The sequence below is a fragment of the Salmo trutta genome, chromosome 39, assembly GCF_901001165.1.
Source record: "Salmo trutta chromosome 39, fSalTru1.1, whole genome shotgun sequence".
Lineage (NCBI taxonomy): Eukaryota > Metazoa > Chordata > Actinopteri > Salmoniformes > Salmonidae > Salmo > Salmo trutta.
Window position 1 is genome coordinate 18,211,851 of NC_042995.1, and position 72,089 is coordinate 18,283,939.

The window sequence follows — 72,089 nt, forward strand, 5'->3', positions numbered from 1 at the left end:
GTTATGTTTGGGGTAAATCCAACACAACACATCACTGAATACCAGTCTTCATATGTTCAAGCATGGTGATGGCTGCACCATGTTATAGGTATGCTTGTCTTCGGCAAGGACTAGGGAGTTTTTAAGTGTAAAAATAAACGTAATCGAGCTAAGCACAGGCAAAATCCTAGAGGAAAACCTGGTTGAGTGCTTTCCAACAAACCCTGGGGAGACAAGTTCACCTTTCAGCAGGACAATAACCTAAAACACAAGGCCAAATATACACTGGAGTTGCTTACCAAGACAACATTGAATGCTCCTGAGTGGCCTAGTTACAGATTTACCTTAAATCAGCTTTGAAAATCTATGGCAAGACTTGAAAATGGCTGTCTAGCAATGATCAACAACCGATTTGACAGAGCTTGAAGAATTTTTTAAGAATAATGTGCAATTATTGTACAATCCAGGTGTGCAAAGCTTCTAGAGACTTACCCAGAAAGACTCACAGCTGTAATCTCTGCCAACAGTGATTCTAACTTGTATTGAATCTGGGATGTGAATATTTATGTACATTTGATATTTCTGTATTTCATTTTCAATAAATGTGCAGAAATGTCTGAAAACACGTTTTCACTTTTTCATTATGGGGAATTGTGTGTGTTGATAGTAAGAAAAAAAATGAAGATTTAAACCATTTTAAATTTTCAAGGGATATGAATACTTTCTGAGGGCACTGTATCCCACAGAAAGCTAAGCACTGAAATAACCAAATCTAGTTTATGTTATGGATCAATTTGTTGTTTCTTAGATTTAGAGACCGAAAATCTTTGAATATATCAAATCAAATTCATGTAGCCCTTTTTCTAAGCATGCTGCATTTTAGCCAGTGATGTTCAATTCATGATAATCCAAATTAGGCTGATGACTAAGTGTACTTGGTAGTGAAAAGGGTTGATGAGTAATGCGATCCTTTGTGATCAACCTGTAAAAGTGTAATATAGGGGAAATGGTCTAGCTCAGAGAGTAGTACAATGGATCACGCAGACCACGACACACAGCACAAAGACCAACAGCAGCATAGATAATTAACATGCTTATTTAAATAGGCCAACATAATGTCAAGGAGTTTTTGAGAAAGAAGCTAACAATATTACAAAACAAACTCTTGTACATTGCAGATTATGCAAACTATGATATATTCCGGTGTAAGAGTAAGATAAAAAATATTATTTACCCATCTAAAGTAATGTTGGACCAACGATGGATTTCAACAGCTCTCCAGTCTAATTGCTTGCTCTCAGTCTCACACACTGCGCATGCGCAATCCCAGAACGGCTTGCACACCTCATTTATGAATCTCTTAAAAGGACAGTGCCATCTAGTGGATATAAATTAATACAGCTATGCGCTTTTACCACCTTGCTACATTGAGAATATATCAGATTTTTCATATTTGCTTGCTAGGCTTATATTTCCATTTTATTCTATATGTATTTTATTCTATTCTATATTCTAGTTTTCTGGAAGCGAATAAAGTGAGAACATTATTGTTTTAACCTGTTTTAAACGTACAGTATACTCCCATTTTATTTGGCATATTGTCAGTATAGTGCTGTAAAAAAAGTATTTGCCCCCTTTCTAATCTTCTCTATTTTTGCCAATTTTTGATACTGAATGTTATCAGATCTTCAACCAAAACCAAATATTAGATAAAGGGAACCTGAGTTTACAAATAACACAACAATTACATACTTATTTCATATATTTCATAAACAAAGTTATGCAACACTCAATGCCCCTGTGAAAAAGTAAATTCCTTCTTACACTCAATAACTGGTTGTGCCACCTTTAGTTGCAATGACTCCAACCAAATGCTTCCTGTAGTCGTGGATCAGTCTCTCATGTCAATGTGGAGGAATTTTGTTTCACCTTTCCATGCAGGACTGCTGTAACTCAGTGACATTTGTGGGTTTTCAAGCCTGAATTGCTTGTTTCAAGTCCTGCCACAACATCTCAATTGGGATTAGGTCTGGACTTTGACTAGGTCATTCCAAAACTTCAAATTTCTTTATTTTTAGCCATTTTCATGTGTGTTTTGGATCATTGTCTTGCTGTATGACCCAGCTGCGCTTCAGCTTCAGCTTACAGACAGATGTCCTGATATTCACCTGTAGAATTCTCTGATACAGAGAAGAATTCATGGTTCCTTCTACTAAGGCAAGTCGTCCAGGTCCTGAGGCAGCAAAGCATCCCCAAAACATCACACGACAACCACCATGCTTGACCATTGGCATAAGGTTCTTACTGTGGAATGCAGTGTTTGGTTTTTGCCAGGCATAATGGGACCCACTCTGACCTGCAGCATCAGGTCGGTTCACAGCGCAAGCTACACAGCCTCCTCATCCTTTGGTTTGGCTTCTCTTCAAGGTTACCCACCACTTTGGCTTGCTAGGAAGGCCTAATGTTTCTTTATATTTCCCCCTTTTTTCTTTTAATTGTTTTTGTTGTCATTTTCAAAGCTTTACAGGTTAATTTCAAATAGTTAATCTTATTTTGTATTTCCCCACCTCCTTTTTCAACCCTTTTTTAAAAATAAAAAGTAGGTGGAAGATGAAAAAGTGTGTTTAGCTACTGTAACTGCTACATAGCACAATCACATAGCTACATCACAATTACAGCCGATGGCAGTTAAGGAATATTAAACCCAATGATCCTTTCATTTGAGTGGTAGGCTACCCATTCCAGTACTGTACGTATTCATGTCTGACACTGCACCTGTGTCCGTGTTTTAAAAAGATCATGTTTTTTAAAAATCTGGTTCTTTTCCCACAGCACTGTCTTTATCAGTCTCATATTTCTGAATAAAGGAGGGGCCGGAGGAAGGAGAGTTACACTGAAACCTGCAGAGGTCCAGAAGGTAAGATGGGCAAAAGGACACTGACTTCCCACTTTTTGACCCTGTTTGAAACGTCTGTCTGAGCCTAGGACACAAAGACTTTAAGGTATTGAACAATATGTTAACTGTCGTGTCTATATAGGTTACACTGTTGAAATGTGTCTTTCTTTTCTCTTAGAACCACTTCCAAACATGAAAGTCTTTGTTTTTGGTCTCCTGCTCCTGGTGGCCGTCATCTATGGTAAATATCATCTCTTCATGTTGAACCATCCTAATGTTTTTCTTTTCAAAAGTTCAGATTCAAAAAAACTCAATAGTAGGTCAGTAGTGCGCCCTAGACTGCACACCATGACTATGGCCAATGACTTTCAAGGCTCAGTCGTGTTTTCATGAATGTTTCTCTATTTCTCGCTCTCTCTTTCTCTCCCTCCTCTCTGAGGTGAGGCCCTGCAGGGCCATAACTGTGTCCGGGCCATGCCAGGCAGTGGTGATTGTGTGTGGACTGTGGAGACCTGTCCTCCTGAGCTGGACGCCTGTGCCAAAGTGACCTTACCTTCCCCTTATGGTGAGTCCCAGCACCATTCAGTCAGCATGGCATATAGCCACAATCACTGCCACAGTGCCTTATTCATCTGACCAGAAATCCATCAAAGACATACACACACACACACACACAACAGAAATCTATTTACTAGGTAGGCCTACAAGATTATCACTCAGTCGAAAGTCATTACCCACTGGACAAAAACTGGTTGAGTCAATGTTGTTTCCATGTCATTTTAACCCCACAAAAATCTACGCGATGACGTTGAATCAACATAGAAAACTGCTTGGGTTTGAAAAAGGTCATCAACGTAAGGGCATTTCCTCTTTTTATCACCCAGCTTTTAACCTAAATCCAATGACATGGTGACATTTCTTGTCTCTACTCATCTTCTGTGTCATTGGTATGCATGTGGCTGGAGCCCAGTTCAAATGGCAATGAAATACATTCAGTATTGCAAAATGATATTTTAATCTTTTGTTCCTGGTTTCAACATATGTCTAAATGTCATAAGAACTTGTTTACATAAGATATGAATGATTCATCATCCAATACCACCTCTTACATAAACTTTGCACACCAGTCAGTTGTTTTGTTGAGCTATAATGTTTCGAAATTCTCTTAACCCTCTGTCCCAATGTGGAATGTCCCAGTATGGAACATGACACTGCAAACCTTTGTCTCGTGAAATCCGGGAATTTCCATTTATTTACAGAGAGACATCGGGCACCGTTTGTGCTAAACCTGAGTAAATACATTGCCCAATATCTCACACAAGGGACTCATAGATAGCAGCTTTATTAGCATATTATGCTGTATAAAAGGAGAAGGAGAAGGAGAGGAGAGTAAAGGAAGCTCAACACACCTAAAGGAAGTACGATCAGGTGAGCAACTACTCTACTATCTACAGCTCCTAATAACTTTGTCTCATGGTATTGTGCTACTGGGGTTGTGAAATGGTTGGTTTCGGAATGTTTCTGCACATTTCAAATAAATCAGACTTACATGGACCTACATGTTGCAATTGTTGAACATCGCATAATCCCACCGCCGCATAGAGGGAGTTTTTGGTGATGCCTTTTTTCTATTGTTGGAACGATAGATCAAAAGACTCCCGAAGAAAGGAAAGATGAAAGCTGTATGTTTTTCTCTCCTTCTCCTGCTGCTGGCATGTAGCTTTGGTGAGTCTGCCCATCAAGGTCTTCATCTTATTTCATGTCTTTATTTGACAGGGACAATGCCAAATAAACACATGTACCAGATTAAAGCTTGCTTGCTTATTCTCATCTCCATTCTTTAATCTCCAGTCTCCCAGTCTACACAATGGATAACCAGACACACTCCAATACAACAGAGATAATGCTGTTCTTCTGTTTTCTCCAGGAGAGGGTCTGAAATGCAACCGTTGTGTTGGCAAAGGCTGCAGAAACACAGTGGAGACCTGCCGGTTTGACCATGACACATGCGGCACGGTCTTATTCAAGCCCCCACTCCGTACGTATCTATTATCCCCTTACCTAGGCAGTATTCCCTGAGTTTCATCTGTATATATCCCTTCACTAGGCACTTTACTGTGTTTAACCCTAGGATCAGTAACCAATTGGTAAAACACCAAATATTGGATCCTTTTGATTGACGTCTAAGGAAAACGTTTGCTTTATCCAATCAAGAAAATGTGCTGGTTTGTGTCTTCTGTATCTGGTGTTTTATCCCGTCTCGCTTCTCTCTCTCCACAGCTATCTCATACTTCAAGAGATGCATGAAGATGTCAGAATGCATGTTGCTGGGAAGCAACAAGGACATTGATGCCTTTTGCTGCACCACCAACCAATGCAACTGAGAGACACATCCTCTGTCTACCATACTGTACACTGTACAGTCCATTAATTGTACTAATCAATGCACATGATTGAAACTGTCAAGACGTTACAGAAATAAAGTTGTACTTTTTTCCAAACAGTTAGCATTTATTTATTATTTATGTTTGACATAATTAACATGTGATTAGCCAGGTGATGACCTGAAACATGACCATTGCACTGAGCAAGTTCAGTTTATACATGATAAGTCAAATACAAGTCATATACAGCCTATATTAAGTATTACCCAATACCTCCACAGAAAATATAGACTACATTTAGTTGTTCTGTTGAGGGTTTGATATCTTAAAATTATCATTACACACTCTGTCCCGATGTGGAATGTCCACATGTGGAACAGAGCAGACCATGGATAACTATAGTTTTAACTATGCTTTGTGGAAAGTAAAAATTATTCCGGGAAATTGACTACTTTTCTAAGCTATTTGAAAACAGATCTCAGAAATTGACTACTTTTCTAAGCTATTTAAATACAGATCTGAGAAAGTAACTACTTTTGTTTAACTATTTGAATACAGATCTGAGAAAGCAACTGCTTCAAAAAGTACATTGTCAAGAAAAAGTATGTGAACCTTTTGGAATTACCTGGATTTCTGCATAAATTGGTCATACAGTTTGATCTGATCTTCATCTAAGTCACAACAATAGACAAACACAGTCTGCTTAAACTAATAACACACAAACAATTATACGTTTTCATGTCTTTATTGAACATACCGTGTAAACACTCACAGTGTAGGGTGGAAAAAGTATGTGAACCCTTGGATTTAATAACTGGTTGACCCTCCTTTGGCAGCAATAACCTCAACAAAACATTTTCTGTAGTTGCGGATAAGACCTGCACAACGTTTAGGAGGAATTTTGGACCATTCCTCTTTACAAAACTGTTTCAGTTCAGTAATATTCTAAGGATGTCTGGTGTGAACCGCTCTCGAGGTCATGCCACAGCATTTTAAATCGGATTGAGGTCAGGACTCTGACTGGGCCACTCCAGACGGCGTATTTTCTTCTGTTGAAGCCATTCTGTTGTTGATTTACTTCTGTGTTTTAGATCGTTGTTCTGTTGCATCACCCAACTTCTGTTGAGCTTCAATTGGCGGACAGTTAGCCTTACATTCTCCTGCTAAATGTCTTGATAAACTTGGGAATTCATTTTTCCGTCGATGATAGCAAGCTGTCCAGGCCCTGAGGCAGCAAAGCAGCCCCAAACCATGATTCTCCCTCCACCATACTTTACAGTTGGGATGAGGTTTTGATGTTGGTGTGCTGTGCCTTTTTTTTCTCCACACATAGTGTTGTGTGTTCCTTCCAAATAACTCAACTTTAGTTTAATCTGTCCACAGAATATTTTGCCAGAAGCGCTGTGGAACATCCAGGTGCACTTTTTTGAGAACTTCAGACTTGCAGCAATGTTTTTTTTGGACAGCAGTGGCTTCTTCCGTGGTGTCCTTCCATGAACACCATTCTTGTTAGTGTTTTACATATTGTAGACTTGTCAACAGAGATGTTACCATGTTCCAGAGATTTCTATAAGTCTTTAGCTGACACTCTAGGTGTCACGTCCTGACCAGTATAAGGGTTATTTGTTATTGTAGTTTGGTCAGGACGTGGCAGAGGGTATTTGTTTTATGTGGTTCGGGGTGGTGTTTTTTGTAGAAGGGTATTTGATTTAGGTATTCCGGGGTTTTTGGGCACTGTTCCTTGTTAATGTATTTCTATGTTTAGTCTAGTTAGTTGTATTTCTATGTTTAGGTTAATGGGGGGTTGGACTCTCAATTGGAGGCAGGTGCTTTGTCGTTGCCTCTGATTGAGAGTCCTATATATGGGTATGTGTTTGGTTTAGTGTTTGTGGGAGATTGTCTCTTGTTTTGCGTGTGTGAGCCTTACAAGACTGTTTGGTTGTTCGTGAGTTCTTCGTCGTTTGTTATTTTGGTGTTTTCTTGGTTTCAATAAATATCAAGATGAGCATCCACATCCCTGCTGCGTTTTGGTCCTCCTTTCCCGACGACAACCGTGACAGAATCTCCCACCACAAACGGACCAAGCAGCGGAGGAAGGAGCAACAGGTGGACTTTAAGGAGCAAAGGGATTTCGAGATGGACTGGCGGGAGAAATGGACCTGGGAGGAAATTCTGGACGGGGCTGGACCTGGGCACCAGGCTGGGGAATACCGTCGCCCAAGGGAGGAAATTGAGGCAGCCAAGGCGGAGAGGCGGATGTACAAGGCCTTGTACGCGCAGAGGGAGAAGCACGAGAGACACCCCCAAGACATTTTTTTTTTGGGGGGGGCACACGGGTAGTTTGGCTGGGCCAAGGATGAGCCATAAGCTAGCTACCCGTGTTTATATGGAGGACCGTATGGAGTGGAGGGCGCCGTGTTTTGCTGAAGTGCGCACAATCTCGCCCATACGCATGCACAGCCCAGTTCGCCCTGTACTAGCACCCCGCTCGTTCAGGGCCACTAGTTCCATCCAGCCAGGACGGGTTGTGCAGGAGGTGAGATCAAGACCGCCTGTGCGCCTCCATGGCCCGGTGTTTCCAGCTCCTGTCTCTCGTGCGGACCCGGAGGTGCGTGTTCCCAGTCTGGCACGTCCAGTACCAGCACCACGCACCAGGCTTCCAGTGCATCAGCCCAGTCCGACTCGTCCTGTTCCCGCTCCCCGCACTAGCCCTGAGGTGCGTGTCCCCACTCTGGCACGTCCAGTACCAGCACCACGCACCAGGCTTCCAGTGCGTCAACCCAGTCCGACTCGGCCTGTTCCCGCTCCCCGCACTAGCCCTGAGGTGCGTGTCCCCAGTCTGGCACGTCCAGTACCAATACCACGCACCAGGCTTCCAGTGCGTCAACCCAGTCCGACTCGGCCTGTTCCCGCTCCCCGCACTAGACCTGAGGTGCGTGTCCCCAGGCTGATACCTCCAGTACCAGCACCACGCATCAGGCTTCCAGTGCATCAGCCCAGCCTCGAGAGTTCGGCAGTAATGTGCAGTCCAGAGTATCCGCAACAGGTTGCAGTCCAGAGTATCCGGCAACAGTGTCCAGTCAGGAGTCGCCAGAGCCGCCCGCCAGTCAGGAGTCGCCAGAGCCGCCCGCCAGTCAGGAGTCGCCAGAGCCGCCCGCCAGTCAGGAGTCGCCAGAGCCGCCCGCCAGTCAGGAGTCGCCAGAGCCGCCCGCCAGTCAGGAGTCGCCAGAGCCGCCCGCCAGTCAGGAGTCGCCAGAGCCGCCCGCCAGTCAGGAGTCGCCAGAACCGCCCGCCAGTCAGGAGTCGCCAGAACCGCCCGCCAGTCAGGAGTCGCCAGAGCCGCCCGCCAGTCAGGAGTCGCCAGAGCCGCCCGCTAGTCAGGAGCCGCCAGAGCCGCCCGCTAGTCAGGAGCCGCCAGAGCCGCCCGCTAGTCAGGAGCTGCCAGAGTGGCCCGTCTGCCCGGATCAGCCAGAGTGGCCCGTCTGCCCGGATCAGCCAGAGTGGCCCGTCTGCCCGGATCAGCCAGAGTGGCCCGTCTGCCCGGATCAGCCAGAGTGGCCCGTCTGCCCGGATCAGTCAGAGTGGCCCGCCGCGCCGGATCTGCCAGAGTGGCCCGCCGCGCCGGATCTGCCAGAGTGGCCCGTCGACCCGGAACCGAGGGGGTCTGCCTGTGACCCGGAACCGAGGGGGTCTGCCTGTGACCCGGAACCGAGGGGGTCTGCCTGTGACCCGGAACCAAAGGGGTCTGCCTGTGACCCAGAACCGGGTGAGTCTGCCTATGACCCGGAACCAAAGGAGTCTAGCAGCAACCCGGAACTGAGTAAGTCTATTAATGATCCAGAACTAAATATAAGTAACTGTGTTTCAAATGAATCTGCCGACAGTGTGGAATGGAATAGGTCTGCCTACGATCCGGAACGAGGGGAGTCTGCCTACGGCCCGAAACGGATTAAGTCTGTCTGCATTCTGGAGGACAGTAGGCCGGAGCCTGAACCACCACCTGTATAGGTGGGTTGGGGAGGGGGGGTGTAGCACAAGTGCCGTCGGTGACGGCAGCCACCCTCCCTTCCCTCCCTTTAGTTTAGGGGGATTTTTTTGTTGTTGTTTTGGGTTTTGTTTATTTATGAGGTGCATCCGGGGTCTGCACCTTTGGGGGGGGTAATGTCACGTCCTGACCAGTATAAGGGTTATTTGTTATTGTAGTTTGGTCAGGACGTGGCAGAGGGTATTTGTTTTATGTGGTTTGGGGTGGTGTTTTTTGTAGAAGGGTATTTGATTTAGGTATTCCGGGGTTTTTGGGCACTGTTCCTTGTTAATGTATTTCTATGTTTAGTCTAGTTAGTTGTATTTCTATGTTTAGGTTAATGGGGGGTTGGACTCTCAATTGGAGGCAGGTGCTTTGTCGTTGCCTCTGATTGAGAGTCCTGTATATGGGTATGTGTTTGGTTTAGTGTTTGTGGGAGATTGTCTCTTGTTTTGCGTGTGTGAGCCTTACAAGACTGTTTGGTTGTTCGTGAATTCTTCGTCGTTTGTTATTTTGGTGTTTTCTTGGTTTCAATAAATATCAAGATGAGCATCCACATCCCTGCTGCGTTTTGGTCCTCCTTTCCCGACGACAACCGTGACACTAGGATTCTTCTTAACCTCAGTGAGCATTCTGCACTGTGCTCTTGCAGTCATCTTTGGACTGCAGGACGGCCACTCCTAGGGAGAGTAGCAACAGTGCTGAACTTTATTTATAGACAATTTGTCTTACCGTGGACTTTATGAATATCAAGGCTTTTAGAGATACTTTTGTAACCCTTTCCAGCGTTAGGCAAGTCAAAAATTCTTAATTTTAGGTCTTCTGAGCCCTCTTTCGTTTCGAGGCATGGTTCCCATCAGGCAATGCTTCTTGTGAATAGGAAATGCACATTTTGTGAATGTTTGTTATAGGGCTAGGCAGCTCTAACCAACATCTCCAATCTCGTCTCATTAATTGGACTCCAGGTTAGCTGACTCCTGACTCCAATTAGCTATTGGAAAAGTTATTAGCCTAGGGGTTCACATACTTTTTCCAACCTACACTGTGAATGTTTAAATGATGTATTCAATAAAGACATGAAAACGTATAATTGTTTGTGTGTTATTAGTTTAAGCAGACTGTGTTTGCCTATTGTTGTGACTTAGATGAACATCAGATCAAATTGTATGACTAATATATGCAGAAATCCAGGTAATCCCAAAGGGTTCACATACTTTTTCTTGCCACTGTATATCGAGTAGGCTAAGGGAACTACTAAACCTGAGTAAATATTGCCATTGTCTCACACAAGTGACTCATAGATAGCAGCTTTATTAGCATATTATGCTGTATAAAAGGAGAAGGAGAGGAAAGTAAAGTAAAAGAGAGCTCAACACACATCTAAAGGAAGTACAATCAGGTGAGCAACTACTCCACAATCTATTGCTCTTCATAACTTTGTCTCATGATATTGTGCTACTTGGGTTGTGAAATGGTTGGTTTCAGAATGTTTCTGCACATTTAAAGTAAATAAGAGGTAGACCTACATAGACTTACAGTACATGTTGTAATTGTTGGACATAGCATAATCCCACCATATAAAGGGAGTCTTTGATGATGCACTTTCTATTGTTGGAAGACAGATCTAAAGACTCCTGAAGAACAACAGAGGAAAGATGAAAGCTGTATGTTTTTCTCTCCTTCTCCTGCTGCTGGCATGTAGCTTTGGTGAGTCTGCCCAACAAGGTCTTATTTTAGCATATAATAACTCACCAACAGTTACTCTTGAATCGTTCAAGCTAGATGCACCTGTCACGTCCTGACCATAGAAAGCTGTTATTTTCTATGGTAGAGTAGGTCAGGGCGTGACAGGTTTTTTTTCCTAGTTTAGATTGTCTATGTTATGTTCTAGTTTTGTATTTCTATGTTGGGTTTTGTTTGGGATGATCTCCAATTAGAGGCAGCTGGTCATGGTTGTCTCTAATTGGAGATCATACTTAAGTAGGTGTTTTTCCCACCTGGGTTTGTGGGAGATTGATTCTGAGTAAGTGTATGATAACTCTTCGTCACGGTTTGTTGTTTTTGTTCATTCAGTTTATTTTGTATGTATTGCGAAGATTCACAGTTCAATAAAATATGTGGAACGATAATCACGCTGCACTTTGGTCCGCTTCATCCTACGACAACCGTCACAGAAGATCCCATCACAATATGACCAAGCAGCGTGGTATGGACCAGTGGACTTTTGAGGAGATTAGGAGGAGTATATCCTGGACTTTGGAAGGAATAGTGGCAGGAGACAAGAGCCTGCCAGGGAAGCAGGCGGAAGCAGCAAAGGAGGGACAGCTACGAAGTCGGGAAGGAAGGCCACAGAAACCCCAAGATACATTTCTTTGGGGGGGGGGGGGGGCACATGGAGCAGTCGGCGGACCTGAGGAGGGGACCAGAGTCAATCCAGGAGAAGATAGATATGGGAGCGTTGTTGCGTTGGTGGAGGATGCACGGATTTTTCCCAAAGGAACGTGTTATCAGTTTGGTGCCATCTGAGTCAGCTCCCCGTACTCGCCCTGAGGGGCGTGTTACCAGTCTGGCTCCACCTGTACCTGCTCCACGCACCCGGCCTCCAATGAGTCTCTCCGGTCCGGTGTGTCCTGTTCCTGCTCTCCGTACTCGCCCTGAGGTGCGTGTTACCAGTCTGGCGCCACCTGTGCCAGCCCCACGCATCAGGCCTCCGGTGACAGTTCCCAGTCCAGAGTTTCCGGCGACAGTCCCCAGTTCGGTGAGACCTGTTCCGGCTCCACGTAAGAAGCCTGTGGTGATGATCCATGGCACAAAGCCTCCAGTGGTGATCCATGGCGCGGAGCCTGCAGTGATGATTCATGGCATGGAACCTGCAGCGACGGTCCCCAGCCCGGAACCTCCTGAGGGCCTGCAGCCCGGAGCCTCCAGCGATGGTCTACGGTCCGGTTCTCCGACGATCCACGGTCCGGTGGCACAAAAGCGTAGGGATCAGTGGGCGGAGCAGGGGCTACGCCCCGAAGCGGAGCCGCCACCATGGGTAGATGCCCACCCGGACCCTCCCCTATAGGTTCAGGTTTACGGGGGGGTACTGTCACGCCCTGACCTGAGAGAGACGTTTTATTTCTCTATTTTGTTAGAACAGGGTGTGGGGTGGGCATTCTTTGTGATGTATTTCTTTGTTTTGACCGAGTATGGTTCCTAATCAGAGGCAGCTGTCTATCGTTGTCTCTGATTGGGAATCATGCTTAGGCAGCCCTTTTTCCCTCCTTCAGTGTGGGATCTTGTCTTTGTACAGCTCAGTAAGCCTGCAGAACGTGACGTTCGTTTTCCGTTTATTATTTGGATTTAGTGTTCTGAGTTATAATAAATACTGAACATGAGCACTTACCACGCTGCACCTTGGTCTCCTCCTTTCGACGATCGTCACAGCACCAAACCAATTTTCACATGTTCAGGCTATCCTAACTTCAAATTACTTAAAACTTGTATTAACTATATACCATTGCATAAATTAGCTTAATATAACTCACCAACAGCAACTCTTTAACTGTTCAAACTACATACACCAAACTAACTTTCACATGTTCAGGCTATCCTAAATTATAATTATTTTATTAACTAACTATATAAATTTGTATAAAATAACCCACCAACAGTAACTCTTGAACAGTTGAAGCTAGATACACCAAACCAATTTTCACATGTTCAGGCTATCCTAACTTTTCCTTTACCCTACTTTGTCAACTATAACCAGTTACAGTACCACCATTACTAGTGCAGACACTACCACTACAAAACTCAGCAAAAAAAGAAACGTCCTCTCACTGTCCACTGTTTATTTTAAGCAAACTTAACATGTGTAAATATTTGTATGAACATAGCAAGATTCAACAACTGAGACATAAACTGAACAAGTTCCACAGACATGTGACTAACAGAAATTGAATAATGTGTCGTTGAACAAAGGGGGGGTCGGGGTCAAAATAAAAAGTAACAGTCAGTATCTGGTGTGGCCACCAGCTGCTTTAAGTACTGCAGTGCATCTCCTCCTCATGGACTGCACCAGATTTGCCAGTTCTTGCTGTGAGATGTTACCCCACTCTTCCACCAAGGCACCTGCAAGTTCCCGGACATTTCTGGGGGGAATGGCCCAAGCCCTCACCCTCAGATCCAACAGGTCCCAGACGTGCTCAATGGGATTGAGATCCGGGCTCTTCGCTGGCAATGGCAGACCACTGACATTCCTGTCTTGCAGGAAATCACGCACAGAATGAGCAGTATGGCTGGCGGCATTGTCATGCTGGAGGGTCATGTCAGGATGAGCCTGCAGGAAGGGTACCACATGAGGGAGGAGGATATCTTCCCTGTAACGCACAGTGTTGAGATTGCCTGCAATGACAACAAGCTCAGTCCAATGATGCTGTGACACACCGCCCCAGACCATGATGGACCCTCCACCTCCAAATCGATCCCCCTCCAGAGTACAGGCCTTGGTGTAACGGTGTAACGCTCATTCCTTCGACGATAAACGCGAATCCGACCATCACCCCTGGTGAGACAAAACCGCAAATCATCAGTAAAGAGCACTTTTTGCCAGTTCTGTCTAATCCAGCGATGGTGGGTTTGTGCCCATAGGCAACGTTGTTGCCGGTGATGTCGGGTGAGGACCTGCCTTACAACAGTCCTACAAGCCCACAGTCCAGCCTCTCTCAGCCTATTGCAGACAGTCTGAGCACTGATGGAGGGATTGTGCATTCCTGGTGTAACTCGGGCAGTTGTTGTTACCATCCTGTACCTGTCCTGCAGGTGTTGTGCAAGTGTTACACGTGGTCTGCCACTGCGAGGACGATCGGCTGTCCATCCTGTCTCCCTGTAGCACTCTCTTAGGCATCTCACAGTACAGACATTGCAATTTATTGCCCTGGCTATATCTGCAGTCCTCATGCCTCCTTGCAGCATGCCTAAGGCACGTTCATGCAGATGAGCAGGGACCCTGGGCATCTTTCTTTTGGTGTTTTTCAGAGTCAGTAGAAAGGTCTCTTTAGTATCCTAAGTTTTCATAACTGTGACCTTAATTGCCTACCGTCTGTAAGCTGTTAGTTTTTTTTGCTGAGTTTATAATGTATTTCAAAACCATACATACTTTGAAACACGCTAGCAAACACAGCACATTTTCTTCCGGATATGTACTTTTCAGTGATCACTGTTAGCCTAAAGAGTTTATTTAATATAGATACAACTTCAGCTAGCTATCAGTAGGTCTGAATACGAACCTATTCTACGTAGTTCTTCAACTACCACAAAAATACTTTTAAAGAGCTGTCATCTCATTTCTCCCTCCAAATAATAGCTTAACTTTCTAATCATTATATAATCAGTCAACTAAAATCAAACTTCATTCACACTGAACATTTTACAAAAGAAAATTGTGCATCTACTTATCTGAAACCCACAGCGTGAATGATTTAGAGTTGCTTTACTTTCCTAAGTGTGTTGTCCACATGATCCTGTCTTTTATTCCCATCTGTCTTTCTTCTTTTAGTTTTCACACGCAACAACTGTAGTTTAGACACTTTTGTGATATAGCTGCCCCACAATCCAATATAATATGGTTGATATAGTAGTCTATCAAAGTAATCAAACCAATCATTTTACTCCAGTGCCTTCAGAAAGTATTCATATCCCTTGACTTATTCCACTGTTGTTGTGTTACTGCCAAAATGTATTAAATATATATTTTATTTCACCCATCTACACACAATGCCTCATAATGACAAAGTGAAAACAAGTTTTCAGACATTTTAGCAAGTTTAATGAAAATTAAATACAGAAATATCTCATTTACAATAGTATTCAACCCCATGAGTCAATACATGTTAGAATCACCTTTGGCAGTGATTAGATCTGTGAGTCTTTCTGGGTAAGTCTCTAAGAGTTTTGCAGACCTGGATTGTACAATACTTGCACATTATTCTTTTAAAAAATCTACAAGCTCTGTCAGGTTGGTTGTTGATCATTGCTAGACAGCCATGTTCAAGCCAATTTCAGTCAAAAAATGTACTAGGCCACTCAGGAACTTTCAATGTCGTCTTGGTAAGCAACTCCAGTTTATATTTGGCCTTGTGTTTTACTTTATTGTCCTGCTGAAAGGTACATTTGTCTCCCAGGGTCTGTTGGAAAGCACTCAACCAGGTTTTCCTCTAGGATTTTGCCTGTGCTTAGCTCTATTCCGTTTATTTTTACACTTAAAAACTCCCTAGTCCTTGCCGAAGACAAACATACCTATAACATGGTGCAGCCACCACCATGCTTAAAAATATGAAGAGTGGTATTCAGTGATATTTTGTGTTGGATTTACCCCAAACATACAGTAACGCTTTGTATTCAGGACATTAACTTCATTGCCACATTTTTTTGCATATTTAATTTAGTGCCTTATTGCTAACAGAATGCATGTTTTGGAATATTTGTATTCTGTACAGGCTTTCTTCTTTTCACTGTTGATTGTTGTGTTACATTCACTGGACTCCCACCAATTAAACTTTATGTACAATTACCATCTAGTTTTAAATCTTTATTTGACAGGGACAATGCCAAATAAACACATGTACCAGATTAAAGCTAGATTGCTTATTCTAATCTCCATTCTATCATTTTACACAATGAATAACCAGATTCACTCCAATACAAGAGATGATGCTGTTCTTTGGTTTTTCCAGGAGAGGGCCTGAGATGCAACCGATGTGTTGGCAATGGCTGCAGTAACACAGTGGAGACCTGCCGTATTGACCATGACACCTGTGCATTGGTCATATTCAAGTACCCACTTCGTACGTACTGCATCTATTATCCCCTTACCTAGGCAGTATTCCCTGAGTTTCATCTGTATATATCCCTTCACTAGGCACTTTACTGTGTTTAACCCTAGGATCAGTAACCAATTGGTAAAACACCAAATATTGGATCCTTTTGATTGACGTCTAAGGAAAACGTTTGCTTTATCCAATCAAGAAAATGTGCTGGTTTGTGTCTTCTGTACATGGTGTTTTATCCCGTCTCGCTTTTCTCTCTCCACAGCTATCTCATACTTCAAGAGATGCATGAAGATGTCAGAATGCATGTTGCTGGGAAGCAACAAGGACATTGATGCCTATTGCTGCACCACCAACCAATGCAACTGAGAGACACATCCTCTGTCTACCATACTGTATACTGTACAGTCCATTAATTGTACTAATCAATGCACATGATTGAAACTGTCAAGAAGTAACAGAAATAAAGTTGTGCTTTTGCTTCTTTGTTCCAAATAGTTTGCATTTAATTATTATTTATGTTTGACATAATTAACCTGCGATTAGCCAGGTGAAACATGAGCACTGCACTGAGCAAGTTTATATTTTTTTGTGGTGGTACTGGGTAATACATCATATAGGCTATAAACTAGTCCTGTATATGACTTGTATATGATTTATCAGATATAAACTAGACTCCATTCAGCTTAAAATTGTCATTACACACTCTGTCCCAATGTTGAATGTCCCAATGTGGAACAGAGCAGACCTTGAATAACTGCGTTGTGGAAAGTTAATCCGGTGGAGCAAATAGTTACTTTGGAGGTACCTACAACTATTTGAATACAGATCCCAAAAATGACAACTTTTTAAAACTCTTTGTATCTGGAACAGTCACTGTTTTGTGGCACTGATCGCTGTAAACTTTCTTGTCTTGCGTAATCTCTTCTGAAAACCAGGAATCCCCATTCTGATATTCAGATCCAGACAAGAGGACATCTGGGAAATTCTGTGCTAAACCTGAATAAATAAAACATTGTCTAATGAATATCACAGAATAGATTCAAGTATATTAGCTGCTTCATGACATATGGTGAGGAGCAGGGAAAGGAAAGCTAGAATCAAAATACAATTTATTGGACTAGAAAGAAAGAAAAAGAAAGGAAACTTAACCAGGTCAGAGATTCTGTTTGAGTTGTAGCCTACCTGCAACTACTTCACTATTTATTGCTCATAACAACAGACTATAAAAAAGCGTCGAAATCGCTACGAGAACGAACACAAACGCTAAAATGCTTAAAAAGTTGTAAAGTGTTACAAATATTTGTCTCAATTAAATTGTGTTACTTGGGTTTCACCATGTCTATCATTATACACAAGCCTGCATGTGAAGCGCCGGGACAGGACCAACTGTATACGTTAGTCACACTAAGCACTCGTTGATGACATATGTTCTATCGTTAAAATGACAGCTCAAAAGACACCTGATGAGAAGGAAAGATGAAAGTGGTGTGTGCTTCTCTCCTTCTCCTGCTGCTGGCTTTAAGCTATGGCGAGTCTGCCCAAAAAGAGTACTCTGTGTCTTACTAGGTATGATAAACTGTCTCACTGAATACTTGCCTGGTTATTAACCAGACTGAACCATTGTGAAATCATTTTTTCAGCATTGTTTAACATGCAGCATTCAGTCAGGTTTAACCAAGCTACTAAACAAATGTTTTCACCATTGTTAAACGTGAAGCGTTCAGTCAGGTTTACCAAACTACTAAACTACACCAGAGATAATGCTGGTCTACTGTATTTCCAGGAGAGGGCCTGAGGTGAACCAAACGTCTTGACAGTGGCTGTGGAGACCATAGTTGATACACACTGGAGACCTGCCAAAGAGAGAAAAAAAACATCTGCGCTAGAATCACATTGAAACACTCACTTCATATGTAGCTTCCTCCTTCACTTGGCCACTTTACCTTGTGCTTCATCTGTGCGACCTACAAGTTTAAAATTATCAGTAAAACACACAGATTTTGGAGTAGGAGTGCTGATCTTGGATCAGTTTTGCCTTTTCGATCATAACGAATAAGACTATATGGACACGAAGGACCTATTCCTGGATCAGAACTCTGAGATGCTTTATAAATACAGGCCCAGGTTATTTTTCTTAGGTATCTGGTATTTTCAATCCTCTCTCTCTCAACATTCAAGAGATGCATGCAGATGTCAGAATGCCGGATGTTTGGAGACGAGAGTGAGAACATTCATGTCAGGTGCTGTTCCTCTGACCTATGCAACTGAGACAACCGTTGACTACCATAGTTGATTCTATAATTTGGTGTGATGTCTGGCACCGCAAGAGTACCACATATGTAGTCCATTTACCATCCGTTACTGTTGTGAAGTAGTTACAAAATAAAAGTTGCTTTTTCCCCAACAGTTTGCATTAGTTTATTGATGTCAGCTTTAACTTCAAAGCATGATTCAGTTTGATAAAATAGATGGGCCTATACAGATATCATCTGACTCTTTAGCATGTGATTGGTCAGGTAAGTTGATGGCATAGAACATGAGCACTGAGCAGCACTATTCGCCACCACCCAAGGCTTGAGCTGCAATGCTGTTACTATAGTGACCAATTGGGAAAGATCCAGGTGGCATTCCTAGAACAATTCCCATGGCAGCCTGTCGTGTCACAATTCTCAGAACACTACACCATCTTTATCAGGAACCTCAGTGATAAAGTTGTATTTACGTAACAGTGAAAATACAGTTTACGTATATGAGGACAGCACTGAGTTAACACTAGAGTTCCACATACACATGTGAAGCACAATAACTTTTATTTTATTAGATTATTACATTCTGTAGGTGACAATTACATAGCCATTCTAAAATACCTTGTAATGAAAATATCTCGGACTATCCTGTGTTTGGTTAAGCAGTGAAGATGAGAGTCGTGGCTATATCTTTCCTTCTTCTGATGCGTTCTATTTGTGGTATGTGAGTGAATAGAATGTTCCGGAAATAACTTCAAAACAACATTGAAACTCTTCCACTCTGTGTTCATGACAATAACATGCTGTATAGTGTTTGTGAACTGTATTAACAACCTAATTGATTCAGTGAATATACAATATACTGATATATAAGAACACAATATTAAAGTTTTACAAAACAATATTTTAAAACTGAGTTTGTGGTACTGTATTGTCTAGGTGTAGGAGAGTGTTACTGGTGTCGCCCATTGTTACCGGTGTCGCCCAGACACTCCTAATGAAGCTGTGTGTGGAGAGGTCTCATTTACCACTTGGTTATTGGAATGAATTATTTCAGATCAAATGTGAGAAAGCCACAAATCAAGGTTCCACTCACTCTAATTTCTCCTCTTCCCCAAAATCGCATAATCTGCTACATTAAGATCAGTGAAATCTTGTTTTTATATTGTTTGTGTATGTTTGTTGATGTTGTGATAAGGGGCGGTTCTGGGGGGGGGTGGCAGGGGGGGGCCAGTGCCCCTGTGACAACAATTTTGGACCCCCTTGTGGCACCCCTAAATGTGGAGTATGAAAGAATTTTTACATAACAAATTTTTGCTATCGTTCTTTTTTTACATCCGTTATTAGACAGTGGCAACGCGGAACACTAATGATTATGAACATGGTCTTTTGCCTGCTAATGCCTGCAATGCAGTGAAGAAAACGATATGACAACATGTCATATCGTAACTGGCCCCTCTAACAGTACAACTGGCCCCAGCTTGGCCCCCCCAGTTGAAATGGTCTAGAACCGCCACTGGTTGTGATTGCATCCGTTTTGTGTCCCACGGTCCACCTCTCTCTCCTTGTAATGGTGTCATGTTTCCAAGGATTCATCAGCAGCAAGGAGTGTGAACATCTCCAGGGCATCGAGGGAGGACTCCTCCACAGCTACTGCTGCAAATATGACCTCTGTAACCGCTAAAGGGACAGTGCATTTAAAATGTCTTCTCTAGTCTGGCCGTGCTGCTGCTCCAGTTTCAACTGTTCAACTGTTCTGCCTGCGGCTATGGAACCCTGACCTGTTCACTGTGATTACTATTATTTGACCATGCTGGTAATTTATGAACATTTGAACATCTTGGCCATGTTCTGTTATAATCTCCACCCGGCACAGCCAGAAGAGGACTGGCCACCCCTCATAGCCTGGTTCCTCTCTAGGTTTCTTCCTAGGTTTTGGCCTTTCTAGGGAGTTTTCCTAGCCACCGTGCTTCTACACCTGCATTGCTTGCTGTTTGGGGTTTTAGGCTGGGTTTCTGTACAGCAATTTGATATATCAGCTGATATAAGAAGGGCTATATAAATACATTTGATTTGATTTGATTTTAGTCTTCCATTTGTTATATCACATGCAGCCTAAAAATAAAATCAATAAATATCTGCATGTTTACACAGTTCGTGGATCTTTTTTAGGTTATAGTCTTAGGTTACAGATCTTTTTTTAGGTTATAGTCTAAGGTTACAGATCTTTTTTAGGTTATAGTCTTAGGTTACAGATCTTTTTTAGGTCATACTATTAGGTTACAGATATTTTTTAGGGTATAGTCTAAGGTTACAGATCTTTTTTAGTGTATAGTCTAAGGTTACAGATCTTTTGTAGGTCATAGTATTAGGTTACAGATCTTTTTTAGGTCATAGTATTAGGTTACAGATCTTTTTTAGGTCATAGTTTTAGGTTACAGATCTTTTTGAGGGTATAGTCTTAGGTTACAGATCTTTTTTAGGTTATAGATATTTTTTAGGTCATAGTATTAGGTTACAGATCTTTTTTAGGGTATAGTCTAAGGTTACAGATCTTTTTTAGGGTATAGTCTAAGGTTACAGATCTTTTTTAGGGTATAGTCTAAGGTTACAGATCTTTTTTAGGTCATAGTTTTAGGTTACAGATCTTTTTTAGGGTATAGTCTAAGGTTACAGATCTTTTTTAGGGTATAGTCTTAGGTTACAGATCTTTTTTAGGTTATAGTCTAAGGTTACAGATCTTTTTTAGGTTGCAGTTTCCCACTTCAACTCAGAAAATATTACAGCATAATTACAACATGATTTCTGGGCCGATTTGTCAACAATGACTAGAAACTGATACGTCATTTATCCACTAGATGTCAACAGAGCTCCTACGTACAACATAGTCCAATACAAATAGTTCATGGTTTAGCCGGGCACAGCATGAAGATCACTCCATGGTGACAGACATGCATTATTAATACGCTGAATGAAACTACATTCATCAGTTTCCTGCAATACATCATGATCATGCATTTGACATGAATAAAACCAAAATGTATTAATAATTCAAACTCTATACAGATAATGATTATTTGGCTGTGTCCCAAATGGCACCCTATTCCCTAATATAGTGCGTTCAATTTGACCAGGGCCCATAGGGCTCGGGCACTACCATGACCAGGGCCCATAAGGTGAAACGCAGTGCACTATGTAGGGAAAAGGGTGCCATTCGGGACTCAGCCCTAGTGTCAAGAGACTCTGTGTAGTAGTGTATTGACTGAAACACCCATGCTGAGAGACAAGCTCCGTCTGTGTCAATAGTTAATTATTTAATTCATTACACTCCAATAACCAATCGTTACCCCTCCTAGGGAATTGTATGCTCATGCTCCACATGGAATTGTTGTTTTCTAAAGGCTAACACAGTCGAGGGAATACTTGTACTTGTAAAAAAAAGGTTGCCAGCGGAAAGCCCCGCGCTCACTCACACACTCACACGCGGATACGTAAACACACACACACAAACACACACACAAACACACACACATGCAAACGTCGATGGCTGAAGTAGGCAACTCGTATCACGTCCATTCCTCCATTCCCACATAGACACAGGGGTTCCCCGACCCTGGTTTTATGACCCATACTGTAGGGGACACCCCATTGGCAGAGGCTTCCCCCAGTCAGGGGGGAAGGAAACCACCAGGGTAGTGGAAAATACCATTCAGCAGCCTGCAGGAGACTACAAGACCCCACACCAACTACCTACTTCCTCCACCACATGCTTGCAAGGATCCCCCTCTGCACACACGCATGCATATAAGTACATATTCTTTAACCATTTTTTTAAAGGAGCAGGGGGTATTCCTCCTCCTGAAAGTTGCAGTGTGGTTGGACCACCAGGTGAATAAAATGTACATGTGTAATTTATTGAGTAACTCTGGCATTTCCTGAGATATAGCCTTAAAGCTTAAAGGTGTGATCCGTTGTTGAAACAATAACAAAGTGGCTACCCTGCCTCTATGTTGGTAAAAATGCAGAGCTCTTGATTCAAGGAATGAAAAAATTGAGTTTGAAGTTTATTTGGAGGCTATATAGTGTTTGTTTACATTTACAATGTTTGCACACATTGAAGTAAAACAAGCTTTGGTTCTGAGGCATTATAAATGAGTCATTTATAAGTTATATGTACTTAGTCCCCTCCTGTATTCCCTGTTCACCCACGACTGCGTGGCCAAACACAACTCCAACACCATCATTAAATTTGCTGACGACACAACAGTGATAGGCCTGATCACCGACAACAATGAGACGGCCTATAGGGAGGAGGTCAGAGAACTGGCAGTGTGGTGCCAGGACAACAACCTCTCCCTCAATGTGAGCAAGACAAAGGAGCTGATCGTGGACTACAGGAAAAGGCGGGCCGAACAGGCCCCCATTAACATCGACGGGGCTGTAGTGGAGCGGGTCGAGAGTTTCACGTTCCTTGGTGTCCACATCACCAACGAACTATCATGGTCCAAACATACCAAGACAGTCGTGAAGAGGGAAAGACAAAACCTTTTCCCCTTCAGGAGACTGAAAAGATTTGGCATGGGTCCCCAGATCCTCAAAAAGTTCTACAGCTGTACCATCGAGAGCATCCTGACCGGTTGCATCACCACCTAGTATGGCAAATGCTCGGCATCTGACCGTAAGACGCTACAGAGGGTAGTGCGAACGGCCCAGTACATCACTGGGGCCAAACTTCCTTCCATCCAGGACCTATATAATAGGCGGTGTCAGAGGAAAGCCCAAAATTGTCAGAGACTCCAGTCACCCAAGTTATAGACTGTTTTCTCTGCTACCGCACGGCAAGCGATACTGGAGCGCCAAGTCTAGGACCAAAAGGCTCCTCAACAGCTTCTACCCCCAAGCCATTAGACTGCTGAACAATTCATAAAAATCGCCACCGGACAATTTACATTGACACTGCTCCCCCCCCCCCGTACACTGCTGCTTCTCGCTGTTTGTTTGTTACCCATGCATAGTCACTTCGCCCCCATTTACATGTACAGATTACCTCAACTAGCCTGTACCCCCGCACACTGACTCGTTACCGGTGTCCCCTGTATTTAGCCTCGTTAATGTTATTCTCACTGTGTTACTTTTTATTATTACTTTTTACTTTAGCCTGCTTGGTGAATATTTTCTTCTTCTTGAACTGCACTGTTGGTTAAGGGCTTGTAAGTAAGCATTTCACGGTAAAGTCTACACTTGCTGTATTCGGCGTATGTGGTAAATAAAGTTTGATTTGATTTGACTTGAGAGGGGCCCCATGCCATTTCTACTAAATACATGATTGCATTTAAACATGCAATTTTGGTCCAAATGACAGAAGACAGAGACTGAGTTACCAAACCCTTCATCATTCACTCTCCCCAATCTCACTCTGTGTAAACTAAAGCTACTGTAAATGGACAGATTGAACCTGACTCTGGTTCTAAACTGCAGCCAGTGACAGAAACACTCCTCACCTGTAGACTAATTATGACACTGTAGTTAGAAGACAGCACAGCTGCTGTGATTCCACACAGCTCAGCACAGCACCACTCTATAAAACCTAACATAGAAGAGGTATGGGCCAGTCATTATCACCTCAGGAGGCTAATGCACCAAGCGGAGACTATTTTTCAACGAGCATGAGCAAAAAAATACCAACGACGGGAGGATTTCTTCAATATTTCCTACACGTCATATTCTCTCCTTTCCGTGGGCAAGAAAACGGTGCCAAAACGTGGAGAGATACTTTGTGAGATATGGTAGTGGTTAGTTTTTATAGTTTTGCCCATTAAAATGTTGTTTTCTGCTACCGGTGAAAATGATGGGGTTCCCTGGAAGCTGTGTAACTTCCCACCCCCCAGATAGGTTTCCATGAGGCAACAAACTGATTCTACTAGAGAACTACTATGCTATACTAACTATTGTTAGTCAGGTAAGTTTCAATGAATGGACGAATGGATGAATTACTTAATGAATGAATGAAAATGAAGGGATGAATCCCAAATAAGACACAATGAATATGTAGAAAATGGGTTTTTCAGTACAGTCAAGGATAACATTTAAGAGATTAAGAAGTGATTGTTGCAGTTCTAGGTTTTTTGGAGGGCCCAGAAAATGTATTGGGAAAGACCATAAACAGGTGTAGTGAGTGGCAGGTGAACAGGAGCGCTGAGGGGTGGATTATGTCGATTTTGTTAATGCGTTATTACCCTTTATCAAAATGCCCTTTTCATTTGAAGCAGGACATTATCATTAAAGATAATACTAGACCTGGTTTTATAACGTGAGGTAGATTAGCCCTTACATTGAGATTGTAATTTTTGGAGGCTATTTGGCAATCATAACTTCAAATATGTCAGCAATTAAACAATTAGATGGGTACAGTCCAAACTCATCACACACATCATACCTGAGATCATTTCCCGTTTATGGTAGGTGTCTTCCAATGGCAGGCTGAGCTCAGATCCTGGCTCCTCCCTTCGACGTAGAAGTTTCATCAGTTTCCCGGACCGCATCCACAAACTGTCATAAACCCGTCCCGTCGCTACGAGGGGACACCCGCAAGAGAAAAGGCCCGGACAATGTCGTTATTCAAAAGTCGAGGTGTATTTGCGAGTCTTGCTTTGTGGAGTATCTTGTTCTTGAGTGTCAACGCGAAGACGAAGAGGAAAGACGAGACCCGGTCGATGAACGACATCTACCGGGGGAGATGTGCGTCTCGGTGCCTCAGCTTGCACAGCACTCGCATAGCGACGCTCTCCAAACGATCTCAGGTGGAGGTAAGGCCAAAACAAGCGGGCGAGCGTGCCGCTGTCTTCATGGGATAAAGTCAAAGTTGGATCAAACGCAGGCAGTCCGATTTGATTCTACTGCATTATATAATATTCCCTTTACTTTTTATGCGCAAATGAATTAATAAACAGGAATGTGCTTGAAATAGACATTTTCCATTATTGATAAGAACATGTTTGTTTTTCTTTTATTTATTTATTTAGTTGATTATTAAACGATAACTGAAGTTTTGATTTTGGCCTCACAATAACTGCTTTAGATTTGGTAAGTTTGCAAGCAAACTAGACGCATGATCAATGGACAGTTCAGTATCATGTTCTGACGGAGGAAACTCTCTGTACACTGTACTCCTCATTAGAAAGTTCTCTTTACCATGTCCCATTTTTAAATCTGGTTCTGCATTGAGAAGTGGAGCAACCTACCGGCTGATGGAGAGAGAGAGAGAGAGAGAGAGAGAAGCTTGTTATCCAAATGATGTCCATATCAAGCCCTTCACTACCCCTCCAGTCCCAAGCCTATGACTCTGTGACTGAGCCACCCAGGTCACATGATCAAGTTCATGTCCTCCTTGGATTTACAGATGACATCTGTAAACAGCCCATCCAACTACCTCATCCCCATATTGTTACTTATTTTTTTGCTCCTTTGCACCCCAGTATCTCTACTTGCACATTCATCTTCTTCACATCTACCACTCCAGTGTTTAATTGCTAAACTCTAATTACTTCGCCTCTACGGCCTATTTATTGCCTTACCTCCCTAATCTTACCTCAAGTGCACACACTGTATATCGATTTTTTTTTCCTATTGTGTTATTGACTGTACGTTTGTTTGTTCCATGTGTAACTCTGTGTTGTTGTTTGTGTCGCACTGCTTTGCTTTATCTTGGCCAGGTCGCAGTTGTAAATGAGAACTTGTTCTCAGCTAGCCTACCTGGTTAAATAAAGGTGAAATAAACCATACAGTGGACGGAGATAACTTAGCCTTAGCAGTGAACATGCCCAGTTACTCACTATTCAGCCTCAGGATTCAGAAGGATGGTCCTGTGAGAATACCCACTGGTATACTCCCATATAGTAGGCCTATATAGTTTACTGAATGAATTGCTCCATAGTGAATATGGAATGGCGAACTAGTGAGACACATGGCTATTAGCTACGGTTTATTATCGTAGGACTGGAACTGCACAGACGTCACATCATTAGCCACACTGTCAAGCACTCGTGACCTCGCTAAGGGTCAGGATATGACCTTTAACCTGTTTAATCACTACTTCCCACGGATCATGTAGCACGGTCAATGTTAGATTGCGTAGGGCAGTCCCATCTATGCGATGGAATTCCAGTCATGGATCGTTGTAGGAGTGGGTAGGATACTATGTCATGTCAGCCTATAAAATGGCTAATTCTTATTGCCAGACTTGGGTTTAGCTACAGTACGCTTCAGCTATACGTTTTCATCAATTCGACACATAGTAATGGACAGGTGAACGTGACTAAAATGAAGCATATTTTTTGAAAGGTCTCTGTTGGCAATGTGTTGGAAGCAGCCATGGGAATACATCTTGGTACAGATCGTTGAATCTATCGTAAACCTTCCATATTGAAAAGTCCCTTTCTGAGATTTTTTTTAACATGACATAAACTACGTCAGACAGTGAATTCAGATCATGTTAATGCCACCATCAATCTGGATTATATCAAATCAAATGTATTTGTATAGCCCTTCTTACAACAGCTGATATCTCAAAGTGCTAATAGTTTTTGGACAGGACCATTAGTCTGCTTTGAGGTGGTTCAAACTTAGGCTTGCATGACAAATGACACACATTCCCTATGTAGTGCACTACTTTTTACCAGGGCCCACAGGGCTCTGGTGGAAAGTAGTGCACTATATAAGGAATAGGGTGCCATTTAGGGTGTAGCCTTACCCTTGATTTCCAGTCTTTCACGTGTAATATTTCGAAAACAATTGTCTGACTTGTGAGACTAGTTCTGATTTGCGTCAGAGGTCAAATTGTGCTCCACTCATTTAGTCAAAGTGACATAACAAAATGCCCTTATCTTTTTTAAATTTGTTTTATTTCACCTTTATCTGTTCTGACTTTCATGTCCCTTGGGCTGCCATAGTAGCCTTCATAACATGGGTATGATGAATTGTATGAGTCCCAAATGGTACCCTATTCCCTTCAACGTGCACTACTTTTGACCAGAGCCCTATAGGCCTTGTTCAAAAGTAGTGCACTATAATGGAAATATGGTGCCATTTGGGATGCAGACATTCATTGACCTGATATAATGACAGAGAGGTCAGATGACTATCTGTCTTTAGCCTTGCCTGCACTGTACACATCTGCGTGAACGTGCCTTAGGCATGCTGCAAGGAGGCATGAGGACTGCAGATGTGGCCAGGGCAATAAATTGCAATGTCCATACTGTGAGACGCCTAAGACAGCGCTACAGGGAGACAGGACGGACAGCTGATCGTCCTCGCAGTGGCAGACCACGTGTAACAACACCTGCACAGGATCGGTACATCCGAACATCACACCTGCAGGACAGGTACAGGATGGCAACAACAACTGCCCGAGTTACACCAGGAATGCACAATCCCTCCATCAGTGCTCAGAGTGTCCGCAATAGGCTGAGAGAGGCTGGACTGAGGGCTTGTAGGCCTGTTGTAAGGCAGGTCCTCACCAGACATCACCGGCAACAACGTTGCCTATGGGCACAAACCCACCGTCGCTGGACCAGACAGAACTGGCAAAAGTGTTCTTCACTGACGAGTTGTGGTTTTGTCTCACCAGGGGTGATGGTCGGAGCGTTACACCGAGGCCTGTACTCTGGAGCGGGATCAATTTGGAGGTGGAGCGTCCATCATGGTCTGGGGCGGTGTGTCACAGCATCATCGGATTGAGCTTGTTGTCATTGCAGGCAATCTCAACGCTGTGCATTACAGGGAAGACCTCCTCCTCCCTCATGTGGTACCCTTCCTGCAGGCTCATCCTGACATGACCCTCCAGCATGACAATGCCACCAGCCATACTGCTCGTTCTGTGCGTTATTTCCTGCAAGGCAGGAATGTCAGTGTTCTGCTATGACCATCGAAGAGCCCGGATCTCAATCCCATTGAGCACGTCTGGGACCTGTTGAATCGGAGGGTGAGGGCTAGGCCATTCCCCCCAGAAATGTCCGGAAACTTTCAGGTGCCTTGGTGGAAGACTGGGGTAACATCTCACAGCAAGAACTGGCAAATCTGGTGCAGTCCATGAGGAGGAGATGCACTGCAGTACTTAATGCAGCTGGTGGCCACACCAGATACTGACTGTTACTTTTGATTTTGACCCCCCCTTTGTTCACGGACACATTCCATTTCTGTTAGTCACATGTCTGTGGAAAATGTTCAGTTATGTCTCAGTTGTTGAATCTTATGTTCATACAAATATTTACACATGTTAAGTTTGCTGAAAATAAACAGTTGACAGTGAGAGGATGTTTATTTTTTTGCAGAGTTTACTACTGACTGTCCTCTATTTTCTTCTCTCCCTAGTAATTATACTACTGACTGTCCTCTAATCTCTACTCTCCCTAGTAATTATACTACTGACTGTCCTCTATTCTCTACTCTCCCTAGTAATTATACTACTGACTGTCCTCTATTTTCTTCTCTCCCTAGTAATTATACTACTGACTGTCCTCTATTCTCTTCTCTCCCTAGTAATTATACTACTGACTGTCCTCTATTTTCTTCTCTCCCTAGTAATTATACTACTGACTGCCCTCTATTCTCTTCTCTCCCTAGTAATTATACTACTGACTGTCCTCTATTCTCTTCTCTCCCTAGTAATTATACTACTGACTGTCCTCTACTCTCCCTAGTAATTATACTACTGACTGTCCTCTATTCTCTACTCTCCCTAGTAATTATACTACTGACTGTCCTCTACTCTCTACTCTCCCTAGTAATTATACTACTGACTGTCCTCTATTCTCTACTCTCCCTAGTAATTATACTACTGACTGTCCTCTATTCTCTACTCTCCCTAGTAATTATACTACTGACTGTCCTCTATTTTCTTCTCTCCCTAGTAATTATACTACTGACTGTCCTCTATTCTCTACTCTCCCTAGTAATTATACTACTGACTGTCCTCTACTCTCTTCTCTCCCTAGTAATTATACTACTGACTGTCCTCTATTCTCTACTCTCCCTAGTAATTATGCTACTGACTGTCCTCTTCTCTCCCTAGTAATTATACTACTGACTGTCCTCTATTTTCTTCTCTCCCTAGTAATTATACTACTGACTGTCCTCTATTCTCTACTCTCCCTAGTAATTATACTACTGACTGTCCTCTACTCTCTTCTCTCCCTAGTAATTATACTACTGACTGTCCTCTATTCTCTACTCTCCCTAGTAATTATGCTACTGACTGTCCTCTTCTCTCCCTAGTAATTATACTACTGACTGTCCTCTATTCTCTACTCTCCCTAGTAATTATACTAATGACTGTCCTCTATTCTCTACTCTCCCTAGTAATTATACTACTGACTGTCCTCTATTTTCTTCTCTCCCTAGTAATTATACTACTGACTGTCCTCTATTCTCTACTCTCCCTAGTAATTATACTACTGACTGTCCTCTATTCTCTTCTCTCCCTAGTAATTATACTACTGACTGTCCTCTTCTCTCCCTAGTAATTATACTACTGACTGTCCTCTACTCTCTTCTCTCCCTAGTAATTATACTAATGACTGTCCTCTATTTTCTTCTCTCCCTAGTAATTATACTACTGACTGTCCTCTATTCTCTACTCTCCCTAGTAATTATACTACTGACTGCCCTCTATTCTCTACTCTCCCTAGTAATTATACTACTGACTGCCCTCTATTCTCTACTCTCCCTAGTAATTATACTACTGACTGTCCTCTATTCTCTACTCTCCCTAGTAATTATACTACTGACTGTCCTCTGCTCTCTACTCTCCCTAGTAATTATACTACTGACTGTCCTCTGCTCTCTTCTCTCCCTAGTAATTATACTACTGACTGTCCTCTATTTTCTTCTCTCCCTAGTAATTATACTACTGACTGCCCTCTATTCTCTACTCTCCCTAGTAATTATACTACTGACTGTCCTCTATTTTCTTCTCTCCCTAGTAATTATACTACTGACTGTCCTCTATTCTCTACTCTCCCTAGTAATTATACTACTGACTGCCCTCTATTCTCTACTCTCCCTAGTAATTATACTACTGACTGTCCTCTATTCTCTACTCTCCCTAGTAATTATACTACTGACTGTCCTCTACTCTCTTCTCTCCCTAGTAATTATACTACTGACTGTCCTCTATTCTCTACTCTCCCTAGTAATTATACTACTGACTGTCCTCTATTCTCTTCTCTCCCTAGTAATTATACTACTGACTGTCCTCTATTTTCTTCTCTCCCTAGTAATTATACTACTGACTGCCCTCTACTCCCTTCTCTCCCTAGTAATTATACTACTGACTGTCCTCTATTCTCTACTCTCCCTAGTAATTACACTACTGACTGTCCTCTATTCTCCCTAGTAATTATACTACTGACTGTCCTCTACTCTCCCTAGTAATTATATTACTGACTGTCCTCTATTCTCTACTCTCCCTAGTAATTATACTACTGACTGTCCTCTATTCTCTTCTCTCCCTAGTAATTATACTACTGACTGTCCTCTATTCTCTACTCTCCCTAGTAATTACACTACTGACTGTCCTCTACTCTCCCTAGTAATTATACTACTGACTGTCCTCTACTCTCCCTAGTAATTATACTACTGACTGTCCTCTATTCTCTACTCTCCCTAGTAATTATACTAATGACTGTGCTCTATTTTCTTCTCTCCCTAGTAATTATACTACTGACTGTCCTCTACTCTCTACTCTCCCTAGTAATTATACTACTGACTGTCCTCTATTCTCTACTCTCCCTAGTAATTATACTACTGACTGTCCTCTATTCTCTACTCTCCCTAGTAATTATACTACTGACTGTCCTCTATTCTCTACTCTCCCTAGTAATTATACTACTGACTGTCCTCTACTCTCTACTCTCCCTAGTAATTATACTACTGACTGTCCTCTACTCTCTACTCTCCCTAGTAATTATACTACTGACTGTCCTCTATTTTCTACTCTCCCTAGTAATTATACTACTGACTGTCCTCTATTCTCCCTAGTAATTATACTACTGACTGTCCTCTACTCTCCCTAGTAATTATACGACTGACTGTCCTCTATTCTCTACTCTCCCTAGTAATTATACTACTGACTGTCCTCTATTCTCTACTCTCCCTAGTAATTATACTAATGACTGTCCTCTATTTTCTTGTCTCCCTAGTAATTATACTACTGACTGTCCTCTACTCTCTACTCTCCCTAGTAATTATACTACTGACTGTCCTCTATTCTCTACTCTCCCTAGTTATATACTACTGACTGTCCTCTATTCTCTACTCTCCCTAGTAATTATACTACTGACTGTCCTCTATTCTCTACTCTCCCTAGTAATTATACTACTGACTGTCCTCTATTCTCTACTCTCCCTAGTAATTATACTAATGATTGTCCTTGATTTTCTTCTCTCCCTAGTAATTATACTACTGACTGTCCTCTACTCTCTACTCTCCCTAGTAATTATACTACTGACTGTCCTCTATTCTCTTCTCTCCCTAGTAATTATACTACTGACTGTCCTCTATTCTCTACTCTCCCTAGTAATTATACTAATGACTGTCCTCTATTTTCTTCTCTCCCTAGTAATTATACTACTGACTGTCCTCTACTCTCTACTCTCCCTAGTAATTATACTACTGACTGTCCTCTATTCTCTACTCTCCCTAGTAATTATACTAATGACTGTCTTCTATTTTCTTCTCTCCATAGTAATTATACTACTGACTGTCCTCTACTCTCTTCTCTCCCTAGTAATTATACTACTGACTGTCCTCTACTCTCTTCTCTCCCTAGTAATTATACTACTTACTGCCCTCTATTCTCTACTCTCCCTAGTAATTATACTACTGACTGTCCTCTACTCTCTACTCTCCCTAGTAATTATACTACTGACTGTCCTCTGCTCTCTTCTCTCCCTAGTAATTATACTACTGACTGTCCTCTACTCTCTACTCTCCCTAGTAATTATACTACTGACTGTCCTCTATTCTCTACTCTCCCTAGTAATTATACTACTGACTGTCCTCTGCTCTCTACTCTCCCTAGTAATTATACTACTGACTGTCCTCTATTCTCTACTCTCCCTAGTAATTATACTACTGACTGTCCTCTGCTCTCTACTCTCCCTAGTAATTATACTAATGACTGTCCTCTATTCTCTACTCTCCCTAGTAATTATACTACTGACTGTCCTCTGCTCTCTACTCTCCCTAGTAATTATACTAATGACTGTCCTCTACTCTCTTCTCTCCCTAGTAATTATACTACTGACTGTCCTCTATTCTCTTCTCTCCCTAGTAATTATACTACTGACTGTCCTCTATTTTCTTCTCTCCCTAGTAATTATACTACTGACTGTCCTCTATTTTCTTCTCTCCCTAGTAATTATACTACTGACTGTCCTCTATTCTCTACTCTCCCTAGTAATTATACTACTGACTGTCCTCTATTCTCTTCTCTCCCTAGTAATTATGCTACTGACTGTCCTCTACTCTCCCTAGTAATTATACTACTGACTGTCCTCTATTCTCTTCTCTCCCTAGTAATTATACTACTGACTGTCCTCTACTCTCCCTAGTAATTATATTACTGACTGTCCTCTATTCTCTACTCTCCCTAGTAATTATACTACTGACTGTCCTCTATTCTCTTCTCTCCCTAGTAATTATACTACTGACTGTCCTCTATTCTCTACTCTCCCTAGTAATTACACTACTGACTGTCCTCTACTCTCCCTAGTAATTATACTACTGACTGTCCTCTACTCTCCCTAGTAATTATACTACTGACTGTCCTCTATTCTCTACTCTCCCTAGTAATTATACTAATGACTGTGCTCTATTTTCTTCTCTCCCTAGTAATTATACTACTGACTGTCCTCTACTCTCTAATCTCCCTAGTAATTATACTACTGACTGTCCTCTATTCTCTACTCTCCCTAGTAATTATACTACTGACTGTCCTCTATTCTCTACTCTCCCTAGTAATTATACTACTGACTGTCCTCTATTCTCTACTCTCCCTAGTAATTATACTACTGACTGTCCTCTACTCTCTACTCTCCCTAGTAATTATACTACTGACTGTCCTCTACTCTCTACTCTCCCTAGTAATTATACTACTGACTGTCCTCTATTCTCTACTCTCCCTAGTAATTATACTAATGACTGTCCTCTATTCTCTACTCTCCCTAGTAATTATACTACTGACTGTCCTCTATTCTCTACTCTCCCTAGTAATTATACTACTGACTGTCCTCTATTCTCCCTAGTAATTATACTACTGACTGTCCTCTACTCTCCCTAGTAATTATACGGCTGACTGTCCTCTATTCTCTACTCTCCCTAGTAATTATACTACTGACTGTCCTCTATTCTCTACTCTCCCTAGTAATTATACTAATGACTGTCCTCTATTTTCTTCTCTCCCTAGTAGTTATACTACTGACTGTCCTCTACTCTCTACTCTCCCTAGTAATTATACTACTGACTGTCCTCTATTCTCTACTCTCCCTAGTTATATACTACTGACTGTCCTCTATTCTCTACTCTCCCTAGTAATTATACTACTGACTGTCCTCTATTCTCTACTCTCCCTAGTAATTATACTACTGACTGTCCTCTATTCTCTACTCTCCCTAGTAATTATACTAATGATTGTCCTTTATTTTCTTCTCTCCCTAGTAATTATACTACTGACTGTCCTCTACTCTCTTCTCTCCCTAGTAATTATACTACTGACTGTCCTCTACTCTCTACTCTCCCTAGTAATTATACTACTGACTGTCCTCTATTCTCTACTCTCCCTAGTAATTATACTACTGACTGTCCTCTATTCTCTACTCTCCCTAGTAATTATACTAATGATTGTCCTTTATTTTCTTCTCTCCCTAGTAATTATACTACTGACTGTCCTCTACTCTCTACTCTCCCTAGTAATTATACTACTGACTGTCCTCTATTCTCTTCTCTCCCTAGTAATTATACTACTGACTGTCCTCTATTCTCTACTCTCCCTAGTAATTATACTAATGACTGTCCTCTATTTTCTTCTCTCCCTAGTAATTATACTACTGACTGTCCTCTACTCTCTACTCTCCCTAGTAATTATACTACTGACTGTCCTCTATTCTCTACTCTCCCTAGTAATTATACTAATGACTGTCTTCTATTTTCTTCTCTCCATAGTAATTATACTACTGACTGTCCTCTACTCTTTACTCTCCTTAGTAATTATACTACTGACTGTCCTCTATTCTCTTCTCTCCCTAGTAATTATACGAATGACTGTCCTCTATTTTCTTCTCTCCCTAGTAATTATACTACTGACTGTCCTCTACTCTCTACTCTCCCTAGTAATTATACTACTGACTGTCCTCTATTCTCTACTCTCCCTAGTAATTATACTACTGACTGTCCTCTATTCTCTACTCTCCCTAGTAATTATACTACTGACTGTCCTCTATTTTCTTCTCTCCCTAGTAATTATACTACTGACTGTCCTCTACTCTCTACTCTCCCTAGTAATTATACTACTGACTGTCCTCTACTCTCTACTCTCCCTAGTAATTATACTACTGACTGTCCTCTATTCTCTACTCTCCCTAGTAATAATACTACTGACTGCCCTCTATTCTCTACTCTCCCTAGTAATTATACTACTGACTGTCCTCTACTCTCTTCTCTCCCTAGTAATTATACTACTGACTGTCCTCTACTCTCTTCTCTCCCTAGTAATTATACTACTGACTGCCCTCTATTCTCTACTCTCCCTAGTAATTATACTACTGACTGTCCTCTACTCTCTACTCTCCCTAGTAATTATACTACTGACTGTCCTCTGCTCTCTTCTCTCCCTAGTAATTATACTACTGACTGTCCTCTACTCTCTACTCTCCCTAGTAATTATACTACTGACTGTCCTCTATTCTCTACTCTCCCTAGTAATTATACTACTGACTGTCCTCTGCTCTCTACTCTCCCTAGTAATTATACTACTGACTGTCCTCTATTCTCTACTCTCCCTAGTAATTATACTACTGACTGTCCTCTGCTCTCTACTCTCCCTAGTAATTATACTAATGACTGTCCTCTATTCTCTACTCTCCCTAGTAATTATACTACTGACTGTCCTCTGCTCTCTACTCTCCCTAGTAATTATACTAATGACTGTCCTCTACTCTCTTCTCTCCCTAGTAATTATACTACTGACTGTCCTCTATTCTCTACTCTCCCTAGTAATTATACTACTGACTGTCCTCTACTCTCCCTAGTAATTATACTACTGACTGCCCTCTATTCTCTACTCTCCCTAGTAATTATACTACTGACTGTCCTCTACTCTCCCTAGTAATTATACTACTGACTGCCCTCTACTCCCTTCTCTCCCTAGTAATTATACTACTGACTGTCCTCTACTCTCTTCTCTCCCTAATAATTATACTACTGACTGTCCTCTACTCTCCCTAGTAATTATACTACTGACTGGCCTCTACTCTCCCTAGTAATTATACTACTGACTGTCCTCTACTCTCCCTAGTAATTATACTACTGACTGTCCTCTATTCTCTTCTCTCCCTAGTAATTATACTACTGACTGTCCTCTATTCTCTTCTCTCCCTAGTAATTATACTACTGACTGGCCTCTACTCTCCCTAGTAATTATACTACTGACTGCCCTCTACTCTCTTCTCTCCTTTCAGAACAATGGATCCCTGGGCTGGTGTCAAAATCATAGACAGTGTGCCAAGGTAATGTACTGATGTTTACATGCATACCATATCTAACATGACAGAAATCGCACAAAACTGAATGATCTATTTTCAGAGAGGAAAAGCTCTCAGGGAAAGTCAGCAGCTGAACAAATAGCATGATAAATCATTGTCACAGTGGTTCTTACACAGTACTCTATGTACCATGCAATACCATACATCACTGTCAGCCAATATACTGCAGCCAGCTATGTACTGTTCTTCTGTAGATCATAGAGCCTACAAAATATGTGATTGCAACATATAGCGACAGGTGCTTTAGATGGATGCTTGGCTGTTAAACTCTTAGTCTCTCCACTTTGTATTTTCATCAAATACATTTCTGCATATCCCTCTCTGGAAGTCATAATTGTCTTTGGGTAAAGAGGTCCACTCATTTTTGGTAATGAGGACAGTAACGTTCTCTAACAGCCCTTCAGTATACTATCCCCACAGTGTACAGAAGTGAAGCTGACATGTTGCCTTTGCGATTATTCCGCAGGCTTCAGTATACTGTAGGATGCGACAATAGAATGGTTGCACAGTTGTCAAATCTCATAATGCATACAGCAGTCAAAGACCATTATGAACAATACTATCTTATATGTTATTGATAAATTGAATTATGTTTTTTTCAATACAACGTTCACACTCGTAGCTATTTATTCTGAAGCCACATTCCTAAATAGTTTCGAATTGTCTTTGTGATTGTTTTGTTGCTTTGTTTACTACAGTATAATACTCTGGTTAGCTGTGTGTTTGTGTCACCGTGTGGGAGAGAGAAGCACAACAACACGCGCCTCTCTCTGTGACAGACAGACAGACAGACAGACAGACAGACAGACAGACAGACAGACAGACAGACAGACAGACAGACAGACACACCCCAGGGTAGGCTCGCAGCAGAAACACAGTCAGCCAGGCTCTGACCTCTCTTGGTGGGTCCGTGAAAACATTTGGCCAACTTCTCAGCAGATTTCTCCAGAACTCCTGAGAGAGTTTTCAACTCAAACTTTAAACCAGGTCAATCCCTGTAGCACAATCGCATCCTCCACACTAGGTCCAACCCGATGTGCTGTTATTTTGCTCTGTTTTTAATGGTGAAACTGAGCATAAAATAAAATGATCAATTTCAGCGCTCTTTTCTTGAAGAGTGATGATAATGTTATTTTATTCTCGTTAAGAAAGTAATAATGCTATTCTATTCTCGTTAAGAAAGAACACAGCCAATTAGAATCCTCTTCGTTGTGGAATGTTCATTACACGGCAGCTAATTGCCAAATTAGAGGCTCTGAAGTGGAGATGAAGAATCAATTTATTCTCACTAAGGAGATCTTAATGTCTCTGCAGTCTCACTTTAAAAGTCATCTTCCTTTGCTTTCAGTTCAGTTATGTATCGCCAATGTTTCAGTATATCACTAGAACTCAACATTAGATTTGATTGGCTGCTCAAGGATTTCAGTCTGATTTAAGGTCTTCCTGAAATGCCACTTGCTACTATGTAAGCTGTAGTTCCAGCTCAACCACAAAATTGGAAGTCAGACCCTCATGTTTTGCAGTATTTGATTACAGGCGATGATTTGTTTCGCTGCGTAAGCCATCGCATGTCTGCATTTGGTGATTGCTTGCAGCAGTGCTTACAGCTACACTAAAAGTCCACCCACAACTTATCGGAGACAACAACAGCGCTGCCATTTTTTTTTAAAGCCCTCAGTGATTACATCCAGTAGAGATATGATAACGTTTGGTCACAATAGTCGGATCATCCTGTACTTTGCCCGTGCTCACTCAGCATCACGTTGTCTCGATGTACCTCCCTGGTAACGATGAGTGACTGTTAATCCGCCTGTCACTATCTCGTCGAGGCAGGCAGTCAATTAAGGCTACTATAGATGATTACCATAGTCTGACACAATAGAGTCCGGTCACATCTTCATTTAAAGGCTTAGCAGGGGATGACAGGATCGCTTCAGTGCCTCATTTAGGAGAGCCGTGGACGGTCATAATTGCCAAGCCATTACACCGGGCAGCCTGTCAGCCTCTCAGCTCTGCAGATATGAATGCTTAGTTGAGGTCATTATTTTTTATCACCTCACGACAAGCCACGGCTCCTTCAGATTGGCGTTTAGGCAGCACTTGGGAGTCATTAGTGTACCAACTAACACTTACTGGTCTAGCAGTTGGGATGACGTGGCCCTAAGGACTAAAAACAAGGCTGAAATGGCACCCTATTCCATATATAGTGCACTACTTTTGACCAGAGCCCTATGCAGGCAATAGGGTGCCATTTCTAACACACCACATTAATGCATCTTCTTCCTTCCACCACAGACATGACCATGTGAAGTAATGAACAGTGTTAGCACTACAGAGAGCTGGCACAGGATTGTCCTCTTGTGAAAGTCTCTGGAACCCCCCCAAAGCCTGTTCAATTTGTAGAAACAGGAAGGGAGAGACAAAGGCAGGGTCTTTTTTCTCCAGGGAGGGTGTCATCTGGGCACGGTATCAAACACGGTTGTGTGCTACAGTACAGCCAGTGTGCATCCCAAATGGCACCCTTTTCCCTATTTAGTGCATTTATTTTGACCAGGGCCCATATGGCGTTGGTCAAAAGGAGTGCACTGTATAGAGAACAGGGTGCCATTTGAGAAGCAGGCTCGGTCTACACCACCCAAACAGAACAGCAGCGTTATGCACGGTCAGAAGTCACTGAGGCCATTATCTACTGTCGTTCAGAGAGGAAACGGTTCGCTCTTGTCCTACTGCATACTGAAACGGCCACGCTGATGCTTTTCGTGTTTACCCTGGTTCCTTTGTAAAACAAAGCAGGTTTTCCTGTGTTCAAAATTAAGAGTAAGCGTTATTGACTTTCAAATGTCTATCAAATTTCTGCCATTAAGGGGTAATACTCCTTTGTCTTTTGCCATCAGTGGAAGAGAGTCCTTAGGTGTTCTGTAAATTCCTAGACATTCTATTAGAGTCCTAGAACTCTGCTTTATTTGCAGCCGGTCGCTAGTGAAAAGGAATGCTTGGTTTGAGTTTGAAATGGGGCGGAAAACAAAGCGTAGCCGAGAGGCACAATAAGAACGAGGAGACGAGAGAGCCTGAGCGTCAGTTGGGATTAGAGGAAGAATCTCAAGTTGGAGACCAGAGAAGGGAGATAAGAGATGACAGGACAGGGACACTCATAGTACGGCATGGTATTAGGCTATGGCAGGGAGCCGAGGATCTAGACGCTATGGGAGAGCTTTAGACATGCAGTACACTGTAGTACGGAAGGACTGTAGGAGAGATAAAGCGAGGACAGGGTACCACAGGAGAGTAGAGGGGTAAGAGAGAGCTAGTTGAATGTATGAGCAATGTATGAGCATGTGTTACTGAATGGGAAAGGGTACAACGTCAGCCTGTAGCAGTTTCAGGATTTTCCTTCCATACAAGTAGCTGTGGGGCCTGGGGCGAGCTCGGCAGGGTCTCCGCATTTCCCCCTCCATAAAGTGGGCACCTCAGCTGCATTTAAACGTGTGCCTCCTTCCTTCACATTATTCAGAGTTTCCGACAACTACCAACACTCTCCACCCCATTCCACCCCTCACACACTTACTCACACACACACACACACACGCTCACACACACACACACACACACACACACACACTTGCTCATGTTTTCACAGCAACTGAAGATAAATGTGTTTCCCCTCTCATTCCGACCAAAACGTTGCCCCAGGATAACTCCAATCTTCACGCCTTGAAAACCTTCAACAACGCATTACATGGTTGAGGTTTTCTCTAGAAGGTTGTAGGAGTGTATTGGACATGCTGTTATACTTGTGTCAAGGCATAAGTAAGTAAGAAATAATAACCATAAGCATACCGAGTTTATATACTGAACACAAATATAAACGCAACATGTAAAGTGTTGGTCCCATGTTTCATGAGCTGAAAAAGATCCCAGAGATTGCCAAGACAATCCATCCACCTGACAGGTGTGGTATATCAAGAAGCTGATTAAACAGCATGATAATTACAAAGGTACACCTTGTGCTGGGGACAATAAAAGGCCACTCTAAAATGTGCAGTTTTGTCACACAATACAATGCCACAGATGTCTCAAGTTTTGAGGGAGTGTGCAATTGGCATGCTGACTGCAGGAATGTCCACCAGAGCTGTTGCCAGAGAATTGAATGTTCATTTCTCTACCATAAGCCGCCCCCAACGTCTTTTTAGAACATTTGCCAGTACGTCCAACCGGCCTCACAACCACAGACCACGTGTGACAACACCAGCCCAGGACCTCGACATCCGGCTTCTTCACCTGCGGGATCGTCTGAGACCAGCCCCTCGGACAGCTAATGAAACAGGAGTATTTCTGTCTGTAATAAAGCCCTTTTTGTGGGGAAAAACTTGCTCTGATTGGCTAGGCCTGGCTCCCAAGTGGGTGGGCCTATGCCCTACCATGCCCACCCATGACTGCGCCCCTGCTCAGTCATGTGAAATCTATAGATTAGGGCCTATTTATTTAAATTGACTGATTGCCTTATATGAAATGTAACTCAGTAAAATCATTGAAATTGTTGCATGTTGCGTTTATATTTTTGTTCAGCATAGTTAATCCTGGATATCAAATGGATATTGTTACTATAATATGGTAACTTTCAAATTACCCCTAGAGCCACCAGCCTTACTGTACATTGTGATGCAATATTCCCCACTGTCTTCCTCCATGGCTACCAACCACGGTGTTTCATTGCAGCATGAAATTGGAAATGTGAATATTCCCCTGGGCAGCCTATCCTGGGTTACTCATGCAGGAAGAGTGTCTCTCAGGGGACAAGGACAGCAGTACAGATCTACAAGCCGCTACAGGAAGCACATGGTTAATAACAAACACACTGTGGAAGAGTGGTGTTCTTGGATTTTCAAACATCCTATTTATTTCCCTTAAACTGATGTTCCCCAAATGAAATGTGGGTCCAGCAACCGACTGTCAAGTTCTTTAGCTGTTCTCTCCTCAAGAGAGTCAGGAACACCGACAAGGCCACAGATGTAAGATGCATACAAAGATCCCTCCTAATAAACCTCAAACTGCTAAAGTTTGTGGTAACATTTTTTGCTGTTATATTGAGGGAGATTGAGGGCAGAAGAAGTATTCAAGTATTTGTTTTGAATACCGTGGTGACATGTTTTTAATTTATTAAGCTGCTTCAGAAATCTCCAGTGGTGGCATGGAAGGTGTAACAAGCCCTCACCTCCATCTCTGTTTCTCTCCCTTTCAAAGTGCCTGGAACCCTGCAAGGCCTCCTGGGACCTGAAGAGCCAGTGCCGGGAGCTTTGTGAGGTATGATGACTTTTGACAGCCTCCCACTTCGTTAAGTTAGGGGGGAGGAACGCGCTGAGGAGAGGCTTCATGTTGAGAGGCTAGATTAGTAGAGTTCAGTTCAGATTCTCCTCCATAGACATTTTTTTGGCAAAGGTAATCAGACACAGACATATTTTACCTCAGTGCTTCTTCAATTTCCTTACTCAGTTTTTCTGTGTTATTTTAGTAGTAAAGCATCTATGCTTTCTAACACACTCTCTCTCTCTCTCTCTCTGTCCCCCAATCCTGCACCCCAGCGCTCAATTCCCAAGAAGCACTGGGAGTGTGTGACGAGTTGTGAGTTCCTGCGCTCGGTGGTGGCAGTGAAGCAGGGTGACTGCCCTGCCCCTGAAAAGGCCAGCGGATTTGCGGCGGCGTGTGTGGAGGGATGCGAGGAGGACAGAGAGTGCTCTGCCCAGAAGAAGTGCTGTTCCAACGGCTGTGGGCACACCTGCCAACCTCCCAAGAACCTTAACAAAGGTACAGCAACCTCCAGTACATACAGTATGTTTAGTAAAATAGACAGGAAACTACAGTATGTACATTTTTTGTTGGTTGGTTACAACCAATATATTATCTGCAACCAATTTGTGGGCCAATTCAAAGACGAGATAAAAAAAACTAACTTTCGCTTAGATAATTCACTGATGTCAGTGGAAGGTTCGAATCCCTGAGCTAACTATGTAAAGAATCTGCCGATATGCCCTTGAGCAAGGCACTTAGCCCTAATTGCTCTGGATAAGAACGTCTGCTAAATGACTAAAATCGAATGATCACATGACCTTGAAACGACCCACTTCACCCTTCCAGGAGCCCCTCTGAAGCCCAGGAAGGAGCTGAGTTTTGAGGAGCTGAGGTCTGGCCAGATGGAGGTGAGCTGGTCCTCCCGATTCAACGTGTCGGCCGAGCCGGTCATCTACGTGGTCCAGAGGAGGTGGAACTACGGGATCCAACCCAGCGAGGACGCTGCTACACAGTGGGAGGTGGTAGCTCAGGTTAGTCATCCTTTTTTGGGGATGCTTACTTATTAATACTGGATTTAGTTGATTATAACGGGACAAATGAGTGTAATCTACCTAGAATTCAATGTGTGGCAATGTATTAATTGTTCATGAAGTTAAACAACTCTCTGTCTCTCTCTCTCTCTGTCTCTCTCTCTCTCTCTCTCTAGACCACGGAGGAGAAAGCGCGGCTGGCTGATATCCGGGCAGGCCGGTGGTACCAGTTCAGAGTGGCAGCAGTGAACGTCCACGGGACCAGAGGGTTCACCACTCCCAGTCGCCACATCCACACCAAGAAAGGTGTGCGTGTGTGTTTGTTTGTGTGTCTGCTTGCTTGTGTGTGTGTGTGAGGCTGGCTTAAACAACCTGGGGTGATATTGTACTGACTGTAATGAAGATGAATACAGACTAATTACATTGGCTTTTGGCCATTTCTGAAGTGCTGTATTGTGCTTAAGCCCCCTAGAGCTGTAATACCTTCCAGTCAATGTATGAATAGCTTTAATAGACAGTTACTAAAGCTTAATGTATTTGGCAGCTGTAATGTGCGGTGTAGGTTAGCTGTGCTGCATTTGTCAGTGAGAATGCCTCCATGATTGATTGACCTTTTACTGCAGTGGGTTAAATCAGAATCACACAGTGTTTCTTGGTAGTCTTAAACACATCTACTTTGAAACAGAAGTATAGACCTCACACACATGGTTATGGGCTTAATAAAAGAAGACCCCTGTACCATGTCAGATATAGAATTGAAATGTATTACATTTTGAGTTTGTATCCCAATATTACACTTTATATATACATCACAGAAGACTGAAATATAACAAAAACGGTTTAACATAGAAACACCAGAAACACTACTGATGTCTACTTCAGACCAATGACACCTGATTGATTAATGATGTCGTCCCCAGACCCCTCCAGCCCCCCTGCCCCATCTGAGCTGAGGATGTCCAACGTGACCTTTGGCCCCGGCGGCAGGGCGGTGTCGGTCCGGCTGCGCTGGTCCATCCCCTCAGACCTGGATGTCCCTGTACACCACTACAAGGTGTCCTGGAGCTGGGCCACAGGCAGCACTGAGGCCACAGCACCACCTAAGACAAAGAGGAGGAAGATGGTCAATGGGGTAAGTCGTAGAGTAAGGCCCCTACCTTGACATGTGGTAGGTCAGTCATACCAATAGAAATGGAATGACTTGGTCTGAGGGGCTTTGGCGGTCTAGTCATACTATTTCTAGAAACTAAAAGGGTTCTTCGGCTGTCCACATAGGAGATCCCTTTTGGAACCCTTTTTTCTACCCTGACATGTAGGCACTCATTAACATGTGACATTCCCTGGGACAATGTACAGTGGAAACATGTTCTTTCTTTCCTCAAGCCACAACAAATGTAATGGAAGGATAAACAATGGCAGTGTGTCTGGCTTTGATGGCATAAACCCTCCAATCGCATGGTGCTTAGTGCTTACACACCAAACCAAGCAATTGTATAGTTGTCGCCTCTGGCAAATGAATCGCAAATTGATTACTTTTAAAGTGAGACTGCAGAGACACAGCACGGTCTTCCTGACCCCATAACCCCTCTGTCCTGTGTGTGTATCCAGGGGCAGAGCTATGTGGAGCTGGAGAGTCTGCGAGCTAACAGGAGTTACAGTGTGGAGCTACAGGCCGTGTCCTACTGGGGACAGACTCCACTGAAAAGTCCCAAAGCCACCCTGCAATTCAACACACGACACAGTACGTCAACAACAGTCAAAGCTTATCAGCTGTCATTTGTTAAGGAAAATATTTGATAATTAGGCTCCCCAAATTCTGGGAACATTCTCAAAGTTCCCTGGTTTTTCCAGAAATCCCGGTTGGAGGATTTACAGAATTTTGCAACTCTATTAAATATTTACCCAGTATATTAAGGTTGGAAGCGTGATACACTACATGACCAATAGTCTGCTTGTCGAACATCTTATTCCAAAGTTGCTAGGGCTGTTACGGTGTATTACCGCGACACCGCCGGTCACGGTCACGAGTCATAGTCTTCTCCAAGCTCTGATGCTGCTGATGTTCATTATTAACCTACCAAACTTGCTAACTGCCTGGTACTCAGCATCAATGTAATTGTAATCGAAAATCTAATCAAGCACTTCATGAGAGCCAATGAGCTCATATTGCGCAACATTTCTATAGGCTATGCAATTGCGTGAGAAAACAGAGTGATGCCCTCTATTAAAAAGAGGAGGATCCCATCAGCTTTCTATAGGCTAGGCCTACTATATTTATTTCTCAACTTTCCTAATATTAAGCACATTATTAATCTTTACAACAGGAGTATAGCCTTCCTGGCTGGCGTGAAAATGAACCACGGGAAAAGCGTCCTCCGTTCGCCGTTTAAGTGCATAGATGGCATATATTTGTTCCACTGCCCCTGTTTCGAGACAGGTGCATGATAATGGTCCATTTGAAATCCAAACAAATTTCACACATATATTATTTAGTATATGTAAAGACAAGATTAAATTAAGAATAGTCTGATGGGTGACAATATTAGCCTATCACTTGTGAATTCTATATTATCACTTGTGAATGATGCCCAGCATAAGAAACAATGCCTTTTTTTTGCGACTTTTTCCAATCATAGTCACACACAGAGCCCATATGCCTGTTTTGATAAGGTTTGTATCGCAACTAAAGTGGCCAAATAACTTCTTAAAATGAAGCACATTAATCTGCTTTACAAGGGGAGTAGAGCCTAACTGGCATACATAAGCAGCGCGTGAGTTTCAGGTTTGGGGAAGTACGTTTTCACCATAAAATGGCACCTTTATAGTAAAAGCATTACATGCATAATCACATTTGGGGTCATGGCCGCAAAAGGCCTGGATTTATTTAGGGGGCATTACGGCCACACAAAGGGGATGCCGCCAGGAAATTCTTCATACTATTATTCTTTATACTATTAAATAATATTAAACAATGCCACTGAATTCTAAGCAAATCATATCTGCTAAATGAACTAGTGTAGCCCACAACCATATGACATAGCCAGATCAGGGCCTAGCATCAGGACAACTCAGAGTATACTATTGTAATAGGCCTGTGTGTAGCTGGTGTGGAGGAGTCAGGCGCAGGACAGCAGATATGAGTAAGGAACGTAATTTACTCAAGGAATCAATAAATACAACACAATAAACTAGCGCACAATAACGGACCGTATACATACAAACAATCACTCACAAAAAAACATGGGGGAACAGAGGGTTAAATAATGAACAAGTAATTGGGGGATTTGAAACCAGGTGTGTAAAACAAAGACAAAACAAATGGAAAATGAAAAGTGGACCGGCGATGGCTAGAAGGCCGGTGACGTCGACCGCCGAACGCCGCCCGAACAAGGAGAGGGACCGACTTCGGCGGAAGTCGTGACAACTATTCTGTTCTTCTGAAATAGACTACAGTTTCTTTAGACCTGTCTAAAATAAATCATGGATTTATTGTGATGGTTTAGGCTATATTAAATGGATTTATTAGACTTTTTAAAATGTAGATGTTCCAAAGGTCTGAATCAGTGGCTTGTAGGCTATGCGTGGAAGCCAGAATTTGCTAAATGTGTTTATGTTAATTAACGGTCAATTACTGTGAGACCAGCAGTTATTTGCTTGACAATCACTGGCTGACAGAACTTCATGACTGACACAGTTGAGAAATAAATAGTTGGTTCCCCTTTTGCTGCTATAACACTCTTCTGTTAAGGCTTTCCACTAGATGTTGGAACATTGCTGCGGGGACTTGCTTCCATTCAGCCACAAGAGCATTAGTGAGGTAGGGCACTGATGTCGCAGTCGGCGTTCCAATTCATCCCAAAGGTGTTCGATGGAGTTGAGGTCAAGGCTCTGTGCAGGCCAGTCAAGTTCTTTCACACCAATCTTGACAAACCATTTCTGTATGGACCTCGCTTTGTGCACAGGGGCATTGTCATGCTGAAACAGGAAAGGGTCTTCCCCAAACCGTTGCCACAAAGTTGGACACACATAATCGTCTAGAATGTCATTGTATGCTGTAGCGTTAAGATTTCCCTTCACTGGAACTGAGGGGCCTAGCCCGAACCATGAAAAACAGTCACAGACCTTTATTCCTCATCCACCAAACTTTACAGTTGGCACTATGCATTGGGGCAGGTAGCATTCTCCTGGCATCCCCCAAACCCCAAGTTCGTCCGTCGGACTGCCAGATGGTGAAGCGTGATCCACTGTGCCTGGGTCCAATGGCGGTGAACTTTACACCACTCCAGCCGACACTTGGCATTGTGCATGTTGATCTTAGGCTTGTGTGCGGCTGCTCGGCCATGGAAACCCATTTCATGGAGCTCCAGACTAATAGTTATTGTGCTGACGTTGCTTCCAGAAGCAGTTTGGAACTCGGTAGTCAGTGTTGCAACCGAGGACAGACGATTTTTACGCGCTTCAGCACTCGGTGGTTCCGTTCTGTGAGCTTGTGTGGCCTACCACTTTGCGGCTGAGCCGTTGTTGCTCCTAGATGTTTCCACTTCACAATAACAGCACTTACAGTTGGGCGGAAATTTGACGAACTGACTTATTGAAAAGGTGGCATCTTATGATGGTGCCACGTTGAAAGTCACTGAGTTCTTCAGTAAGGCCATTCTACTGCCAATGTTCGTCTATGGAGATTGCATGGCTGTGTGCTCGATTTTATACATCTGTCAGCAACGGGTGGGGCTGAAATAGCCGAATCCACTAATTTGAAGGGGTGTCCACATACTTTTGTATATACCGTATTGTGTATGTACATTGGATGGTGCCCTCATTGATCATGTCCCCGCTTAAAATTATCTGGTTATCTGGATTGACGGAAAAGGCTACTTGAGGATCTTTTTACTGAAGAGTGTGTTTGTTTCCTATGAATGTGTTTTGCATTTTGTGTATTGATGTGAATATTGATGTGTATATTGGTGTGTATACAGGGCTGATCTGTGAAAGAGACCTTGGTCTCAGCATGACTCCCTGTCAAAATGAGGGTAAAAAGGGAAAGCTATAATGTTTTGAACATCGCTTTGTTCCCATTTTCATTGTTCCACAATCAGGGGAGGAGCAGAGGTCTGGTGCCCGCCCGGTCCCCGTCTCCGAGGGCCTTATCCCTGATGTGCTGGATGTGGGCACCCCCTTCTACCAGGATGGCCAGCTGCAGGTCCGGGTCTACTGGCAGAGGAGCACAGGTATGCAGGGGGAAACCTAGACACAGCCACACACGCACGAATGTATGCACCCATAGGCACACACACACACGCAAGCACACACACACACATTTGATTTGGCCTTCGATAAGAACAGCAGTGTTGCTGAGGAAATAATCCTCTAACCACCACCTCCCTATCGTTATGGAAACAGAGAGATTATCGTAAATGTACAGGCTGCTTGTGTGTAATTAAACAAACAAAAGGCTGAAACAAAAGGCTGCTTTCTTACAAGCTGATAAGATGCATAAAAGTACATCCTGAATCCTGTTCATGCAGGAACATGAGCACAGTAAGCTAGCATCGCTGACTCACTGGGCTACCCAGAACACACACACTGGGCTACCCAGAATGCGCACACTGGGCTACCCAGAGCGCACACACTGGGCTACCCAGAGCACACACACTGGGCTACCCAGAGCACACACACTGGGCTACCCAGAACACACACACTAGGCTACCCAGAGCACACACACTGGGCTACCCAGAACACACACACACTGGGCTACCCAGAACACACACACACTGGGCTACCCAGAACACACACACACTGGGCTACCCAGAGCGCACACACTGGGCTACCCAGAACGCACACACTGGGCTACCCAGAGCACACACACTGGGCTAACCAGAACACACACACTGGGCTACCCAGAGCACACACACTGGGCTACCCAGAGCACACACACTGGGCTAACCAGAACACACACACTGGGCTACCCAGAGCACACACACTGGGCTACCCAGAGCACACACACTGGGCTACCCAGAGCACACACACTGGGCTACCCAGAGCACACACACTGGGCTACCCAGAACACACACACTAGGCTACCCAGAGCACACACACTGGGCTACCCAGAGCACACACACTGGGCTACCCAGAGCACACACACTGGGCTACCCAGAGCACACACACTAGGCTACCCAGAGCACACACACTGGGCTACCCAGAACACACACACTAGGCTACCCAGAACACACACACTGGGCTACCCAGAACACACACACACTGGGCTACCCAGAACGCACACACTGGGCTACCCAGAACACACACACTGGGCTACCCAGAACACACACACTGGGCTACCCAGAACACACACACTGGGCTACCCTAACTGAGGAACAGCTTCTCTTACATTTTGCATCAAATAATCTGTTCTGTCTGAACAAGTTGAGCTTTATAAGTTAACTATTGACTCTTATTTTGAAAGGACAATGTGTGCTTTGTCACCAGTGTTATGCGACAAATCGGCAGTTGATTGATAATGAATGATTATTGATTGATACTACTTTCAATTTCTCTCAGATCCCACTGTAGTTCGGTATCGTGTCCAGTGGGTACCAGAGTACTGTGGACACAACCAGACCAAAGGAGTGGACAAGATCATCACACAGGTAACCAGTTTCATTCAGCCATACAACCGATTTATGGTGAAACTAAGACAAAGGGTATATATCTCTATTGAAGTTACAGTATAGGCTGCTCTCATCATATCTGAGTCGCTGTCTTTAACCTCTTATAGGAGGGCTTTGCCAGCCTCCCCGGCCTACTCTTCTCCTGTAAGTACAGAGTGAACCTCCAGCCACTGGGTACTAAGGAACGTGCCCAGGCAGAAACCACCTTCTTCTTTACCCCCTCCTGTGCCAGCATCAGGGCCAAGAGCCCCAAACACATAGCCTGTCCCGGCCAGGAAGGTGAGACACCACTGACCATATGTCCATTGGTGTACATGTCTATGTTTGAGATGAACTACATTGAAGTCGGACTGAATCACTGATCTACATATCACCTTGCATCCTAAATAACTAGTCATTATGTGGTCAAGATTTAAAATTCTGCGCATTGCTTTGCTCAAACGGATCCCCTCAAACAATGTATGTTTGTCCAATAGGAAGTCCTCCTCCGAAGGTGCTGTCCAAGGCAGAGAACCTGACCGCCTCCTTCATGGCCCACAAGGGTAACGTCACAGCTGTGTTTACATGGGAGGTGTCTGCGCCACTCCCACCCCGACAGCTCCACGGGTTCCAGGTCACATGGGCGGAAGTGTCCTCAGCCAGTCGCCATAACAACCTTCCCAACAGCCTAATCTCACAGTCCCAGATACTACCACCAGTAAGTCCATCAGTATAAACCCAAATAGTGCTTTCCCACTGGGCATAGATGTCATTTCAGCGTCTTTTCAACATTGGTTCAACATAATTTCATTGAAATTACGTGGAAACAACATCGATTCAACCAGTGTCTCCCCAGTGGGGTGCCACCATAACTGGAAACCCATATCAACTCAATGAATTTGCCCACCTTTATGCAACAAATCTGACCATTTGTCTCAGGAAATCAAAATTCCCATAAATAACCAACAAATGTCTAAGTAACCCATTTTCATTTTCACAAATTCCCATGATTTGTTGCGGTTTAAATAAGTAGTTTCACGGCAAAGGGGGGGATGTGTAGTAGAGTAAGGTGACCAAAACATCCATATAGGAAAAAGCCAACCAGCTCCCCCTTTTAACAGTTAATGAGCCCCTGTATTGTTGTCTTCCCTCTTCTCTCAGGAGCGTAATGTCCTGGTAGTGACAGGTCTGCAGCTAGCCACCCTCTACAGGCTGGAGATCCAGGTGATTGGAGCAGGAGGAGAGGGTCCTGCCACCACTAAGACCTTTTCCACTCCCGACATCTCACCAGTCCTGCAGCACAGTAAGATCACTGATTGGATTATCTTGCTCTTTTCCAAACGCTAAAAGAGATTTACAATGAGAATATGCACATGCACAACCACTGATAACTGATGTTCTCTTAAACATGGCCAGTTTGATAGGTGTTAGAAAATGTCATGAAAAATTGGGTGATGTTGCAGTCTGACTAGGGTTGCAAAGGGAGAGTATATTACTGGAAACTTTCGAAGTCTACCAGTAAACTACCATAATTCTGTAACTTTCAGGGAATGTATGGAATTTTACCATACGACATCTAGTGGCCTTTTTGGGTACTGCCGACAATCTCTGGCCCTCTGTGTGGCCTCCTGTAAAATATATGACAAAAAATCCAATAAGATGATTTTCAAATAAATAAATGAATGACAAAGCTATAAAACTTTATTCTAAATATAAACCAACTTAGTATGTGTTTAATATGAGGATTTCAGCATGAACTAACCTTTATATTTTTTACTCATTTATTTATTTGACTATATCAATATGTTTTTGCTGTAAATGTTTTGGGTACAAACTGATTGTAGTTGTGAAAAAACACAATAGTTGGAAGAGCTGCAGAGTTCCTTGAAAATAATGCCATTGTTGATTAGATGCTTTTTTCATTAATTACGCTATTTTATCTTGAACCATATGGTCTATCCACTAGAAACTCATGGACAATATGGACACACATATAATAAATGTATACTTTATATATGAATAAAAATGTTTTTGTTATTCAAGTATATATCACTAAAGTTTCCATAGATGATCTGTTAATTGCCATTATTACTGAAGAATCTGGTAACTTTCGTAAATTACCGGTAGTTTTGTAACCCTAACTTTGACCGTGTCGTTGACTTGTTTGTCCTATCTCAGGACCAAGACTCAGGAATCATCACCAGCACCAGCCCAACATAGAGGCACTGAGAGATCAGCTGACCAGAGCTGACCAGACTGCACAGAACTAACCTCCCAGACTCAGGACACTGGAGAACAGCCACCGACAGAAGGGAGAAGGGTCCTCTTTCAGACACTACTCAGTCATGCCTCTACTGCTGTATGTACACCCTACCAATCAAATGAATTGCTAACAAGTAGCCCACCGATAAACAGTTCACCCAAACCTTCAATGAGGAAATGCTTCTGAATGTTGCATGTGGATATGAGTCGTTATACAGTAGATTAAGATTCCTTACAGACCTTGGCTTTGCATGTAAAATCCTAGTGTTTCTGGCATGAAATGGTTTGTATTACAACCTCCCTCTCTCCGACAAATAGACAATGACTTGTCACTGTTAATTAATAAAAAATGTTAACATAAAAGTTATATCATTTTACGTTTTAGTAGGCTGAAGATGTCATATTGTGTCCCAACTCTCATGTACTGTAAATGGTGTACATACATTTAGTCAATCATTTATTTATGTCACAGTGGTTTATTTGTATGTGTTTCTGTGTTTATGCTTTCCAATTCACCCTTTTGTGAACTGACATACTCTTACAACCTCCCTCTCTCCGACAAATAGACAATGACTTGTCGCTGTTAATTAATACATTTTTTATTTGACATTTTTATAGGCTGAAGATGTCATTTTGTGCCCCAACTCATGTACTGTAGATGGTGTACATACAGTTTGTCTATAATTTATTTATGTCTACAGTGGTTTATTTGTATGTATTACTGTACACAGTTGTCTTTGTGCTACTTTTGACTGTGTATGTTCTTTCTAGTGCACCCTTTTGTAAACTGACATACCCTGTATAGAGATGTTTTAAGTAAAAGTAAATTCCATGTCAAAAAGCGTTGTGTCTGTGCATATTTTATACTGTATGGTTCAAAAGTCCATAGTTATAAACCAGAGAAAATGGACGATCATTGTGTTTCTATTGACATTATATATTTGTTAGTGTGCAAACAAAAGGTTAGCTGGGGACGTGTGGAAACACAAACACACACACCACCAGGCAACACAGTCTGTCAGTGTTCTATACCCATGGTGCATAGCGTCACACTTGTTCCCATTCAACCCAACCAACTGGGTCTCTGTGTTTCTGCCTGTCTAACTATGTGTGCGCATGCATTTGAATATGACTCTGCTTTGGTCTCTCTCTCTCGCTCTATATCTCTCTATTTTTTTGGGGTCCTTTACCTTTTTATTTTTATCTTATAAGGGAGTTGTTGGTTCAAGTGTCAAAGCCATCCTTACTGATATGTTAATGCTGATTTATTTTGCTGTCTATAACCACGTTTCCATCCACAGATTTAATGAGAGTAAACTCTACCTATATAAAAAAAATAATGACAGCTGTGATGGAAGCAGGAATTTTCGGTAAAATTGTATAATACCGACAGATCATTTGTTCGTTCGACATGGTGGGATCTTTTTGTTTCGGTAAAATGTATTTTACGACAAATGGTGGTGGAAATGGTGGTGGAAATAGCCATCATATGAAAGTAAACTTGTGTTCCTGCCACTACAATTCGGGAAACCTGGCAGTTTAAATTAGGCTAAAGATGAAATGAATAATACCGAGGTAAAGACAGTTTCAGGTTGGATATTTGATGGATATATTCGCCTGTAGTTTTCCTTATGTCCCCCAACAGCAGTTAGGGACCGTCAACATAGTGACAAATCACATTTTTCAAATTTCAATAGCTCTTTAACCATTACTCCTAAAACTTTACAAACTGGTTGTAGTTAATCCGATGGCATGACACACATTGCACAAACTTCTTTTTGTTGATTTACATCTCGCATATTAAAAATGATTTATTTACATTTTTGAATTTCAATAGCTCTTTGGTCATATGACCTACTGATTTCAAACAAGGTTCAGAATGTACACTCAGTGGCCCTACACAGTGCACACCCTTTAGTTTGTCAATTTTCATCTCACTCATTTTTACATTAATTTTTAAACATTCAAATTTGAATAGCTCCTTGGTCATGTAACCTACTGACCTCAAACAAGGTTCAGAATGTCCACTGACTACCCTTCTATATTGCACACCCTTTAGTTTGTCCATTTTCATCACAAGATTTTACATGCATTTTTCAAACTTTACAATTTCAATAGCTCCTTGGTCATGTGACCTAATGGCCTCAAAGAAGGTTCAGAATGTCCACTGACTACCCTTCTATACTGCACACCTTTTGGTTTGTCCATTTTCATCTCACACAATTTTACATGAATTTTCAATGTTTCTAATTTCATTAGCTCCTTGGTCATGTGACCTACTGACTTCAAACAAGGTTCACAATGTCCACTGACTACCCTTATATAGTCCAGTGGACTATAGTTGTTCCATTGTACTGGATCTAATACATATTAGCATTTTACATACATTCATAAGTGTAATAATTTTTTATGACATTGTGTGATAAACTCTCTTGGCTGCTGGCTATGTCACTTTCAGACATGCGCAGAGCAGACTGAAATGGGAAGGGTAGCTCTTGACTTGAACCACAGGGGTTCTCTGTAAAGAGAGAGTAATCCAAAAGGCACAGACACACCCTTTGACTTTCAATTGGCACCCTTGACCTGTATGTATTCTCTCCTGATTGGTCTCCGTGGTGCTTAGTCACAGGGAACTCCGTTGCCGGCCCCATCATAAAGTTTTTACACAGTCTGGCAGTCTGACTAAAGTGCCAGAGGTATGAGGAGAGACATCCTCCTTTGTATTTATGGGAACAAATATTTCCTAACACTTTGGATCCTATTCTCGGCCAGTTAGAAGACACAATGCGTCAATGCAAAAAAGAAAAAAAGAAAATACTAATTACTGTCCATGAGTAACCTCAACCCTGAGGGTCTGTGGGTGTTTGGGCCAATAAAGTGCCAACTCAATTCTACCAGTGACTAGTCTCTCATGCCTCTATGAACAGGGACACAGGGCAATCGTTTTTCATCTAAACCAGCCCTCTTTTACTGGAGTACACTAACCCCTAATGGGGCTCTTTTGACACACTATAATACACTTTGGTGCTTACAATTCATTCTCTATTGTCATAGACTTGGTGGGCACTCTCATCTGTGATCTTTGTGATATGACTTTCTTTAAGCACTTATACTGATGAAACTGTCACTTAATATTTTCTTCTTAAAGTCTACAAACACTCTACATTTATTCACTCTGTGATAGGGTTGAATCCTATATGCTACTTTTATTATTATCATCCTGTAAATGGTTCAGTGCCTATAATTTAAGCTGTGTGTAGAATGGGGCACAAAGAAAATGACCTCTACTAGATTATAGTGATAAGGAAATCAGCATACAGTTTTGGCCTTTGTATTCATTTGCCTATAACTAATCAGAATTCCATTGTATTTACATAAAGAAGAGAAAACTTCAAAATGAGAAGGTCCTGCCATGGAAAAGACGACTGGGTGGACATAAAGTGGAAAGGAGGGGAAATAACTCCCACCATGCAGCAGGACACCTTCAGCTGCGGGGTCTTTGTAATGCAGGTTTGATAGTTATATTTTCAATAATGAATGGTTAGCTGTTATATGACAATTAGGTCAAAACTCTATTTTATTTTTTGGTGTAGATGGTCAAGGAAGTTGGACAGAACTTCCCCAACATCCCCTGCCAAATTGATATAGAACCTTCACAAAAACACATGGAGCAACTGCGAAAAGAAATGGCTGAGAATATACTAAAAATGTCTGGTATGTAATGACATTTAATTCAAAGTAAATGTAAATTCTTTATTTTTATTTGGTTGTGTGGAACAGCCTTATATTCAGTTCATGCCTACGATTTCAGAGTTCAACAAAGCCAACAACTGCTTCATGTGTGCCACTGATAAAGAACCTGGATGTGGCTGAAAGACTGACTGGGTTAGTAACTTTATTTAAAATGTTTATAATCTTTTGACAACAGTGACGGCATGTAAGACAATTTATGATATAACACAATGGATGGCTAATTCATCATACCGCATTAATATTATTTATAACGTGTTACTCTTTGTTTTGTTTTAGATTGAATGTTTTGCATGTCAACAGTGCTTCCATGTGCTGTGCCTAAGAATGAAGACAAACGAGTTCAACAGGGTAAAGAACACAAACTGGAAGTGCAGTCTTTGTTGCTGAAATGTACATCAACCAGGGATAAAGAGGAAGTTAACACTATGAAATGTTTCATACTTATTTGGAGTAAAGTGTCTGTTGACATTTTGGAAAAGATTAAAGGTCTACAATTTCTGTTTAATTTGTCAGTATTCCATTTTTATTCATTGATTTACTGGCCACAATTACTGTGGTTACATGTTCAGTATATGTATTGACCAGCAAACCCACTGCAGCCTACCTCACTAGCTCGCTCTCCATCCCTGCTTTGGACAATTAATAATATGACTCTCGTACTTTGCCCTTTCCTTTATGGTTGATATTAACGATGAAAGGAGATATTATCTGTCTCTTTCCTATTGTGTACCGCTGTTAAACATTGTTGCAAAATAAAAAACAGGAAAATAAGTACTTTGAACTACCAATTATTATAGATAAATATTTAAGAAAAGGGTAAACACAACACTGGACTGAACCCCCTAATTGTCAAACTAATATTAATGTACAACAATATAGAATTGACATAACTAGAGGTTATGCAATATGGGTGTATATCCACTGCACGCTTCTTAGGCGTGTAATTGACATGACAAGGAGCTATTAAAATGTAAAACTATGAAAAATGTATGTTACACTGCGTGATTTTACAGTACACAAACAAGAGTGTGTAATATATAAGGCTAGTCCGTGGACATTCTGAAGTTGGTTTGAGTCCGGTAGGTCACATGACCAAGGAGCTATTGAAATTGTAAAGGTGGAAAAATGTATGTAAAATCTTGTGAGATGAATATGGACAAACTAAAGGGTGTGCAATATGTAGGCCCACTGACTGTACATTCTGAACCTTGTTTGAGTCCAGTAGGTCACATGACCAAGGAGCTATTGAAATTAGAAAGTTTGAAAAATGTATGTAAAAACGTGTGAGATGAAAATGGACAAACCAAAGGGGGCGCAGTATAGAAGGGTAGTCACTGGACATTCTAAACCTTGTTTGAGTCAAGTAGGTCACATGACCAAGGAGCTATTGAAATTCGAATGCAAAAAAAGTTTGTACTTTGTTTACGCTCCCTAACTAATTCAACTAGGAATACAAAATGCTGCTCACATTTCCACATGTTTATTAGCTTTGGAAAGCGAATTAATGTCCAAATCGTGAAAATCAGAGCTGTGCAATGTTGTGTGCAATTTTTCCAACATCATGACACTTATTTGGAGTCTGTGGCTCAAGTAGTTTGAAAGCGCGATTGTTAATTAAAATAATAATAATAATTAAAAAAATTATAATAGTAAGTTTGAAAGCGCGAATATCCGTCGAATATCCAACTTAAACTGTATTGACCTCGGTATAAATAATAATGAACTTCACAGGGTGGTGAAAGTGCATTGTATGAGCTTGATGCTCCTTTCCAATAAATGTCGAGGGTCTTATTCTGGTGACATGATGATCGACGCTTGATAACCGTTTTGACAAATAAAAAAATTATCGCTTTTATCTATAATCTCTTCGTGTAGACTAGCCTACCTGCAGCGCCTACCCGCACTGTATCTGCGAGCTATTGGCTACATCGCACGTGCCAAGATCAGAGTAGGCACATTTGCTATTTAACGCAACAATGATAGTGACAAAACTATCGGTAGAGTTCTATTTGGTACATGAAAACTAAAGGTGTGCACTATGTCATCACGCACTGTTTTTCTATCTGCAACAAGTCAGTTTGATGGAAACAACTGGTGGGAAAATGCTATATTTTCTTCATGCAGATGTGAGAATATTCCCATGAAAATCTGCCTCCAATTGGATGGAAACCTAGTTTATGGCAGGCAGTGGTGGCTCCTCAGAGGAGGAAGGGGAGGACCATCCTCAGTGAATTTCATAAATATAAAAATGCAAAAACATTTAAAAAGTTATCATTTTTCGATAAAACTATACTAAATATATTCATGTTGCCAAATAATTGATTAAAACATACTGTTTTGCAATGAAGGTCTACAGTAGCCTAAACAGCACTCTGTAGGGTAGCACCATTGTGTAGTCAGAGGAAAGTTAGCTTCTGTCCTCCTCTTGATACATTGACTTCAATACAAAACCTAGGAGGCACATGGTCCTGACCCCCTTCCATAGACTTACACAGTAATTATGACAACTTCCGGAGGATGTCCTCCAACCCACCAGAGCTCTTGGAGCATGAACCGACATGTTGTCCACCCAATCAAAGGATCAGATAATTAATCTAGTAGTGAAAGCATAAGCTACAGCTAGCTAGCACTGCAGTGCATAAAATGTGGTGAGTAGTTGTCTCAAAGAGAGAGAAAGACAATAGTTTAACAGTTTTCAACAAATGAATTACAGGAGAAGCAAGAGGGAGAGAGATTTTTGATTTTTTTTTGTTCACTTTCAGCTTCACTTAGCTAACAAATGCACCTGGCTAGTTTAGGCTACTCAAACACCCGGCTCAAAAAGAAGGATACTATGTTAGCTAGCTGGCTATGACTCTTCCAAGTCAAGGTACGATTTTGGTTTTATTAATTTATTGCCACCAGGGCCCGCTGGTGTAACTGCTAAACTGCTTATTGACTACACTGTAACGTTACTGTATGATTGTAGTGGGTTTACTAACGCATTAGTTCTATTAGCTATGTTGACTAGGACGTTCTTTTAGCTAATATGGGGACAAATATATAGGCAGTGTGCATCAGTTTTGATATGGTTTGGTTGGAAATGTTTTTTCACATGGTCACATACAGCTGAGGTGTCCACAAACGAAGGGAAAAGGTGAGAGGAAGAGAGTGCATTGATTCGAGAAGGAATACAACGTGGCTGCTATGAAAGTGAACTGTGTTTACGGGTGATCAGGGTTGTATTCATTCCGCTGATTCTGTTGAAAAACATTTCTTAAACGGAAGCAAACGAAACGGGGATAAAAATACCTGAATTTGTCCAATAGAAACTGTTGTTTGCAACTGTTCAACTAATGATTACACCCTAGATAAGCTAGATGCAGGCAAGAGTGTGCAAGGCGGTATAGAATGTGTCACTGTCCATGTGTCACTGTCTGTCACCTTTTCTCTCGACCTGTGTGCACCTACGTTGTAAACTTTCATTCATAGGCTAGGTCATAGCAACCTCATGATGGGTATAGGGAAAATGTTTGTATCATGTAGTATCCTAAACCTATCGATGTTACATTGAACTGGGTGAATGGAATATGAATGACAGTCACCCAATATGCTGTAATAGAAACAAGGCCGTGCTCATGAAAAAAGAAATCGTCCTCCATCATCGTAAGCGGCACTGACCTGCTACTGATGGCAGGTAATGGTGTAAAACACTTGTATGAACAGTAAACGGCTGAATGCTCTAGTATACGCTGTACTGGGAGTCCTGAAAGGCCTTGCTGCGAACATAACCACATCTATCCAGCTCCATCCTGGTTCGGGATTTGTGACTGTTTCAAGAGTATGGTCCCTCATGTTTACGACCTTCCCTAGAGAGAGAGAGAGAGAGAGAGAGAGAGAGAGAGAGAGAGAGAGAGAGAGAGAGAGAGAGAGAGAGAGAGAATGGAGGAAAAACATATGGGATTTATATCAAAACAGTTTAGAAGGCATGGTGAATATGTACAAATATATTTCAGATATTTATTTGAATGTTTTAGCACCTAGCAACAAATGTCAATATCCTAGCAACGAATTAACTTCAGAATATACAGTACCAGTCAAATGTTTGGACACACCTACTCATTCAAGGGTTTTTCTTTATTTTTTACTATTTTCTATTTTCAAAGTATAAAATAATACTTATGGAATCATGTAGTAACCAAAAAAAAGTTAAATAAATCAAAATATGTTTTATATTTCAGATTCTTCAAAGTAGCCACCCTTTGCCTTGATGACAGCTTTGCACACTCTTAGCATTCATTCACCTAACTTCACGAGGAATGCTTTTCTAACAGTCAAGAAGGAGTTCCCACATATGCTGAACACTTGTTGGCTGCTTTCCCTTCACTCTGCAGGTCAACTTATCCCAAACCATCTTGGGTTGAGGTCGGGTGATTGAGGAGGCCAGGTCATCTGATGCAGCACTCCATCACTCTTCTTCTTGGTCAAATAGTCTTACACAGCCTGGAGTTGTGTTTTGGGTCATTGTCCTGTTGAAAAACAAATGATAGTCCCACTAAGCATAAACCAGATGGGATGGCGTATCGCTGCAGAATGCTGTCCTTTCCTGTGGCGGTCCTCATGAGAGCCAGTTTCATCATAGCGCTTGATGGTTTTTGCGACTGCACTTGAAGAAACGCTCCAAGTTCCTGAAATTTTCCACATTGACTGACCTTCATGTCTTAAATTATTGATGGACTGTTGTTTCTCTTTGCTTATTTGAGCTGTTCTTGCCATAATATGGACTTGGTCTTTAATCAAATAGATTTATCTTCTGTATACCACCCTACCTTGTCACAACACAACTGACTGGCTCAAACGCATTAAGAAGGAAAGATATTCCACAAATGAACTTTTAATAAGGCACACCTGTTAATTGAAATGCATTCCAGGTGACTACCTAATTAAGTTGGTTGAGAGAATGCCAAGATTGTGCAAAGCTGTCATCAAGGCTACTTTGAAGAATCTCAAAAATGTTTAACACATGTTTAACAGTTTTTTGGTTCCTACACTATTCCTTGTCTGTTATTTCATAGTTTTGATGTCTCCACTATTATTCTACAAGGTAGAAAATAGTTAAAATAAAGAAAAACTCTGGAATGAGTAGGTGTGTCCAAACTTTTGATTGTTACTGTACATTTTACGGACACAATATATTTTACAATAGTTACTAGTTACATTTTGTTTGTTTTTAGGCCTGTCCTGTCCTTCCGCTACCCTAAACCCCTCCCATCTATCTCTTAACACCATCCATATTGGATTTCTATTTGCCATATATTTTTTTAAAGTGCTGTGATGGGATGGTTGTATCCCCCACATACAGTGACTTAAGAAAGTATTCAGACCCCCTGACTTTTTCCACATTTTGTTAGGTTACAGCCTTATTCTAAAATGTCTTAAATCGTTTTTTTCCCCTCATCAATCTACACACAATACCCCATAATGACAATTCCAAAACAGTTTTTTTGAAATGTTTCCTAATTTATTGAAAAAAAAAACAGAAATATTATATTTACATAAGTATTCAGACCCTTTATTCAGTATTTTGTTGAATCACCTTTGGCAGCAATTACAGCCCTGAGTCTTCTTGGTTATGACACTACAAGCTTGGCACACATGTATTTGGGTAGTTTCTCCCGTTCTTCTCTGCAGATCCTCTCAAGCTCTGTCAGGTTGGATGGGAGTGTTGCTGCACAGCTATTTTCAGGTCTCTCCAGAGATGTTCGATCGGGTTCAAATCCAAGCTCTGGCTGGGCTACTCAAGGACATTCAGAGACTTGTCCCGAAGCCACTCCTGCATTGTCTTGGCTGTGTGCTATGGGCCGTTGTCCTGTTGGAAGGTGAACCTTCACCCCAGTCTGAGGTCCTGAGTGCTCTGGAGCATATTTTCATCAAGGATCTATTGGTACTTTGCTCCGTTCATCTTTGCCTCGATCCTGACTAGTCTCCCAGTCCCTGCTGCTGAAAAACACCCCCACAGCATGATGCTGCCACCACCATGCTTCACCGTAGGGATGGTGCCAGGTTTTCTCCAGACCTGATGCTTGGCATTCAGGCCATCTTGGTTTCATCAGACCAGAGAATCTTGTTTCTCATGTTCTGAGAGTCTTTGGGTGCCATTTGGCAAACTCTAAGTGGGCTGTCATGTACCTTTTACTGAGGTATGGCTTCCGTCTGGCCGCTCTACCATAAAGGCTTGATTAGTGGAGTGCAGCAGAGATAGTTGTCCTTCTGAGATGGTTGTCCCATATCCACAGAGGAACTCTGGAGCTCTGTCAGAGTGACCATCTGGTTCTTGGTGACCTCCGTGACCAAGGCCCTTCTCTCCCGATTGCTCAGTTTGGCCGGGCGGCCAGCTTTGGGAAGAATCTTGGTGGTTCCAAACTTCTTCCATTTAAGAATGATGGAGGCCACTGTGCTCTTGAGGACCTTCAATGTTGCAGACATTTTTTGCTACCTTTCCCCAGATCTGTGCCTCGACACAATCCTGTCTCGGAGCGCTACGGGCAATTCCTTCGACCTCATGGCTTTCTTTCTCTGACATGCACTGTCAACTGTGGGACCTTATACAGACAGGTGTGTGCCTTTCATGTCCAATCAATTGAATATTCCACAGGTGGACTCCAATGAAGTTGTAGAAACATCTCAAGGATGATTAATGGAAACAGGATGCACCTGAGCTCAAGTTCGAGTCTCATAGCAAAGGATCTGATTACTTATGTAAATTAAATATAAAAAAAACTGTTTTAGCTTTGTCATTATGGAGTATTGTGTGTAGATTGCTGATGATTTTTTTTTTAATCAATTCAAGAATAAGGCTGTAATGTAAGAAAATGTGGAAAAAGTCAAGGGGTCTGAATATTTTCCGAAGGCACTGTTTATAATATTCTAAAGAGTTGCAAAAATTTAGCATAATAATTGAAATAGAAAAATTCTAAGTTTGAATCTGGTGTCGTTTTGCGTATCAGTTCACAAACCATGTGCCATGGAATCGGTACATCGAAAATCTCCTCCCAACTACTTTGTAATCTATATGGCACAGCTGTAATTTTTGGGGTTCTTAAATGAAACTGGTATATATTTTTATTTATCACAATTTTCTTTAACCAATTTTGGTCTTTAATGCAGGGCTGACAGACAAGTTCCTTACTTTTTCCCCCTTCCACTTGCCTCTTCCATTTTTGCGGTAATGCTGCAATTAGTTGGTTGTAATTTTGGGTAGAGCAGACATTTCCATATATTTTTGTTAGCTGCGTGTGTGACATAACTCCAACAGTCCTATTTATGATATAATTTACAAAGGTTATACTTTTTTTTAAGTATTGAAAAATTATGTATTTTTTTATCAATTCGTATATTTGAGTTTAACCTCAATATTTGTTGTATTATATGTTCTGTCTTTTCTGGTGGATTAAACTGAAATTACAACCAACTTTCTATAGCTTGTTTTAAAAAAAGTGATATTTTGGAGATTATTTTTTTTTCAAATAACTGAAAGTGAGAGGTTGTAATCTGATTAAAGGGAAAAAGGCTATTCTAGAACATGGGATGAGACATTTTTACTAATTTGCTAGGGTACTAGTTCGGATTTAAATATAACTTTTGTTTGATTGACGCCTTTAGTGAGAGATCTAATGGTTTAATTTTCAATAATTTCTGCCCTCTGAATTCATATTCATTATATAAATAGGTGTCACGACTTCCGCCGAAGTTGGTCCCTCTCCTTGTTCGGGCGGTGTTCGGCGGTCAACGTCACCGGTTTTCTAGCCGCCACCGATCCACTTTTCATTTTCCATTTGTTTTGTCTTCATTGTACACCTGGTTTCCATTCCCATAATTATGTTCCTTATTTAACCCTCTGGTTCCTCCATGGTTTTGTGCGTGTTTGTTCAGTGTAAATTGGTCTGTATTTTGTGAGCTTGATTATTTTCCTTCTTGGAATATTTGTTGGTTTGAGTAAAGTTACGTGTATTACTCATCTCTGTGTCCTGCGCCTGACTCCGCTTTGCCTGCTACACCTAGACGCCTTACAGAAACACACACCACGAAATGGAGTCAGCAGGTGCACAGAGCCCTCCTTTGCTAGTAGAGGAGCGCATCCAGCAGCACGCGACCATGTTGCAAAGTCTCGGTACAGCCATGGATCGCGTGCTGCAAACAATGAAGCGATGGGAGAGAGGAGGTTGTCCAGCTCCCCCATCATCATCACAACAACCCACACCGCTGTCCACCCCTCCTTCACCTGGTCCCAGTGGGATTCGGCTCGCGCTCCCGAGGGAATATGATGGGACGGCTGCCGGGTGCCAGGGGTTCCTACTCCAGCTGGAGATCTACCTGGCGACCGTCCACCCGGCTCCTTCGGGACGCGAGAGCGTGTTCGCCCTCGTCTCCTGTCTATCCGGGAAAGCCCTTGAGTGGGCCAACGCCGTATGGAGAGAGGACGACGCGGTGTTGGACCACTATGAGGATTTCACCCGCCGCTTCTGGACGGTTTTCGACCATCCGCCTGAGGGTAGAGTGGCGGGGGAATGCTTGCTTCACCTAAGACAGGGGACGAGGAGTGCACAGGACTTTGCTTTGGACTTCCGAACCCTGGCCGCCGGCGCGGGATGGAATGACAGGGCCCTGATCGTCCATTAGCGGTGCAGTCTGCGCGAGGACGTCTGTCGGGAGCTGGCCTGCAGGGACACCACCCTTACATTCAACCAGCTGGTGGACCTGTCCATCCGGCTGGATATCCTGTTGGCAACCCGCGGACGTCCGGAACAGGGTCTGTCAGTTCCATCCCCCAGCAACTCCGCTCCGACACCTATGGAGCTAGGAGGTGCTGCTCTTAGGGGAACTGGAGGGGGGGGGCATTCCCTGCACCATCTGTGGCCGCAGAGGGCACACTGCTGGTCGGTGCTGGGGAGGTTCCGCAGGGAGTCGAGGCAGCAGGCAGGGCACTGTCGTGTCACCCCAGGTGAGTAGGCACCAGACTCACCCAGAGTTCCCTGTTGCTCACATGTTTGTGTTTATAGAATTTCCTGAGTTTTCCCCGCATTCCTAGCATAAGGCGCTAGTAGATTCAGGCGCAGCTGGGAACTTTATTGACCGTTCATTTGCACATAGTTTAGGGATCCCCATTGTTCCTGTTGATATGCCCTTCCCTGTGCACACCTTAGACAGTTGGCCATTAGGGTCAGGGCTGATTAGGGAGGCCACCGCTCCACTATGTATGGTTATGCAGGAGGGTCATGAGGAGAGAATTTGTCTCTTCTTTATTGATTCTCCTGCATTTCCCGTGGTGCTGGGCCTACCCTGGTTGGCCTATCATGACCCCACTATTTCGTGGCAACAGAGGGCTCTCAAGGGATGGTCACGTAAGTGCTCAGGGAGGTGTGTAGGTGTTTCCATCGGTGCGACTACGGTGGAGAGTCCAGACCAGGTCTCCACCATGCACATCCCCTCAGAATATGCTGATTTGGCTCTCGCCTTCTGTAAGAAGAAGGCGACTCAACTACCACCCCATCGGCGTGGGGATTGTGCGATAAATCTCCTGGTAGACGCAGCACTTCCCAGGAGTCATGTGTATCCTCTGTCACAGGAGGAGACGGTGGATATGGAAATATATGTCTCCGAATCTCTGGGGCAGGGATACATTCGGCCTTCCACTTCCCCTGCCTCCTCGAGTTTATTTTTTGTGAAGAAGAAGGATGTAGGTCTGTGCCCGTGTATTGACTATCGAGGTATCAATCAGATCACTGTGAGGTACAGCTACCCGCTGCCTCTCATAGCTAGTGCGATTGAGTCAATGCACGGGGCGCACTTCTTCACAAAATTGGATCTCAGGAGCGCTTACAATCTGGTGCGTATCCGGGTGGGGGACGAGTGGAAGACGGCATTTAGTACCACCTCAGGGCACTATGAGTACCTTGTCATGCCGTACGGGTTGATGAATGTTCCATCAGTCTTCCAGGCATTTATAGACAAGATTTTCCGGGATCTGCACGGGCAGGGTATAGTGGTGTATATCAACGACATTCTGTTATACTCCGCTACATGCGCCGAGCATGTGTCCCTGGTGCGCAAGGTGCTTGGTCGACTGTTGGAGCATGACCTGTACGTCAAGGCTGAGAAATGTCTGTTCTTCCAACAGTCCGTCTCCTTCCTAGGGTACCGCATTTCCACTTCAGGGGTGGAGATGGAGAGTGACCGCATTTCAGCCATGCGTAATTGGCCGACTCCCACCACGGTAAAGGAAGTGCAGCGGTTTCTAGGGTTTGCCAACTACTACCGGAGGTTTATCGGGGGTTTTGGTCAGGTAGCAGCTCCGATTACCTCACTGCTGAAGGGGGGACCGGTGTGGCTGCAGTGGTCGGATGAGGCGGACATGGCTTTTGGTCACCTGAAGGCTCTGTTTACCTCGGCTCCCGTGCTGGCTCACCTGGATCCCTCTTTGGCGTTCATAGTGGCGGTGGACGCGTCCGAGGCTGGGATAGGAGCTGTGCTGTCTCAGCGCTCGGGTACGCCACCAAAGCTCCGCCCCTGTGCCTTCTTTTCGAAGAAGCTCAGCTCGGCGGAGCGAAACTATGATGTGGGGGACCGGGAGCTGTTGTAAAGGCTCTGAAGGCGTGGAGGCATTGGCTTGAGGGGGCTAAACACCCTTTTCTCATCTGGACTGACTACCGGAATCTGGAGTACATCCAGGCGGCGAGGAGACTGAACCCTCGCCAGGCAAGGTGGGCCATGTTTTTCACCCGTTTTGTTTTCACCCTATCCTACAGACCAGGTTCCCAAAACGCTAAGGCAGACGCACTGTCCCAGATGTATGACACAGAGGAGCGGTCCATGGATCCCACTCCCATACTTCCAGCTACTTGCCTGGTGGCACCGGTGGTGTGAGAGCTGGACGCGGACATCGAGCGGGAGTTACGTACAGAGCCCACTCCCACCCAATGTCCAGCTGGGCGTCTGTACGTTCCGTCTGCTGTCCGCGACCGTTTGATCTATTGGGCCCACAAGTCACCCTCCTCTGGTCATCCTGGCATCGGTCAGACAGTGCGCTGTCTTAGTGGGAAGTACTGGTGGTCCACCTTGGCTAAGGACGTGAGGGTTTATGTTTCCTCCTGCTTGGTGTGCGCCCAGTGCAAGGCACCTAGACACCTGCCCAGAGGGAAATTACAACCCCTACCTGTTCCACAACGGCCGTGGTCACACCTGTCGGTGGATTTCTTGACGGATCTTCCTCCGTCACAGGGAAACATCACGATCTTGGTCGTTGTGGATTGGTTTTCTAAGTCCTGCCGTCTCCTTCCTTTGCCCGGTCTCCCTACGGCCCTACAGACTGCGGAGGCCCTGTTCACCCACGTGTTCCGGCACTACGGGGTGCCTGAGGACATTTTCTGATTGGGGTCCCCAGTTCACGTCCAGGGTCTGGAGGGCGTTCATGGAACATCTGGGGGTCTCGGTCAGCCTCACCTCAGGTTTTCACCCCGAGAGTAACGGGCAGGTGGAAAGAGTTAACCAGAATGTGGGTAGGCTTCTGCGGTCCTATTGCCAGGATCGGCTGGGGGAGTGGGCGGCTTTCATCCCCTGGGCAGAGATGGCCCAAAACTCACTCCGCCACTAACCTATCTCCCTTCCAGTGCGTACTAGGTTATCAGCCGGTTCTGGCACCTTGGCATCAGAGCCAGATCGAGGCACCTGCGGTGGATGAATGGTTTAGGCATTCGGAGGAGACCTGGAATGCTGCCCATGTGCACCTGCAACGGGCCATAAGGCGGCAGAAGGCGAGCGCCGACCGCCACCGCAGTGAGGCCCCGGTGTTCGCACCGGGGGACCAGGTCTGGCTCTCGACCCGAAACCTGCCCCTCCGCCTGCCCTGCCGGAAGCTGGGTCCGTGGTTTGTGGGGCCATTTAAAGTCCTGAGGAGACTGAACGAGGTTTGTTATAGGTTACAGCTCCCCCTGATTACTGTATTAACCCCTCGTTCCATGTGTTTCTCCTCAGGCCGGTGGTGGCTGGTCCACTCCAGGAATCTGAGGTACGGGAGGTTCCTCCGCCCCCTCTGGACATCGAGGGAGCCCCGGCATATGCTGTTCGAGCCATCATGGACTCAAGGCGTCGGGAGTGAGGCCTTCAGTACCTCGTGGAGTGGGAGGGGTATTGTCCGGAGGAGAGATGCTGTGTGCCGGTGGAAGACATCCTGGACCCTTCATTGCTGCGGGAGTTTCATCGTCTCCACCCGGATCACCCTGTGCCTCGTCCTCCGGATCGTCCCCGAGGCCGGTGTCGGCTCGCTGCTGGAGCCGCGCATCAAGGGGGTTACTGTCACAGCTTCCGCCGAAGTTGGTCCCTCTCCTTGTTCGGGCGGCGTTCGGCGGTCGACGTCACCGGTTTTCTAGCTGCCACCAATCCACTTTTCATTTTCCATTTGTTTTGTCTTCATTGTACACACCTGTTTTCCATTCCCATAATTATGTTCCTTATTTAACCCTCTGGTTCCCCCATGGTTTTGTGCGTGTTTGTTCATTGTAAGTGGGTCTGTATTTTGTGAGCTTGATTATTTTCCTTCTTGGAATATTTGTTGGTTTGAGTAAAGTTACATGTATTACTCATCTCCGTGTCCTGCGCCTGACTCCGCCTTACCTGCTACACCTAGACACTTTACAATAGGCCCTTTTAATTTTGTCAGACCATTTTATTGGTAAACTACATGGTAATGTAAAAGTAGTATTTTTTTGTGATACAATACTTAATATAGCACATTATCATAATTTGGTTGTAATCCAAAGTATTTGGTTGTAATCCAAAGTATCTATCCACCCTCATCTTAAATGGCACTGACCACTGATTGGTGTTTAAAAGGAAGGTTTCAGCATGCAATATCCTTTATATATTTACACACTTGAATTTATTTCAATATGTCAGTATGTCTATATTGTAAATGTTTTGCTGCCAAACTGGTAGCTGTAGTGAAAAAGTAATTAGTTGGAAGAGTAACAGAGTTAATTGAATATAATGCCATTATTGATTAGATCCTTTTTTCATTAATTAGGCTATTTTATCTTGAACAGTATGATCTATCACTTAGAAACTCATGGACAATATAGACACAGATATAAAAAAATATATACTTTATATATACATCTTTTTTTTAAGTATAAATGACCAAAGTTACCATACATTGACTAGATTACCTGTCAATTACCATTATTACCTTAAATGCTGTAATTTTGGCATATTACCAGTAAGTTTGCAATCCTAACCCTGACCTTATTGTTGACTTGTTTGGCCTATCTCAATGTGACCATTCAGGACCAAGACTCAGGAATCCTCACCAGCACCAGCCCAACATAGAGGCACTGAGAGATCAGCTGACCAGAGCTGACCAGACTGCACAGAACTAACCTCCCAGACTCAGGACACTGGAGAACAGCCACCGACAGAAGGGAGAAGGGTCCTCTTTCAGACACTACTCAGTCATGCCTCTACTGCTGTATGTACACCCTACCAATCAAAGAAATTGCTAACAAGTAGCCCACCGATAAACAGTTCACCCAAACCTTCAATGAGGAAATGCTTCTGAATGTTGCATGTGGAAATGAGTCGTTATACAGTAGATTAAGATTCCTTACAGACCTTGGCTTTGCATGTAAAATCCTAGTGTTTCTGGCATGAAATGGTTTGTATTACAACCTCCCTCTCTCCGACAAATAGACAATGACTTGTCACTGTTGTTTAATAAAAAATGTTAACATAAAAGTTATCATTTTACGTTTTAGTAGGCTGAAGATGTCATATTGTGTCCCAACTCTCATGTACTGTAAATGGTGTACATACATTTAGTCAATCATTTATTTATGTCACAGTGGTTTATTTGTATGTATTACTGTGTTTATGCTTTCCAATTCACCCTTTTGTGAACTGACATACTCTGTATAGAAATGTTTTAAGTAAAAGTAAATTCCATGTCAAAAAGCATTGTGTCTGTGCATATTTTATACCGTATGGTTCAAAAGTCCATAGTTATAAACCAGAGAAAATAGACGACCATTGTGTTTCTATTGACATGATAGCTTGTTTGGTGTGCAAACGAAAGGTTATCTTTTGAAACACAGGTCTCCTGGGGACGTGTGGAAACACAAACACACACACCACCAGGCAACACAGTCTGTCAGCGTTCTATACCCATGGTGCATGGCGTCACACTTATTCCTATTCAACACAACCAACTGGGTCTCTGTGTTTCTGCCTGTCTAACTACACTATGTGTTCACATGCATCTGAATATGACTCTGCTATGGTCTCTCTCTCTCTCTCGCTCTCCCTCTCTATTTTATGTCTTTGGGGTCCTTTACATGTTTATTTTTATCCTATGAGGGAGTTGGTTCACACATTGAAGAAAGCCCTCCTTGCTGCTCTTTATGCTAATGCAGATATCATTTGCTGTCTATGGCATGTAATGGTGTAAAACACTTGTGTGAACAGTAAACAGCTGAACCCTCTTGTACACACTGTACTGGAAGTCTATTTAGTATAAGGAAAGAATGGCCTTGCTGTGAACATAACCAACTCTATCCAGCTCCATCCTGGCTCAGGATTAATGACTGTGTTTTAAGACTGTGATCCTTCTATGCCCAAACACGTTTATGACCTTCCCTAGAGAGGTCATAAGAGAGATCAAGAGAGATCAAGAGAGATGAGGCAGAAACATAGAAGGAGAGATGGAAAAAGAAGGAAGGAAGGAAGGAAGGAAGGAAGGAAGGAAGGAAGGAAGGAAGGAAGGAAGGAAGGAAGGAAGGAAGGAAGGAAGGAAAAGGGACAACATATGGGATGTATATGATGGTTAAAATATTAAAATATATTTCTCATATTTCTTTAACTTTTAGCACCTAGCAAATAACTTCAAAATGACAACCTAGCAACCAACTAACTTCAAAATATATATTTTTAACGATGGCCTTATCCTTCACCTGATACCTCCACCTTTTGTCCACCTTTTGTCCTCTGTTTTTACCACCATGACACAAACCTGTATCCTCAGTGGGGAAAAAATAATTCTTTATCATTCTACAAGGTCATCTTTGTGAATGAGGAAATATCCAATGTTGATATGTCAAGCTTATGTTACTGTATATATTAATGTTATACTAGTAACTGCCAAAATAATGGAAACGTGAGTAAATGAGGCATACAAATCCTATTGAAGCAGGTGCTTCCACAAAGGTGTAGTCCCTGAGTTAATTAAGCAATTAACATGCCATCATGCTTAGGGTCATGTATAAAAATGCTGGGCAATGCCACCATCCACAGGGCATGAGTGGTCACTAAATGTTTTGATGAGTATGTAAACGATGTGAACCATATGCCATGGCTGTCTAAGTCACCAGATCTCAACCCAATTGAACACTTGTGGGAGATTCTGGAGCGGCACCTTACACAGCGTTTTACAACCCATCAACAAACTACCAAATGATGGAATTTCGCGTGGAAGAATGGTGTCGCATCCCTCATAGAGTTCCACACAATTGTAGAATCTATACCAAGGTGCAGTGAAGCTATACTGGCTTGTGGTGGCCCAACGCCCTAACCTCTACGGGCTAGGGGGCAGTATTGAGAATTTTGGAAAAAAATGTGTGCGCATTTTTAACTGCCTCCTACACCAACTCAGAAGCTAGAATATGCATATTATTGTTTAGGTTTGGATAGAAAACACTCTGAATTTTCTAAAACAGTTTGAATGGTGTCTGTAAGTATAACAAAACTCATATTGCAGGCAAAAACCTGTGAAAAATAGATTTAAAAAAATGAGAATTTTGTGACTGTACTATTTAGTGTCATTGTTTTAAAGATACCACAGTGAGAAAGGATTCAGTTCGCAACTCCTACTGCTTCCACTAGATGTCAACGATCTTTAGAAAGTTGTTGGAAGCATCTGTCATGAATACAGACCGAATTAGAAAGCTTACAAGTTGACACGTCATCACTTCATTTTTTGCGCCTGCGCATGAATCTGAGAAGAGTGTTTTTGTCATAATCGTTTATTCTAGACACTTGATAGGTTGTGTGAAAATATTACTGATGTTTACTGATGTTTCACGTTAAAAATGGACCAAAAGATTAATGCTAAACAACGTTTGACATGTTTAAACAAACGTAAATAGATTATTTACTAGGTTTTCTTTAGCTTTTCGACGTGACTTTACACTGCCCACCTCATTTTGTGGGAGCCTACTGAACGCTAACTATTTGGACATAAATTATGAACTTTGTCAAAAGAAACCACATTTGTTCTGGACCTGGGATCTCTGGCAGCGCCTTCTGATGGAGATAATCAAAGGTAAGGGGATATTTAGAATGTTATTATCGATATTAGATGATGCTAATGCTAACGGTATAGCTTAGCTTAGCTTAGCATATAGCTTATTGTTGTTAGCATAGTACCCAGTTTATGCAAAATGTGATTTCCCAGTAAAGTTATTTTGAGATCTGGCCATTCGGTAGCAATTACGAGATGATAATATATTATTCTTTGAATGACAATATTATAATTTACCAATGTTTTCGAATAGTAATTCCGTGATTTGTAATGCTGGATTCACTGGGTGCATTCGAGCCGAAAAAAATTCTGAATTTCACCGCGACTGTAAATGCTGTTTTTGGATATAAATATGAACTTGATGGAACTAAAAATGCATGTATTGTATAACATAATGTCCTATGAGTGTCATCTGATGCAGATTGTCAAAGGTAAGTGCATAATTCTAGCTAGTTTTCTGTCTGTTGATGCCCTTCTTTGAATTGGCTAAACATTACACGCAGCTATTGTCAATGTACTCTCCTCACATAACCTAACTTTATGCATTCTCCGTAATGCCTCTGAAAATCGGACAGCGTGGTTAGATTTAGGAGATATATCTTTCAAATGGAGGAAAATAGTTGATTATTTGA

The 72,089-nt window shown here is 42.7% G+C and overlaps 1 protein-coding gene across 2 annotated transcripts; it reads left to right on the forward strand.

Annotated features, from left to right (window-relative positions):
• Nucleotides 1-24,869: 24,869 nt before the first annotated feature.
• LOC115179651 (anosmin-1-like) lies at nucleotides 24,870-52,224 on the forward strand. Of its 2 annotated transcripts, XM_029741299.1 has the most exons (14): nucleotides 24,870-25,150; nucleotides 36,077-36,124; nucleotides 41,402-41,461; nucleotides 41,740-41,962; nucleotides 42,293-42,477; nucleotides 42,654-42,783; nucleotides 43,398-43,609; nucleotides 44,086-44,218; nucleotides 47,574-47,705; nucleotides 49,033-49,121; nucleotides 49,250-49,421; nucleotides 49,619-49,839; nucleotides 50,283-50,424; nucleotides 51,300-52,224. In XM_029741299.1, exons 1-14 carry the CDS (start codon nucleotides 24,953-24,955, stop codon nucleotides 51,389-51,391), a joined length of 2,037 nt encoding a protein of 678 aa, XP_029597159.1. In that variant the 5' UTR covers nucleotides 24,870-24,952; the 3' UTR covers nucleotides 51,392-52,224. The 2 variants fall into 2 exon arrangements, with proteins under 2 accessions (XP_029597159.1, XP_029597160.1); XM_029741300.1 differs by lacking the exon at nucleotides 36,077-36,124.
• Nucleotides 52,225-72,089: the final 19,865 nt, after the last annotated feature.

Bases quoted from the DNA above. Each gene is read 5' to 3' on its own strand.
- LOC115179651 (XM_029741299.1), top strand. From the start codon at position 24,953: ATGTCGTTATTCAAAAGTCGAGGTGTATTTGCGAGTCTTGCTTTGTGG. The intron at 25,151-36,076 runs GTAAGGCCAAAA...CTCTCCTTTCAG, and splicing joins CCAAACGATCTCAGGTGGAG to AACAATGGATCCCTGGGCTG. The intron at 49,422-49,618 runs GTGAGACACCAC...TTTGTCCAATAG, and splicing joins AGCCTGTCCCGGCCAGGAAG to GAAGTCCTCCTCCGAAGGTG.